Genomic DNA, 60,948 nt, shown 5'->3' with positions numbered 1-60,948 from the left:
GTTGCTGCTACTCTGTCCAAGGCTGGTGCTGAGCAGTTGGGTGGCAATGAACTGATCCAGACATCTGTCAGTGGTGGCTGGCCTGGCAATCCACGTGTTTCCTGGAGTTTTGGTCTGTATTTCGTGTCGGAGCTGTAAGAAACCCAGGAGGCTGTCCCCTGTAAGTGTAAATCAACCCAACGAGGGCCAGACCTGGGTGTGTAATGGCTGAGCTGCGTGACACTGAATCAGACGGGATGCAAAGGGAGGTTTCTTTCAGCTGAAGTACAATAAAAGATAGCAGATTGAGCTGCTTATGCGGACTATGTTAAAGGGAATCCTTTCAACATGTTTTTTTGTTTGTTTGTTTGTTTTTCATCCCAGGGGTTCTCCTACCCATCACCAATTTCCCCATATAGTTTTTTAGTATGCATTGTCCGGTCTTCTTGTTTCATCAGCAGTGCATCTCCCGAACCCATAACCCGCATTCAGCACGTCTCGAAGCCACCAGCTGGCATTTTTGGCTGCATCGGGGGCCCGACACGACCCCTGGCTGTGACCCCCATTCCCGCCCCGCTTCAGGCCGCACAGTGACAGCCCCGCCACCACCGGATTCACGGGGAGGGGGCAGCACCCTTGGGCCGGACCCGAGCCGGGGAGGAGAGCGGGGTTCCGGGCTCCTCTTTGTTCCATCGCCGGGCGGCTGCCGGGGTGGGAGGGGACCCCACTCGGGGGAGGGGACCCCACCCGTGGGAGGGGAGGGGAAGAAGGGAGGGGAGGAGAAGGAGGGGAGGGGAGAAGGAGGGGAGGAGAAAGAAGGGAGGGGAGGGGACCCCACCCGCATCCCGCTCGCCGCGCACAGCGCAGCGCAGGGCCCCGGGCGCGGTGCTCCCGGTGCTCCCGGAGCCCCCCCGGAGCCCCCCGGAGCCCCGACCCCAGCCGCGGTGCCGGGCGCTGCCCCCCGGCGGCTTGGCGGAGCAGGTAGGGAGGATGGAGGCCGCCTTGCTGAAGCCGGCGATGATGGCGGAGGTGAAGGGGAGCGGCTCCGGCCCGGCCGTCAGCGCCGAGCTGGAGGTGAAGAAGCTGCAGGAGCTGGTGAGGAAGCTGGAGAAGCAAAACGAGCAGCTCCGCAGCCGAGCCGCCGCCGCCGCCGCCGCCACCCCCGGCCCGCACCTGCTGCTGGCCCCCGGGGGGCTGCGCCCCTCCAGCCCCCCCGTGCCGCCCTGCGTGCCCAGCCCGGCGCCCCCCGCTGCTGTGCAGGAGCCCCTCGCCTATTTCAAGCCCTCTCCCGGCGGCGGGGGGCAAGAAGTAGGCGCCCCGGGGGCTGCCACGGTGCTGGACGAGGTGGCGGTGCTGGAGCTGGAGGATGGATGCTGCGGGCAGGACGAGGATACGTGGTACGTGCGGCTCGCCCCGCGGCACGGCACGGCTCGGCACGGCTCGGCACGGCTCTGTGCCCACCCTCCGGGCACGGCCGGTGGTGCTCCCGGCACGGGTGGGGGGCAGCGGGTGCGGGGCGGCACGGAGGGGTCGCTGCCACCCGGGTCTGCGCATCTTTAACCCCTGCGGATGCGGGGATCGCCTGGTTTTGGGTCTCAGCCCGGTTTCGGGCTCCGGTTTACATAAGGAATGAAAATCGGGACGTCCGTTATCAGGGCAGCGCTGCCTCCCCGTCCTGCAGCCCCGGCCCGATTGTCGCGGATCTTCAGGGAGCCGGGAGGGCTTTTGTCTTTTAGGCATCGATCTAAGGGCTTGTTTGTGCGTCTCGTGTTGCTGCAGGACACATGGCGGTGTGCTAGTGCGTTAGTGCCTAGAACGATGCAGAAACGAACGGCAAATAACAAAGCCGAAAATAAAATTTCATAGATTTCATAAATTCATACAATATCCGGGTTGGAAGGGACTCGCAGGGATCATCGAGTCCAACTCCTGCGTCCCTAAAGGACCACCCAAAAAATCAGACCATGTGTCTGATTGTCCAAACGCTCTCAGACACTCCGACCTAGAGGAATGATTCATTGAAAACAAGCGGAAGGGGTCATTACAGACTAAAGATATCAATGCGTTTAAAAGTCTGGCGCCTCAAAACTCGCCTCAGCAAAGCATGCAGACATCTTAGTAGCTATCCACATCCTGCAGAATTACTATGGAAATCATGCTACGTAACCATGTTAAGCATAATTGATGCCCGATTGTGTTAAAGTGTCAGTAATAAAATGTGTATTATCCATATTTAAATACCTGTTTTAAGTGTCTATCAACGCTTCAAGATAGCTTTTAGAATGGTTACAGTATTTAAATAGAGCGGAAGTTTATGTCAGCTTAGAATAAAATACAGTGTAATGCATCTGAGATGCATATAAACATCCTTATTTTGGTAGCAGAGAAAGGATTTAATAATTACTCCAAACACCATAAATATTTCTTGAATGTTGGTTATGTGTACTTCACAGTATGAAATAATGCTGTGCCTCAGTTTTTGAAAATTACTTTTTCCAATTAAGAGTCATCCAAAAATTGAATAGAAATCTCTCAGTGCTGCTTCATTGTGTGCACTATCGGTTGTGCAGGGCTGTTTGGGATTTTTGGACCTGCCTTGAATCTGAGTATCTGAATGCTCACCTCAGTCCTGTAACCCATCGCTTGTGACAAATGAGCAGGAATGATTAAACTTTCCTTCACACTGAGTGCTGTAGAATGTCAAATTTGTGTGACCCAGTCCTGTTAAACAAAATGTTGTTCCCACTTATTTAAGTTTCAGGGCTGTACAAAGTCAGCATTATTTGATGTGCCTCAACATAGTGATGATCTTGATCAAGGTCCTATTTGATTTGCACCCTGGAAGCAATCCTAAATGCTTCCTTGAGGTCGAAAGTTATCAACATGTCATGGTTGTATGTGTCTGTGGGAAGAATTAGATAACTTACTTATTCTGCTAAGAGTGAGTTGTTTTAGCTGCTCAGCATTTTTTTGTTCAAGGCTGAATCTCCATCATTGTCCATTAATGGTCAGCTGTGTGATGTCAGCTGTTTGGGGTTTCTTGTAATATAAATCTTCAAAGCAAACTGATATCTGGAAAGCCAGAGACCACTGTGTATCCTAGTTGTTGATTTACTAATTTTAGACCTCTGTGTTTTTTTAACTGCAGTTACAAAAACTAGGACTAGCATCATTGCAGACAAGTCAAAACTTCTTTTTGATTTTCAGCTTTTTACATGTCTGATCATTGAGAATTCATCAGTCAGATGTTTAGCTTTTGAAACACTTCCTCAAGTTAGGAGGAGAGCTCAAAGCTTTTTTTTTGGTCTTTTTTTTTTTTTCTTTTTTCAGGATAATTTTTTTAATGTGTAGCCAAGCACTGCAAGGAAGCAAGGGGAAATGAGTCCTCTCCTCGGAGAAATTCAGCAGTTGAACTCTGCTGAGATTGCCAAGGGAGATACTGATTGCAGAGAGATTTATTCATTGTGAGCTGGACAGGGAGTGCTGATTCACTTCACAGAAAAAAGACACTGAGCAGACGTGGGAGAAGAGTTACGCTCAGGGTTGGATAGCTGTTGAACCAAAACCCTAAAGGTGAAAGCCTGAAAGTGGGCACCGAGCGAGCCCAATCCCTTTGTTGTTGTTGTTGTTGTCTTGCCTTTTTCACCCCTGTTTGGATGCCAAATTCCTTTGCAGTCTGTGGAGTGTTTTGGTGCCAAAAATCTAAGACTGTCTGCAGTCACATTGATCAGAAGTGGTAAGGCCAAGGAGTTGAAAGCCGTCTTTGGTGGCTAATAATAGTTTACATCCTGGGAGATTTGTGTTCTCCCAGGTGAGCTGACGCACTAATCTACGAAGACAGCAGCAGCAGCACAGATCCCAGCTTCAAGAATTTACCCGTGCAATCTGCTTTGATACCTGGCTTCCTAATGTGCTTGACCATCTGATTAGTTGCCTGTTGTAGTCTGAGAATAACACATATGTACTAGTTCTTGCATAGTTTTTTTTGTTGTTGTTTGTTTGTTTTTTCCCTACAGGAATTGAATATCAAAATGAGGTTTTCATTGTTTCTCAATGGATGTTTTCTAATTTTAAAAAAATTGACTGCTGTACAAGTAGGAGAAGATAGTGTGTATAAAAATTACATTATAATCAGCATCCTGACAAGTTGATTAAATTGTAGGTAAAAGTGTGAAGTGGGTAACAATGAAATTGTGATTCGAATGTAAAATCAAATGCTGAAATTATCTAATCTCCAGTAAAGATAAATATAGAAGGAAAAAATGGTAGCTTCTTTGGTGTGTAAGAGCACCTAATGCATTTGAACTTTGGGCTGTGCTGAAATTCTGACGGTGGTAATAATGTGTTGCAAGATTTTTAGAAGAAGTCTAATAGAACCTAGATTTGAAATTTTGGACCTGTAGAGTTTTTATTTTGTCACCTAGTTTTCTGAGGATGCAAGAAAACGAGTTTAAAGTTTTATTTTGAAATGTGTTTTGTTATTAGTGCATTACAGATTTGCAGTGTTATAAATTATTAGAGAGCAGGAAACTGAGAATACAAAAGTAAACTTTCAAGTATTGCATATCTTGCTGACATTTGTGTGTATTTTGGTTAAGGTTGTATGTCTTGCCTACCAAGACTCTTACCCTTCAAGAGAAATCACTGAGTCCTCTGCAGTGGTGCAGACGTGTTCTGGATCATCCAAGTCCTGAGATAGAGGCTGCAAAACGTTCCCTATGCTTTAGATTGGAACAAGGTAATCTTATTCTTTGAATTTCTCTGCTAGTAAGTTGACATTTTTGGCCTAGCATTTGACTAGTGTTCAGTGTTCGGCAAGCTCCAGAAGTGGCCGACATGCAGTTTTTCCTGTGTACACAAGTATTCCTCCACTCCATGGATGCTAACAATTGTTAATTTATTATTATTTTTTTTCTGGTGATGTAGGTTTAAAAGTATTCTCTTTCTTATTCTTTTCTTCTGCTGCATAACTCCCACTTTTTATATTTGATATTTTTCATATATTTCTTAAAATGGGAATTGTTGGACCTCTTTGCAAGAAAAATTTGATGCTAACTTTACTATTGGTCTGGCATTGGGATTTGAAAAACAGTGCTTTTGGTTTTATGCAAAACCAAAATTATCAAGATGTAATAAATTTTTAAGTGCATTTTTATCCACATCTAATAAAATTATCAGGACTTTGTTAAATATAGGACAGACAAAGGGAATCTATAACTTGATTGCTTGCACTGCTTTGTTGAGCTCTTGGTAGACTTGAGTATTGGGATAAATCAGATTGCTGTTCAGTGCCAGTGAACTTAGTTGTATCTCAGTGTACTGAATTTTGTTCTAAATAAGTATCAGCCACCATTATTTTTACTCTTTTATCATCTAGAGTTCTCTTAACCTTGTAATAAGTGTTGTTGAAGAAAGTGATTAAGATAGGAATTATCTTAAGGTTTATAAGTCACTAGAAAAGAAAATACAAATGAAAATATAGGAAGATGACAGGAGAAGGAAATAAAGCCAATGGCAATATGAGTACATGGTTGTATAAGTCAGCTACAGCCCGTGTTAAAAGAGGTTGAGCAGGTACCTTTATGCTTTGGAGGATAAAGGAAGTTGTGGTTAGTCTTATCCAAAAACAGGCATTTAACTGAATCAGTCTCTGAAGGTATCTGCCTCTTTGCTTTGACTATGAAAGACCCCACAACGCTTACTGTCCTAGCAATATGCAGTTGAGCTCATTTGCCTATAGTTAGGTAGGTGAAACTGAGGTCCACATGTTGGTAATCATCCCACCTAACTTTAGGGTGGAATTTGGCTCCTGATTCAGACCACTGAGATCATGTGTTTGCAGTGTGAACTGGATGCCCGTGCTTGCAATCAGTGCAAGTCTTGTCCAGAGTCAGAAGAAGCTGGGGAGCTGCTCAAGGGATAAGGTGTAGGTGTTGGCCTGAGGATGAAAGCAGTGGCGCTCATGAGTCCATTGATGATAACGGGTGCTTGGCACCCACTTGAAGATACATTTTTGTTGTGTGGGGTGTCCCAGTCTGGAGCTGAATCCCAGTGTAGAGTCTACTTTCAGATTGCCTCCTGTAGGCATTTAGCACCATTCAAGATGCCCTCAGTTGCCTCTGGATGACTCAGGAAGGATACAGACTTTCCATAGGTTCTGTGCCTTTTCTGCTGCTCCTTTGGCCTCCCAAGGGCATCTTGATACAGGCCTGTGCATCTAAGTACAGACAACTGAATCAAATCCATACTGTGAAGGTAGAAACAATACAGAGGAATGCATAACCTGTTTTTCCCTTTCAAGGTATTTAAATTTAATAGACAATAAAGGCATTAGAAAGGCAATTTTATTGTTTGGAATTTAAATCACTCTATGGTTATCAGTATAATTTCTATGTAGAAGTCACAGTGAGTGACATTTGTCCCATAGACATATTGACCATGGGTCACTTGGATCTGTTATGTTTTAGTCATTGTTGTGGCATCATGAATTTCCTGGACTTTGCAGAAAGTTTCTCAGAAATTATATGCCTTGTGTAAAACCCATTATGGGAGCAGTATGTTCAAGGAGGGAATGGACTCATGTTTCTACTGCAGCAATTCGATGGTAAAATTGTTTTAACTAGTATTGAATTAATATTAAACTGAGAGCAGGAGAGGGACTCTTTGTCAGGTAGTGTAGTGATAGGACAAGGAGTAATGGTTTTAAACTAAAAAAGGACAGATTTAAGTTAGATATTAAGAAGACATTTTTTAGTATGAGAGTGGTGAGGCACTGGAACAGGTTGCCCAGAGAAGCTGTGGATACCGCATCCCTGGAAGTGTTCAAGGCCAGGCTGGATGGGGCTTTGGGCAACCTGGTCTGGTGGAAGGTGACCCTGCCCATGGCAGGGGGTTGTAGCCAGGTGAGCTTTAAGGTCCCTTCTAACCCAAGCCATTTTGTGATTCTATGATTCTAATAGTTCAGTTATTATTGCTTGTACCTTTATAAATAGTGTGGGTTAAGAAAACATCATCTTTCTTACTGTAACATTGTAGAAGTTGGTTTCACATTATTTATTTCTTTTCCGGTTTTGAAACCAAATATGAGATTGTTATAAGAATCTATTAATTCAATTTTAAAGTACAACAAACCTTCTGCAATCTGACCTTCCTGTTCTTTTATTTTGCTGTCCACTCAGTCAGTAAGCATACATGTATAAATATGTACATGTAATTTTATTCTATTTTTAACAAGTGACTCAATAAGAATGGCATTTTTATTTTCTGGTACTAAAGTTTCAAACTTTATACTTGTGAGTTGAACAGTGTTTTCTCCCTTTAGCTATATGCCCTGAAAGGGTATTTTAGAGGGATTTTGAAATCTAGTCATGCTTCTTCTGTTTGGCACAGTCAATAGTAACACTGATGTATGTGAGAAATATCAAACATGTAGTGAAAAAACATTTATAATGTACTAGTCTGTGCTTCCCGAGATGTTTTATAGGTAGAATTCGATTAGTAATTTTGTCCATGATGCATCAGCAAAAAATTAATTCAGTTTAGATTCTCATAGCTCTTTAAGCACTATAGTGCACATAGAAATAAAAAGCAGTGAAAATTGATTTTTGTCTGCAAGGTCAGCATATCTGAATGGCTACACGCAGAGAGCTGTGAACCAAAAAAGTAAAATTTTATGAGGCTGTTTTTCTGGGTTTTAACTAATTCATGTTCTCTACTTGCAACTTGTAAATCTGTGCTCATTTATTCCTGCTCATGTAAGTTTTCCTTATTGCATTACATTCTGATCTTCATATAAATATTAATTTGCTTTGTGAACTATCCCAAATTAGGATATCTCATAACAAGCCTAAAGGTCTTGTGAGAGACTTATGTCAAAGCAATCCTAGGTGATAAAATAATAACTACTTGATTTTTCAGGCTCAAGACTCACTTGAATCATGCTAGTTTACTTTTCACCTTGCTGTGCTTACCAGCCTGTTTCTTTTCTAGTGGAAAAAAAAGTGTTTTATGTGTTTCATGGTGGAAATAAGATTTCATCTTGGAATAAATCTTTAGGGGCATGAGCACAGTGGTAGTATCCTGCAGGTGGTTCTTCTGTGAAGCACTGTGACAAGCTTCTCATCATTCCTCCGGTCTACCAATAAGTAATTAAAGCTTATATCTGGTTTATAATGAACTAGGCTTATTACAAGCCCTACTTCTGTGGACTGAGTGTGCTAGCTCTAAGGAGGATGAAAGTTAAATGTAACCTCATATGTTAAGATCTTTGCTTGGAATTTTTCCTGTTTTCCATGAGCAATTTGTGATGAGGTATTGTTATTTTATTTTATTTTTTTCTTTACGGCCTGACCTGGATCACTTCTTTCTTTTTAGCCTTCTTCATTCATCTTTTCTTTGAAACTTTTCTGGTTTGTTTTGTTTACTGCAGCTCTCTGTGCAAAATCAATTCCCTGTCCCTTAGTTTTTAGTATTGCTTTTTATCTTATTTCCTGAGATTCATTCACATCAACAGGATCACATAATAGTCTTAAAGCTGTGGTGGAGCTTCTGTATTTTCTTTGTAATACTTGGAGATGTTAGGAGATGTCAGTGTTAAGTCCAGTGAGAAGAGAGATGTGGTATGTAAACTTCGTAGATGCTGCAGGTTGGTATAACTCCTCTGAAATCAATGAAATGATGTTGATTTACACCCTGGCTGAAACTACACTATGTAGCTTTGCTTCTATAAACTGCTGTGGAGCAGCCAGACGGATAAACTGAGGAGTTAAGAGGCTTAGCAAGGAGTCAGTCAGTAGGAGCTCAGCTTTTATGCAGAGCTTCAAACCATATCTCATCCAGTTCAGCCTGCCAGACAGAAAACTGTTCTTCCTTGGAGAATATGAAATACTGGTTAGATTCAGAGTTTGTCTTAGATGAATTTTCATTCAGAAATGCTTCTTCAGATGTTTCAAAAGAGTAGGCAACAGAAGTCTGTAGGTATTGCAATTGGCTGCATTAATTTATAGTCTTAAGGTTAAGCTATTCTTCGTTTAATAAAGTAAATAACATACTTCAAGATGGATGCCATAATGTTGTCCATGGATATGGTATGCTGTAAAACAGATCCACTGTCAGTTCTCCCATTGTTTATGATTTCACAAAACCCAAGAATCTCATCAGTGAAATTTTAGCCTTTATTGTGCTGGATCCCAATGTCACGTCAATTAAGTTTGATGTCCAAACAAATAACAAACATGAAAGAAAAATGGGGTGGAGTGGAGGTGGGGGAATATGTAATTCAGCAGAACTATATTCTCTTTACCTGTAAAAAAAATCTTAGCTGATAGGGCCCCAGAGAGAATGTTTCACCTGGATGAGAAACTTTGTGCTTACACAGAACTGGTCCATGTTCTGTCCTGTTCACCTAATTCTCTTTCCCCTTCCCAAGGGCTCATCTTGAAGTCATTTAATTTGACATCTTTAAGATATAAAATACATTTCATAGCTACTGAAAATTGCAGTCATAAGGAACTTTTACACTGTGGTCTGTTAACAGCAGAAGCAAACAGGAGATACTATAAATGGAAGAAAGCTTATATTGTGTATCCTTGAGCTGAATCCAGTGGTGGTTTTGAACTGCAAGGTTTTATTGTTTATTTGGTGTGCGTTGATGCATCACACATGTATGTTATGGCATTCAGGACTGGATTAAGAAGATCTAATACAGCTTTCTTGTCCTTATTTTTCACATGTAATGGAGATTAAAATTTTACATAAAATGGTTTTGGGGTAGCAAATGATAATGTCCTGAAGCTTGCAAACGATAGGATTGTTGTTTCCATCATAAATAATACAATTTCTAATGCTCTAGAAGGAATGAAAGAACTGGCAAGACTGATTCAGTTTCTCTCTGTATGCGATTCTTATAACAAAAGGTGCTGGGTATCTGTAATTCCTGTCAGCATCTGAGTACTTTTTGGGAGATACGACATTGACCAGGAAAAGATGTATAGCTGTCTTTCCCCACAATAAAAGTTTAGTGCTCAGAGCACACATATACATTTGTAAGAATTATTTCCTGTTAGATTTCATTTATTTGAAATAACCCCTTGTAACACCTGCATAATTCCAAGCAGTTCTTAGAGATTTTGCAAGTGCTGCTGTCACTGGATTTTCTAACACAGCTCCTGAAGATGGTTTGTATATTTCAATTGCAAAAAATTCATTTTTGATATTCTACTTGGAAGCGTGTGCTTGCATTTCAAATAGAATATTTCTCTTTTGCACTGGAACATTTCTACTCTGCACTTGAAGATAGAAGTGTTTGGTTAAAAGTTCTTATGACAACAAATTCATAGAAGACACTTCACTTCATTCACTGCACAGATATCCCTTGTCTTTTTAATATGGCTCTTAGATATGACATCTTTTTATTAAATTATAATAAGCATGCTACTTAAGAATTTATTTTCATATTTGGGAATTGACTGTTATGTGACTCATAATTAAATACTTTCTTAGAACTGAGTTCTAGTTGTCATTATAATTATGAGAAAGTGCAGAATTTGCAATCTGAAGTCCATAATTTAAAGGTTTGTAGAGAAGTCATGTTAGGTATTACCTCCGTAGAGAAGATATCTGTCCCATTTTTGAATGCTGTAAGGTAGCATAAATCTAAAAACAATAGTAGTAGCATCATCCCTGACAATTATCCTAAAAATACAGGCACTATTATTGTTATCTAGTGGATTACTAATCAGTGTTCTTGTTTCCAAGGTAAAAAACTGCTTTCCCAGATAGAATGTAAAAACAAAACTAGGTTTTATTAATGGGCACGGATACACTTAGTGATTCATCCTCTGAGGATAATTTTTCAATGGGAAAGAGAATATTTTCAAAACTAGACTGTTCTGGAAGCTGTCGTATAATTTTTTGCTCCTGATAGCCTATGTGTCTTGCTCACTGTTAGTCCCCAAATGATCCTTATAGCTTTTATCTTTAATTCTCATTATCTTTCACTGCCAATTTTTGATATCTACAGAACAGAACTGGAAATAACATTTCAGGATGTAGATGAGCCTCCCCCATGTGGTAGATAGAGGTAGCACTGCTTCTTTATTAAGATATTATTTCTTTTTTTTTTTTCGACTTTCAGGGAGCACTTTGTTTCTTGTCTGTAGCATTGCATCTTTTGTTCAGATTCTTCTGTGCCATGACATCTAACTATCTTCTGAGAGCTGTTTTACTTCTAGGATATAGTCCACAGGCTTGTAAATATGACATATAGTCTTTGTTCTCGGCAGCTAAACTCATATTTTAATATATTAGAAAGAAGTTGATTGTCTGCACTTTCTTTTCCAAGTGTTCCACATCCAGTATATCTGTCTTCACATTTTATGGAATTACAACATGCAGACCAGTAATTAGTTTTTAATTGGGCTTTGTGCAAATGTTCTTGTAATACAGTAAAACTTTCTGACACAAACAATGGAATGTAGTCAGTACGCTTTGATCTGAATATTAGTGAGGCATGGGCATTCACAGATCATAGAATCATAGAATATCCTGAGTTGGAAGGGATCCATGGAGTCTTGCATCCAAGTCATTTATGAAAAGATTGAACAGAACTGGCCTAAAATGGAGCCCTGCAGAACCCCACTAGATTTGTTTGATCTTTTTAATTTTTCAAGACGGGTTGTTAGAATGCTGGAGACATAGGATTTTATAAAAATTATATTCCTGAGTGTTTTATATGATTTTCTCTCATTAACTTCCTCTAAAATAACATTTTATTTAATTTACTTCTAGAGTGGGATTTGTTTTTAAAATGAATAATTACAGAATAGGTTTTATTGTGGAATATTCATTTTGAGGCAAGAGGGAGGGGTCACTAAGCCATTCTTAGTCTTTGAAAGTGGCTTGATCAAACACTGTAATTGAATACTTAATTAAAAGCTTCACACTTTTGAGAAGACTGAGGGAGAAAAGTACTGTAAGTCTGTCTGCAAGACAAAAAAATTCTTTTTATCAGAAAAAAAAAATTGAATCCTGGATTATTCTTGTTTTGAAAAGCATTTACAGTAATTTAACAATTACATTTATACTAATTTTAAAGAATCATAAGAAAATATGCCAAAAATGTACTACCACATGTTCTTGAATATTTTATTTTGTTATTGAAGTATTTGACAGATGTTACAGAAATATGATAAGGATTATTGATTGATTTAAAGGGATGTTCAGCTGAAAGCTTAGACACCATTTATTTATTTGCTTATTTGGTTACCACAATAATAATTAAAGAAAAAAAAAACAACTCGTAAGTGGTACTGGATCACCTTCACTGATGAATTTGAACAATCATTACAACTTCTACAGTGTAAAGTATGTAAAACAAGACTATCTAGCTATCTGAGCCAGTATCATACTCACCTTGAGAAGTCTATATGATAACATTGTTTATGGGTAGTTTTTTTCTGGAATGCAGAAGAATGGAAGTACAGATGATTGCTGAACATTGTCAAGCCTGTGTGGTCCCTCCAATGATGACCCTAGGCCCTCACTCTCTGATAATTGGCTTGTAGTTGTCCCTCCAGTATTCAGTCCTCAGACTTCCAGTCCTATGCACTGGCTAGTCTGATTTGATTTTTGCTTGCATCTCAAATTGACCTTTGGATCTTTCTGTTGGCTGGCCTAGAGCCAAAATGCCTGCAGGATCAAGCTCATACTTCTTCAGTGGCTGGTTGCCAGACCTCCTGTCCTGCCCACTGGCTAGTGTGATTCGAAGCTTGCTGGAATTTTTCTCTTTCTCATACACATGCACACACTCACACCTGGCACAGAGAAAACCCTTTGCATAGAAAAAGAGAAGAGTTCAATAAGAAGTAGAAAGATGTTGTGGTAATCAGGTGCAGGACTTAGACTGGTGTGCTGAGCAGCAGCTTGTTTGCATATGGCCAGCCCCCCCCCCTTTTTTTTTTTTTTTTAACCATTGCCTTCATGCCAAGGAAGCAACTTATGCCTAGTTACATTTCGCACATCGGTCTGTGTTTTGCTACATCTGCACCAATATTTGGTATTTCTAGTACCATTTTCTAGGTCATCATGTAGATTAGAGTTTAGGAGGAAATTCTTCACTGTAAGGGCGGTGAGGCATGGGAACAGGTTGCCCCGAGAAGCTGTGGATGCCCCATCCCTGGAGTTCAAGACCAGGTTGGACAAGGCCTGGGCAACTTGATCTAGTGGGTGGCATGCCTGCCCACAGCAGGGGGTTTAGAACTAGATGATCTTTGAGGTCCCTTCCAACACAAGCCATTCTGTGATTCTATGATCCTATGATATGATTAACTGTCTGTCACTTTTCTTAAAGTCATTTCAGAGCCATGTAAAGATTTGTGTCAGAAACAAAAGTGGTGTTCAGACTGTCAGCTGTTAGGGACAGGGGCTGTAATGTATTATATCCTTCAGGAGTAGCTTGTATAATGTAATACCGGTTTCACTGGACTCTGGGTACTACCATAGTATACGGCCTTAGTAAAAGGGAAGTATTGAGTGCTGTCTTAAGAATTTTAATCTGACTTTATATTTTAAAGGTGTTTGGCAATTTGGCTCCACACAGAGTTCTAGTTATGTTTATTGCTTCATAATATGTTTTAAGTTTAAGGGAGCAGGAAAAGGTTTTGTGGCCCCTAATGTATGGGTAATATCAGCTTAATTGTCTGTTCTGTTGTTGTCTGAAAATTGAGAGGACTGGGTTCAACATCCTAATGCTTTTAGGTCCTTTCTCCCTAGAATTCATATAATCACTGAATGGTTGAGGTTGGAAAGGACCTCTGGAGCCCATCTGGCCCAACATCCTGCTCAGGCAGGGACACCCAGAGCAGGCTGCCCAGGACCATGTCCAGACAGCTTTTGAAGATCTCCAAGGAGGGAGGCTCCACAACTTCTCTGGGCAACCTGTACTAGTGCTCAGTTATCCTCACAGTCAAAAAGTGTTTCCTGGTGTTCAAACAACATCTCCTGTGTTTCAGTTTGTGCTCATTGCCTCTTGTCCTGTCACTAGGCACCACCACATCTCTCAAGCAAAACACTACCAAACCTTCTTAGTGCTCTTTATTCCTCCATCCTAACACATAGAAAAAGCAGGGGAGAGAGTGATTTATAGGCAAGCACTAAATATGACAGGATAAAGTGATGGAGGGAGTCATTGTTTCTCCATGATGTCATCAAGTTTCTTTTTGTCATTTCTGCTTCATGTATTGTAGTGTATTCAGCATTAAAAGTGTTTCACAATTGTTTCTTAACTTACATTGAAATAGTGGGTTTGAAATACTTCACTGTAATTACAAATTAATCTTTATTTATAAATATTAAAAAAAAGTCTGTTTGTGAGGAGGCACATATGTGCTTGTGTTGGACTTATTCCAAGAAAACGATATTGTTATTTTTGGTATATGTGGGTGCTGATAAGTTTGAAATTATTACTTTGATGAAATAAATGTTTTTTTTAGTGAATAGCTGGAAAAGCATCTTAAACTTTGCTGTCTAAGCTCATTTCTGTTTATTGTGGACCTGACTAGTTCTGGGGGTGGAAATGCTTAAAAAGATACTGTAGAGTGCCTTTTATCCCACAGAGTAAGGCTTGGGAAGAAAGGTGTTGCAGAAGTGTAATAATTGTGTTGATGGTGTTTCTGTAACTCGTGTCCTTTGACTATTGTGTTTTGTGCTATTCTCATGCTTTCTCTGTTGCACTGTACTCTTTGTTGATAGTGTTACACTCCTCTCTCCTTTCTGTCAGCTTATACTTGTGTTGCTTGTTTGCAAGAAGCAAGGATTGCCTCTTTGTTAAACGTCTGTTCAGTTCTCACTGCAGTGTAGGTACCTACAGGAAGTACTGACAAGGCAAAATTTGCTTAGGGTGTCTCTGGAGAGGTGTCTGAAATCTCTCTAGAAGAGCCTAAATTTAGCAACGTGCTCTGAGTTAGTGCCAGGAGTAGACAGTCTTTCTCTTGGGAGTCTGAAGAGAGTAGTCTCTCTAAAAATTGTCATTACAGAAGTCCTGACCCCACAGACAATAATAATGATGACAATGGTATCTATATCAAATATCTGTATGTCATTTTACTCATTTTTCTAGAAGTAGCTATCTTGTTAGTGCTTTTTACTGTGATGCTGGGTTGGTGTTGAACCTTAATTCTATAGTAGGATGTATATTCCTAATACTTTCCTGTTACATTTATCAGTCACTTAAACCTGTATCAGAATTTTCTTAATCCAAGCATTAAGTGTTTTTTGACCTGTTTGGATGAAAGCCATATTTTACAATATATTTTATTTTTTGAAGGATTTTATATCTTTTTTCTGCTTTGAGTAAAAGGGTTAACACTTTCTCATAAGCTTGTCACTGTGACACTTGCTGTATGTATCCAAAAGCCAATTTTGTCTGTATCCAAAGGCCTATTGGAGGGTAGTACTGCTTTTAACCTTGATTTGAGCCTAACTTTTAGCTTTTCTACTCTGATGTGGTATAGGCAGTGGCTATACTTGTGCAAAGAAAGAGAAGTGTGACATCTTAGAAGACAGTGTCAGATTCAGAAATGTAGCTAGAGAGGCTACCTTGCGAAACCCTTCTGCCAGAGTTTTAAAATGTAAATAAAGGCAGCAGGTAGATGCATTTGTAGGGGAAACTGTAATGTTGCATTTAAGGGTGTTTCTTGGATGTAGGCGAGATTTGTGACTAACCCGTAGTGTTAGAAAAAACATAGCTAGGGTTAATGCTTGAATTATTTGATCTTTTTCATGTTGTGGTATGATGAAGAAAGTTGTATCTGGATGGACACATATATTTAGATTCCATCTTGTATGTAATTATTATCTTACACTGTTAAGAGAAGGATGTGAAATTGTCCTTCTATGAGTCTGTTGTTTACAGAACAGGTTCATTACCTGTTATCCTTACCTCCATTGGAGATGGTGGGCTCCATTTGAAAGTAAAGGAAAGAGTCAGTGTACAAAAGAAAAAGAATTACACATGCTACCAACATTTTAAATTCAGGAAATTCAAATTAGCTATATTTTTCATGCAGCAAGCTGTTCTTCTGAGAAAAAAAAATTCCAACTGTTTGACTTGGATTTTAATTGTTGTTAGTGTGTCTGCTTAACAGTATAGTATACGTCTGCTTGGAACTGTCTTATATCCTGTGTGGCAGGTGGAAATGAAATTCTCTCATCAGTAGAGAGGAACCCTAGGCACCTTCTCTGGAGTAGTATGCTAACTGCTCAGTCATAGTCTTTTTTGCTTTTCCTCTAGTCCAATGAATAGACTAAAGGAATAGGAGAGCTTCAACAGAAGAGCATGAAAGCTCTTTGTGTTTGTTTGTTTGTTTATACAGTTCGCCGTAATTCTTACATATTTGTGAAGAGTTTCAATTGATGTGATTTTCTTGTTGTTGTTGGAATGGCTCTTTCATTACTGTCTCCTCCATTCCTTTATTCAGCACCTGAGACTCAAGCTGCAGAAAGGGAGCCTGTCCAGCAAAATTTTGTGTGGCTGCTGTGGTTGCAACGACTTCTGTACTGAATTCACAGGAAGAGAAACATGATTGCACTGACAATTGTAGACCTACCAGTACAAAGACACAAAGACTCAAGAGATCACAAAGCAGCTGTTGTTCTCTTGGGGGTTGAAAACAACATTTCTAAAAGAGTACTATCGTTGCACATTTTAAACTGCTTCTGGCTGAGTAAACTGGACCCGTCTAATGTACAGTTGCTAGAGATTAGAGAGACTTATTTCTGCACAAAAAAGCCCTACCAGGTTTGCTGGTTTTGAAAACAGGCCTCCTTCTCAGACTGGATTTAAGAATATAGATGGCACCTATAATTTTTTGCTATGTAGAAAGCAGATTGCTGACAAGATGAAAGCCTCTGATGTTCTTGGTTGCCTTGAAGGGTAAACATATATATGGAGCACACAGATCTCACTGCTCCTTGTTGTTTTATCAAAACATAAGTATACCATAAGACTTGCTCCTGCTAATATATACAACCTGTCTAGCTTCAGTAAATCCACACATGGCAGTGCAATGTTGCATGGATGATATACATGGATATATATACATGGTCCCTTGGATCCAATTTAAATACATGTCATGATATTCCTAGTATTTCAATTTTCACATCTCTAGCTACCATATATGTCTGTATTTCTCTGTGTTAAACATGCTTTAAAGTGCTTTCAAGATAAGGTTCAAATTTCTTTACTTAAACCTTCTTAAATGTCAGGCTTGAAATCTCTAGTCAGGGACCGAGGTGTCTGCTGAAAAACAGATGTCCCCAGAGTAAGATTCATCTCATGCTGTCTTTCTCAAGCGGCTGGAAGGGACAGAGAGGAGCACAGCTGTTTCGGTAAGACGGGGGTCGAATATGAACTTTGAAAATTAGTTGAGCTGAATACTGACAACAGAATTTATTAAAGATGAAGGGCACACTGCGTTTTTCAAAATGTTGTTCTCCACTTCTCCTCTCCTATGTGGCTAAAATTCAGATTGGCTTCCATACCATTGCTTTTGTAAGAATTTTCAGCTATCAAATAAAATGAATTCACAGTGTTTATGTATGTTGTGGTAAACTGGAATTGATCCATGGAAAGCAGACCTTCCACCACTGTAAAATTAACCTGAGACATTAATAATGTTTCCCTAATCTTAAGGCAGGAAGGGAAGTAAAAAAGTAAATAGTACAAAAAATTGGTGTTATGATAAGCTTTTGTAATTATATCTCATATCCTAGATAGAAGTAGAAGAAAACTTCTAGTAGTAGAAAATCAGACTGTTAATCTAAAAACTACTAAAATCATGAAAAGCCTTTAACTGACTTTGGTGTCATTGCAATATCTTTATGTTAGGTCCTTAAAGTATTTTGGTTGCTAATGAGATGAATATCAAATAACTTTGAAAGGAGTTTGAAAACTTTATTCTTTATGGCCTAAAATTTGATGAACTAAGATTCAGGATTTACTCTTTCTAATGTCACTGAAAATACAGTAAATTAATGCTCTTGAGTTAGCTGGCAGTGATTAATACAAACTGCTTAAAACTCTGGAGTTTGCCTGTAATCAGAGATTTTGCTTGAGGAGGACTTTGCAAAACTTGACTAGACACCGTGGGGTTCTTCTGATACACATTACAGAGCTAGGCATGGTGTTCTTGCAGTTGTGCCAGTCAGGAAGGTCAGGTCTGCACTGGAGACCTGAATGTAACATAGTTTCGTTTGTCAAGAATGTGAAAAGAATGTGAATCCGTGACCTGCCTTGGAAGGAGCCTCTGGTATACTCATATAGTTGTTCTGGAAAAAATTCATTTTATTCTTATAACTTCTTTAGTTCATGGCATGCTTGTAGAGTGTGGACATAAAGAACAAATTTTCTCAATGGTATGAGTCATTTAGAAGTCCCTCAATACTGTATTGCCAAAATACTCTTTCACCAGTGGTCTGCTTGGTCTTTATTAAGTAAAGAATTGAGTGGATATATGGAGTAGACTGGTTCTGGGAAGCAACTGTCTTTGAGCTGCAAGAAAGATGCCCATGGAAAGTGTCATTCTCATAACTTGTAGCTTAAGGAGTAATCTGACAGAGAATTGTCCAAAAATGATTTTACATTTGCCAGCTGTCAGTAGCTTTTACTGTAGCTGAAAAAGATTTTCACTGCATCTCCATGTCTTGTACATGGGTGGATGCGACACCCATGTGAATAGGGGATGTGATACAGCTGCTCCTTCCCCTTGGATACTGAGGCAAACTCCCCCCATCCAGGTAGTCCCAAGGGACACAGCTGTGTGACTGGGGAACATGACAACCTATAACAGAAGTCTCATACCCAATGTATGTACCAGGTGGATTAGCAGCTTGAAAGCCTGCTTTTGAACAATAGGTAACCATGTCCAAAGGAATGACAGGTCAGGTTTCTCCTAAGTTGACTTTATCACCAGATATTTTTTAGGATGATGAAGTGCTTACTTAAGTGCACAGTTTTTTTAATCATGGGCCAATACTGTTAGCAACACCACCACCCCTTCCCCCCCCCCCCGCCCTAACGTGCATTATTATGCTTATAGATAATACAAAGTTTTCCTCTTCGTTGATCCAGAATCTTGGCTAGTGAGGGTGTTGAATTCAGCATACTCAAGAGGATGTGCCTTGGAAGGTTTGTAGAGGTATTGCTTCCCACCTCCTTTCTGCAGAGTGAATTGCATAGTCTCTCTAAATAGCAATCCTGGTAACTACTTTCTGTCTCAAAATTGAATGATCTGTCCTTGAGATCTGGTACTGGGATAGTAGGAGTTTCTTATGGGGCACAAGGAATTTCCATCTCCTCTTCTGGTTAAGGCAGCTTAATTAGCTTTTTTTAAAAATTATTATTATTTTAATTTTTTTAAATTTATTTATTTATTTATTTTTAATGACTTTGTTAGATTATGGTCCTGGCTTTAGACTTTAAACTTTTTTGGCTTCTTTACAGTGTACCTGAAACTTGGTTACATAACTTGATACATTTTATGTAGAAATAGGAAATATTAATTGTATTTATTCTGGTGAATACTATATAAGCTTTGCACAGGAACAACATGCAAAAGACAAACCCTACAACAGTCTATTTTCATGTTAGGTTGCTTAGATAGCATCTCCTTCCCCTTCCACAAACCCACATTGTTGATACCTTTACAGTCAAAAGCACCTCTCCAAGGGACAATCACGGTGTGGAAGTTCTGAGTCAGAGAAAACAGATTTAAGTTCTTCATCTATTTTTGATAATGCTGTGCTCCACAGAACTGTGGTGATAGTGCTGCAGTCATCTCAAACTGGTAGTTACTAACCCTACTGCATGAGAGCTACATCCTGGTAAAGTATCTCTGATGAGGATGCTGCAAGTGTTGAATTATCTAGGCTGTGGAGATGACTCCTGCAGCTGCATAATCCTGGATGCTTGTTTATCTGCAGACATTCCCATGATTCCTTCAGACCTCAGAGAGGATGTTGTGCTGCTCTGCAGAGCAAATGTCCACTGCGTGGGAGTGGTATGAGTTATATGGCATACATAGATTTCCAGGGTTGGCAAGCAGCAGGTTAGTGAAGAGATGTGCTGAGACCCAGCCGGGCTATTTCTCAGACCTGGGAGACACTTCAGACCTGAAAGCCAGCATTTAAAGAAAAAAAACTAAAAGACAGTTTTCATTTCAAGACTTAGTTGTTTTTGTTATTTGTGGAGAACTGTGGCAAATGGAACACGTAAACCTGCACTGAGTGATTGCAGATATGTTTCCCATAGTATTCTGTGAGATTTTGCTGTATCACACTGTAACTGAAATATAGACAAAGCTGTTACCAAACCTAATGAATCCAAAGGAAAAAAAAAAAGCTGAGATCACCTTCACAATGCTTATGCAATAAGCATGAGATTTCTGATTTTGTTGATGGTGATGTTACAGAATATGTCTTTTTCAGAATGGTCATGTTAGAGTAATCAGTGACAGACCTGTGGTTTAGAAAGGAATATGTAAATTATTTCACAAATTGTGCCAACCAAAGCATTTTCCCTTTGGATTATCAGGCAGTGTTAAATGGATAGGGAGAAAAATGTGATTTACACTGATCATTCTGCTCAGAATGTTAAAATGATATGTGTGCCATATCTTCTGACACTGCTCTGCTTAAATCTGATGCTTTTCCATTCTGTAGACTGAATGGGAATGCCCCTGTGAGGACACCTGTTTCAGGCTAGAGGAATGAAGACACCAGTCATAAATTGGTATTGTGTGGAGCTTTCTGCAAGGTTATTTGAACTATGTGAGACCAGATTAGTTATGCTGGCCAGTTTGGATGCTGTTAGTTGCTAGTGAAGCTGTGCTGATTGTGGAACTGGTGTTAGTTTTTTGTCATGGTCTTACCTTTCTCTAGGTAGATAGATGTACCAGTCTCCTCATGTTCTGGGCTCTCTGACGCTCTGCTCTGTGATGTAGACAAACCGGCAAGTCTCTCGTCGATCCACTACATGTGGAATAAGACAATTTATGTTGCTATGGTTGTGTCTTCCTCTAATCTTTTTATATGGAAATATAACCCACTTTCTCTTCAGCAGGCATACACATCCTATTCTAACTTCAGTCTTGCCTGCAGGAACTGCTTCCCTTTCAAATCTGCTAGCTGAGATGATTACATGACATTTTTTGGATGCTAATTGTTAAAATCAAAATATGATGAAATTGCCAATGATGTTACTCTGCTCTGTGCTATATGTGTAAGTAAGTAATTATTGTAAGACATTGAGTTCATCTCACCTTCCTTTTGGCACTTCATAGAGGCTCTGACAAGCATTTCTTTTGGAGGCAATGGTAACTTCACCAGCCCCACATTCCTGCTGCTCTTTTCTGCTTCTCCATCTCTCTCTTGAATGCCCTGACAACTTGCCAGCATCTTCCTGGTAAACTGGAACAAAGAACTCTTCTTTATTAAAAAAAAAATATAATTACAAAAATTTCATTTTAGTAAAGATGAATTAATTGGTCTGATTGAGCATGAAGTCTTGCAAGGACAGTTTTAATTGCTGGTACAGTGTACCAGTACAGCTGAGAAGATGGCATGGGGAGGGCTGGGGTAAAGCATCATCCTGTAGGAAGGTAGCAAGGCTTCCCCTTCAAGCTGCCAAGAAAGATGTGCAACAAATTTAATTGAATTGTGAAAACTGTTTAGGTTGGATGATTGCAAGCATTGCTGTGCTTTAGCGCTACAGAGGACTTGTCTTTTTCATTTGCTTTGAAAAAGGGAAAACTGAAGGCAGTCTCTGAAATCTGCTTCTAAGCTCTGTTTATTGTTCCCTGTAATGAATGTTGTCAGAGTTAGTTTCTTTTGAATATATGCAGAGATCTGTATCTGAGCCAGTTACACTGGGCTCCCTTTGTAGTCAGTGGAGACAAACAGGCACAGCTCTTGTCCTCTTAAAGCGGAGAGAAGGTGAATCATGCCCTGCTTTTTCTCTTTTGGGTATATTCTGTCCTGTGGTGACGAGGTCAGCCATAAATGTCTATACATAAGAGCGTCTTTATTGTGTCTCTATGACACAGGTTCCTGTGCCCTAAAGTGCCATAAATAGATAAATAGAAGAGAGTAAGAACAAGGTGAAAGAGCATACATGCTTTCCCTGACACTCACAAATGTATTTCCAGTACAGAGACTGACTGAACCAGATGTAATTTCTTATTTAGATGTAATCATTTAACCTTTGGTGGATTCCTCCTGAGTGAATTTGTGTGGTCTCCCCATATAAATTTTTAGCATTCACAGTGTCCTTTAGTAAGAATTCCTTATTTTGGAAGCTCCTAGTTCCTTGTTTGAAGACTCTTAACATTAAGTGAGGTAAACACCCTTCTTAATGAATGAGATTATTATAGTTTGGCAGAAGAGATTGGGGCTATAGATTTGTTCCAGGTTACCTTATGTAGTAATTCTCATGAGAATTAGTCTTCTGCTTAGGTAATCTTGTTTCAAATTAGTTGAAATGTGAGAGCTTGTATACTTATGATTCTGATTAAGAATCCACTAAACAGAAGGAAAATGCATCAGACTAGCAGTTTATATAAAACGGCACTTGCTGAATATGGGAGCTGGGGAGAGAACAGATATTTGGGCCCTAGGTCATGCCTTAGGTCTAGTATTTCAACACCATATTTGGCCAATTTCTCAAAAAAGGGAAACTTGGAAGCCAAATTTGTCTGTTACCCCTTCCTTGAAAATTTGTTTTTGGACCTGTGCATGCAGGGAGTGTTGTGTGCCCAGAAAGAAAATAAATGCTGAGACAATTACATTTTTCATGAAGCATCTGTACTTGACTGTTTATATAACTGGGTGGTTAAAAGTTCACCTAAGAAGAAGAGGCAAACTAAAAGAAAAACAAACAAACATACAACAACAACAACAGCAAACAACTAACCATCCAAAGCACATAGTTTTCACAAGGGAAGGTATTCTGATTTTTTGTAGGAGGCGTGTAACTCATACCTCTCAATTCCATTTTCTTTCTAGTCTTTTGAATACTTTCAAAAAAATCATTTTTATGAACAAGTTGAGTTGGGGAGCGGTGGTTAGAGACTCTCTGCAATTCAGTGCACTGCAGTTGGAATGTAACGTAGTCATTTTTCCGGTATATAATGTGTCCAAAGACAATTTTCAGATCAGCCTTTCATTAAGTTACTTTGAAATAGAGTAGCTCATCTGTCTTGAAAAATAGAGAAAACTTATCTGCCCATACTGGTAGGTAATAATTGGCACAACTGGAATATGTCTAACAAAGTATAGCATTCCCGAGTCTTAGATTTATATTTTGTTCACCAGTTGCAGCGTGCCAAACACATGCTGTTGATTACATTGCTTTGCTGTACTAGGTGAAAGTTCTAGAAAATACTGCTATTTAGATACGCTTTCTGATTGTACTTTTAAAAGAGGCCTATGCTATCTTTGTGGGGGGCAGATCTTGAGGTATATGAATTGCTGTGGTTTGATATATTTAGACAGTAGTAAACCAATACAAACCAACAGAACTGCTTTCTCATACTACACTACTATTTAATCCTTTTACATTATTTTTCAAAAAAGACTTGCTTTATTTGAATGAATTGGGAAACAAGCTTTTTCAGGTCTCACATACACTTAAAACTAACATTATTTGTCAGTTTTCCTAGGCTTAGAGGAAAGTGGGCAATCTTTATTAATTCTCTGAGCTCCTCCTAATGTATCACTGTGTGGTCTAGCCATAGTGGCAGTTGTCTTCTTCAGACATTTGACACGGCATTTGAAGTTGATTTGGATTGCTCTTTGTGTAAAAAGAGTATTTAATCTCTCTTTTTGATTTATTTATTTATTTTACGTGGCAATCCTATATGTTGACTACCAAAAACACTGTGAAAACGTAAAATTTTGTAGCAGAATTGCATTCTTGCAAAAAGCAATCAAACCAAAACATTTAATTGACATGTAATTTCTCACTAGCTAACCTACATTAAGAGTTCAGGAAGTCATATGATTTAGCATAGAAAAACAAACAAAACTGAAGGAAAATATTGGCATTTATTTATTCAACCATTGCAGTCTGGTTATGGAGGTTTAAGGTTTAAGGATAAATGCATACACAAAGTTTTATTTTGGAGACCCTTGTTTATGGACTTGTGCGATCTACAGTTACAGAGTTTATCTTTGTCATCATAGCATCTGGGGAAAATGAGGTAGCTTGCCTCTCTTGAACAAGATATCAAGGGACAAAAACAGCAAACAAGCCCCAAGAGCATTTTGTGAGCTGGGCATGGCAGTGCAGGGAAATAGTTTTGGACAATGACAGATTCAATGTGAGTGAAAATGTGCATTAAACATATGAAATGTGAATCTGTGCTGATGGCAAAGTTTCTACCAATAACTGAGTGGCTAAGTGATGCAGGCCTAAGGATTGAGCATACTTCTAAGCTCCTTCTGCTGGAGAGCTACTGAGGTAGTTGAGAGACAAGATCTGCTTGGGCTTTGCTTTGAAACTTAGGTACCTGGAGATCCATCCCTGCACAGTGGCAGCATAGCATTGGATGCAGCTGGGTGTATAGCACCTCTTGTCCACCTGGGAGTGTTTAAAACTGTTATATAGGAGCTCTGGGTTTTCCAAGAACCTGAGTAGATCTACACAGTGAGTAGTAGGAGCCCACATTTCCCACTTCTTAAGCAAATGTCCTCAAAATTGCAATATTCAGCAAGTAGTGGGAACTTACATCTCCTTACTCTGTCTGTGTTTTCAAACACATTAGCCACTTACCTGTTCCCAGGCATACGTATACCCTCAGGAGGAGTTCGCAGACTCTGAATCACCATTTTACAGGAATCTAAAACTAAGGTTTAAAAACATATCTTTGGGAGGGAGTTTTTAGATATGTCTCAGTTGGATGATGCCTCTTAGGTGGTTTAGACTACAGTAAGGAGTGGATTTTGAATTCCCTTCTAGCACTCTTGATTTTCCCCAGTGATTAACTAAATACCTGTATTTCCCATGCAGGGTTGTGCATTTTACTCATGAGAAAGACATTTTTCTTTTAAGCGTAGATGCTGTGCAACTGACCATATGCAGAATGTACCATAGAAGTAGTTTGGGTTTCCTTCTCAAAAGAAAGTACGTCAGCAAGAAAGGGCTGTTGACTGGTATGCAGGCAGGACATGGTGACGGTGCAGGGGCACAGGGCACAGCACAAGACCCTAGATTTATCCTGACCTGCAGGTTTGAACTTACTGGATTGACAGTATTGTAAATACTCCTCCAATTTTTTGGCTCTCTCAATGGAGAGATTTTGTTGAAGCCATGTAGTCAGTACCTGTGTTCAAATAAATGTATATATGCAATTCAGTTTATTTTTTAGCTTTGAATTCAAAAGGTATTTTTGTCTCTGGCCGGAAGGCTTATATAAAACTTAAGCTAATTGAGTGGATGAACAGCCTAGATTGCAACTCAAATATAATTTGTTTACTCAGTAATATTATACAGTTGTTTATGACTTTATTGTTTTCTGTTTATATAGCAAAGAAACATTTTTCATGTGTGTTGTTAGAGAGAAGGTAAGTTGCCATGTTACAGAATTCTGTCAAACTGAGTTTCATAGTGGAGTTATGAAAATGGACGGTGTTTAAAATATGCATGTACTTCTTTTGGTTTCTTGGAAGCTGTTATCCTTAGGTAGTACAGTGTTTTACATACAGCACCAGCGCTTGACCTGTCTCTGTTTTGCTTCAGTGTAACTCCACAAAATCAAAACATGATGAGGGTCAATGCCATTTTTACCTTGTGTCCCAGCTTATGAATGATCCCATTAATTTTAATAGTAAGTTTTGGCTTTGCTTTCAAGACCAGATTTTTGTGTGTGTGATTAGAGATAGAGTACCTTATGTAGCTTAAATTAGGAATTGCTTCTAATAAAGGAATTGTTTTAGGTATGGTACAGCATGCTCTGATTTTGCAGTGTGTTCCATTACTTTTGAGCCATGAAATTCCATATATATGTTTTCTCACTGAGATTTTCACATAAATTTTTCCATCAGTTCTTATCAAATGTTGATTATTAACAACAATCAATATGGTGAATATTTCTGTGTATATAGTTGCTCTGAGTTATTACTCTAGTCTACTGTAGCTTTTAATATCTCCAGAAAAGTTATAAAAATGAGATCTTAATTAATTAATTTTTAAAATTTTAGTTGCATAGTAAACATTTTAAAGTTATGAAAAATCCCCCTTGTTGCTGATTTAACTTTTAAAGGAAACGTTTGGTTTGATTATGTAAACATTTTGAGAAGTCTTTTTTAAAAATATTATAGTAGATGTAGTAGATATAGTATATATAACGCATTATGTTATCAGCAATCTAGTTATTAAGAATTGATCAAATCCAAGAAAATCATGGGGCACTTCCATTCTAACTGTTTACTTTAAAGACTAGGATAATTTGTATTTTTATATTAAAGAATATTAATTCCATTTGTTGATGTAAAATGCCAACAGCTTCATGCTTCAAGAAGTCAAATTGTTAATGCATTTAACACTTTGCCATGAGTAAATCAAATGGATTTTTTTGTCTTCTTTTCTCTTGATGGTTCTTTAGATATGCCTGCTTTCCTTTCCATGGCTGACACTTTTTCTTCCTTTAGTGTGTCTTCAGTATAAGGCACTCAGAGAGGGATTATTCAAGTTCCTATTCAAATGCAAAGGTTAGAAACTACCTTGTTTTTGAAGGGTAGGTGAGTTTCTTAATTCATCTCTGGACAACCAGAGTTGGGGCTTTAAGAAAAACTACAAATATTATAAAAACTGGAGTCTAACAGATGGACTTTTAAATTTAAAATAAGGGTCATCACAACATTGTCTCAGTCTCTGGAAAGAGTCTGCTGTGAACAGTTAAGGAAGTGCAAATCTTTGCATGAGTAATGGTGTTTTACTGTGCTAATCAGGGCAGTCTCAGAATCAGTTTGGAGTAAAATAACTGTCCTAAAATGACTATCCATTTCAGTATTCCGTGATTTTACAAATTTTACATTAATTTATATATTTGCCTAGATGTATGTATCATTCCTTTCCTACATACCTTTTTATATTTTTGGCATAGCACAAGACTTATGTAAGTCTGATTTGCTGTCTTTGTTAATACTGTTGAAGTACTCAGTATGTACTTCATTTTGATATTTCCATTTGAAACCTAATGAAAATGTTTTTCTATATTTGATCCTAAATAATGAAACTAATTGTATGTATAAACAATGTCAGTCCTTAGGTGAAGTTTAAACACTCTCAGGCTATATATGATACATGGTGACCGAAAGCCATAGAACTGGGGACATTAGAACGGTATTTCTCTAGAGTTTGTTGGCATCCTTCTCCCTCTTCCCTTGAGAACACATACTATTTGAAAGAGTAATTTGGAATCTGTTTTGCCATAAATACTGATTATATTCTTACTGTGAGTTCTTGCTTTCACAGTCACGATAACTGTTGTTTTGTGCTTCATGGGCCAGCTCACAGTAGTGATTGTACAGAGTAATGAATGATGTTTATTTGTGCTGTATGGTTGACCACATCTGTGGGTGAGAACATGCTGGCAGCTAATTGGCCTGGCAAATGATCAGACTGTGACAAAACCAGATCTTGTGGCAGGCAGAAAAGTAGAATTGTAAGGAACTGTCGTCCTTTGCTCCTCACTGATGACTTCTAGTGGAAGTGACAGATATTAACTGTGGATTTGATATTTAAATCTATTATATCATGCATGTTTCTTCAAGTGAATGCTGCGAATCAGTGTAGTTTCTGACTACTTTTGAGTTAATCTGATCCCTAGCCATTGTATTATGCACTAGTTTGTAGAGTTGTGGTCATCTGTGGTCATTGCATACTTGACTTTTAAACTGATCACTTCAATAAATGTTAAGGACAAATAGCTCTGTGTGGAAGCAGTTGTCGTGTTGCTAGGCACTGGGCAATTTTCTAGAAGTGGTGCTGATGTTGCTCCTAGTTATGAACTGTAGGGGTTTTTTTTTAAGCTTTTTTAAGGAACTAGAATCATGAAAAATGAGGGAATTGTAATAATTCTGTGGTGAGGTGACAGAAAAAATCACAATTTGCATTTTTATATCTTACTTCCATCCTTCAGACACTAAGGATTGCAGATGCCTCCCTTCTACTGCAGGCTAGGGTTGGAAACAAGCAGTTTCCTTCACTATAAGCTTAGTAGCACTGGTGGGAAGAGTACAAAAGGCTGATTTGTCCTTGCAAACCCAAGAGAGGGACAAACTCTTTGAGTGGGACAAAGCAAAAGGAATGGGGGAAACACTATATTTTGGAATGATAGCTAATTGATTACTCCAAAAGGTTGCAGCAATGAGATTGACAGCCCGCCAACATAATGCACTTCCTTTCTGTCCCCATGGCCACTATGTTGACGTTATCAAGAAGGAAGAATAAAGTTTGTATGCCCTGCTAAATCATTTTGGTGACAGAGAGGTTTTAAAACATGGAATGCTTGAACTTTCTTTGAATATCTGTGAGCACATAGAACAACCGTATGAACAAGTCCATATAATAGAGTAGATTTGTGATATAAACTCCAGTGTGTTAGACACAGCTTTTGAGGACTTTTGGTTTTGAAACTGGTTTGCAACACTTGTCACAGCAAAGTACTCCTGCTAAGTGTCAAAGTTATCCCATTGATTTCTAAGCTAGATATAAGTATATCCCTATCTCCCTTCCTTGTGTCACTGTAAACAGCATCTCTCAGGGCAAAACAGAATCTATCACAAATAAATATGTGATCTTTTGGTTTTCTTATGCACAAACTGCTTGCATCTGAATGTGTTCCCTGAAATTACATTTTTAAAAGTATACCTTTTCCTTTTACTTGCAGCAACTTTTATATCTAGTATTTATTTCCCAAAGACTGCATGAATATTCTTTATTTTAAATTTTTTAACACATGCTAAAAATAGGCAAACCAAACTATAGATGTATTCCTATTTTACTAGGTGAACTAAGAAAATATAAATTAAATAAACTTTTAGCATTTTTGCCCACTCTAAGCTCTTTGTGACATTACTGAACAGACCGTGTGCCTTACAACCTTGTTGTAAGCCATCCATAGAAAAAGATGTGCTCTGTTCTATTATTTGGTTGGTCTTCAAAAATAGTGAAAAAATTTCATGCTTTTGTAGCCACAAACTTAATGCTGTAAAAAGAGAAGTGAGAATATGTCATGGTAGCTTAAAAGCCTGCTATGGGATTATGGTTGTTTTTAGCACTTGATGGTTGGGTGTATTTTACTGCTTTGTCTCTGAACTCTCATAGCTGATAATTGTAATTCAATTGTGTGATGATTGATTGCCACGAACGATTCCTTGAAGAGCACTACAAATTTAATTTGTTTCTCTATTAACTGTAATGGGTTTTGCTTCCTCTGTTACTTTGCCTTGACACACAATGATATATGTGATAAATATATGCCAAAATGGTGCATACATAGAAAATAGCAAACAACACATACTTACTAGAAAACTCAGTGGAATAAAGTCTTACGTGTAGAAGGCTCTGCTGGTCTTCTGTTTTGCTGCTAAACTTGAACCATTATTTCCCATTTGCCATGAGTAAACAACGTATAATGAAGAGATTATGGTTAGATGATTTTCTCTCTAATAGCACTATTCTATTTATAACTATAAATCTTTTTTTTTTTCTTTCTTTTTTTTCCCCTCCTCCCTCACATTTGTAACAGCTAGCCGATGGCGGAACCTCTTCTCTACACCTGTCTCCTTGGCTTTTCCTTATAGTCCCGTTGCAAGACTCACCCCATATACCAATGGCTTTAATAGTCCCAGCTTCTCTAAAACCTCCAGTAAAGCAATACTAACACCTGAACGGACAGGTAATGCTTAAATTTTTGTCAATTTATGGGGCTTACAAAATTGCTTAATCAAATCTAATCTTGCTAGCATTTAAGAACAATGCACCTTTCAGATGATTGTGTATAGACTCTCATCTCAGAGGGATTCTTTTATTAAAATGACCTAAAATTTTGCATTTAGCTAGCAATGTAGGTTATTTTCTGTGTTCCACAGCATGTTACAGGAAGGCAATGCTAATAAACAGCCTAGCTCTCAATAATGGTTAACCTGAGCATATGTTTAAAACAGCATCAGTTTAAACAGTTCCCTGCTTTGCCCTTTCTTCCCTCCTACTCCACCGTGCCCCTTCTTTATGTCTATAGAAACACTTGTGCAGCTGTATAATGAAGTTCCATGGAGAATTTACCTGTTATAAAAATAGCCAGCAGAAAGATAGCTGTTTTCAATCAGGCACCATTCCAATATTTATTTTACTTTTGCCACAAATTTTAAGGGGACACAGGAATTTTAGGAAAAAAAAACACTTTCAGTGAATCGTGAAGAGTTGTATTTTTCCTTCTTCAGTACAGGTATCGGGAGTCAGTTTATATCTATGGTTTCTCTTAAGCTGAAATGGCAATGGAGAAAATAATCCCCTGGGGAAGAGGCATTAACATTTTATTGCTGGCAGTAGCAGGTACGGTCTGAGGAAGTTAGCATCTGTGCCACGCTGCTCTGTGTGCAATTTTCTTTACCACGTGTGAAATCTGTGCACAAAGCCCTGTTAAGGATTATGGGTGCAGCAGGTGAGATACAGCCCCAGACTCTAAATGCCTCGTGTAGGTGTGTAGATGTCTAAGCTCCCCTATTCAGTGGGATGCCGTTTATTTCCTAAACAAAAGCATCTAGTTCTGTCTCTCATGTCTAGTTTCCAGCTGCTGCTCCAAAAGTGTACAGCTGCTACTACCTCTGCAAAACCTAGAGAACCATTATAACTTGCAAATTTGAAAAGGCAAACAAATATATTTACCCCTTACAATCCTTCCAAAGCAAAGTAACCCCCTGCATGTGCTTTTCTGCTGGAGATCCTGTTAGGGAACAGCTGATTTTATGATGAATTTTAGATGGATGCTGAGCTAGAGGACACAAACATATCTGTGATATAAGCACAGCTTAAGAGCCTTCATCACAGTGGTTATCATCCTGTAGGCAGTGAGTCTCTGGTGGTCTAAAGGATATTAAGAAGTAAACTGCTTTTTTATTTGCAAAATTTCTCTCTAAAGTTGGGCAAAAACTAGCTCATTCAACTAAGTACAATTTAGTTTATACTTTTTACAACTATGTAGGAAGAAATAGAATCCAGAGCCCTCTCTGAAAGTTAGCTCTGGGAAGAAGGCATTGTTTTCTCTGTTGTTGCATAATGCCTAGTTCAGTCTTAATTTTTATAATAATTTATTTCTCTGATGATAATAAACAATTTAAAGAAAAACAGTACAATTTAGGTAAATTGCTAGAATATGGAATCTGAGTACTGAGCAGAAGTTGGAGGCACATATGCACTCAGTTTTCAGAACAAAACAGGGAGAACCAGAGTCTTGTAAGGATTCGAATGCAGGTAGTTTTAGAGTACACTAACTAGTCTGAGCTATCAGAACTGAACTCAGTAAATTATTCATTGTCTGGGCTCTGTAAGACTATTTTGGGAACAAGCAGAGGAATTCATGATCTGTTACTATACTTATGAATACCAAGTCCCTTTGCAAATTGTTCGTGGGTTGCACTATAGTTCTGAAGGTTTTCATCTGTTATATATATACAATATTTTCAGCTACTGTAATATAAAGGAAAGTTAGTCATGAATGAAAAATGGCCAGACGTATTCAGAAACTAAAGACTATGTGTTCTTTTTACATAGGTTACATTTCTAGAAGTTCCCCTTTGAGCCCACAGTCATCAATAGACAGTGAGCTGAGCACCTCAGAGCTGGAGGATGACTCCATCTCCATGGGATACAAACTGCAGGACCTCACTGATGTTCAGATCATGGCTCGTCTACAGGAAGAGAGTAGGTGGCTTTTTTCGTAATTGTTTTTCAGAATAATCTGAGGAAGATTACCCACGGCACTCAGAACTGCTCCTGCCTAGTCTCAGTCAACTGGACCTTTCTTAAAAGGTGTCACCTCTTCAGTGGCAGGTGGGCTAACTCTTTACCTGCAAGCACAAGGTGTCAACATTGTTGGGTTCAGGCTAAGGGTACTGGATATTTCAAAACATGATTCTTATGTATTGCTGAATCCCAACTGGTAGCTCCATACCCCTTGAGCACATTTTTATTTAGCCGTTTTACAATGTTTTACCGTACCATTCAAGTTATTTTGTATGAGGAGATGCTAAAGCATTTTTTTCATGCATACATGTCATGAGAAAGGAAAAATATAAGCAGTACTCATGTGGGTTTTTTTGTTTGTTTTTTTCCCCTACTTTCTTTTTATTAATTCTCAAATTAATTTTGATATGTTAAATTCTTAATTTTGAGGTATAGGAATTTGACATCTTGGTGTAAGACTTGTGATTATGCACAAATCTGAGCCCAAGGGCTTTTTTGGCATTATATTCTGGCTTGATAATAATTTATGGAATATAACTTTATTTTATTAAAGACTATTTGACTTAGAATTCATTCAGAGAACAGATAGTATCTTTCTTACTTTCTATTAGTGCCAAGTAAGACATAAAAGAGGAAATTATGTTATTAAAAACAAAGGAAGTTCAGAGATGATGACTGAAGGACAGTGCAAAATAATACCTGACTACATGAAATGGAGATAAAATGTGAGCAAGAAAATAAGAGATCCAATGTGGCCGGACCAACCAGACCTGTCAGCAATTGAACTTGCTGTAAGTCTGGTAGCACTAGTTACATTCAGCAGAGAAATTCAGCAAGTATGAAACTTTCCAAGGGAGCTGAATTCTCAACTAGTGAATATGTATTGTCACAGCTTGGAAAATTTCTGATATTATGTGCAAGTGATAAGAATTTTAAAAATATATATTTTTATGATTATCAAAGATATGAAGGAATGTGGTACTTATATGACATCTGTGCTTTCCTCCTTCAGAGTTAAGTTTAGAAAAGACTTCAGGTACTTAGCTCTCTAAGAAATCAGGTCATTGGTAAACTGGAAAAAAATACTGCTTTTCTTCTAATCTATTTCCAGCGTAGCTGTTGTATCTCATTCTTGTCATAGCAATTTGTACACAATCTTTGAATGACGGTCGTTGTCCACTTAATCCCACAGAAAGTGGTAGTATTATATGTGCATGTAAACATGCATGCACCTTCACATACATGAATAGAAACTCCCACTCAGGAGGGAAAAACAAGCATATTAAGTAATTTCCATTATGGCAACAAAGACATCTGTTAAGGCTGAGAGTTTTTTATAAATTTAAGGAAGTTGTTATTCCCAGCTATTCACAGAATTACTCAGCTGCTGGAAAGGTGATGCCTTCCAGGGCTAGCTGCTGTGCAGTCAAGAAAAAGGGTATGTGGGAGGGCTGTGGATGCTTCCCCCTCACTTGACCTGGAGCAAACTTGCTCTTCTGGGGCAGTGCTAATAATTGGATAGTTTTCAACAACTGACATTTTTAGAAGAATGTGGTAAAATGCATGTGTCTAAAATACGACAGTGCTACCTACCTCCAACCCTTTTACGTGAAATTGGGTGGTAGCAGGAATTCACTCTGGTTCAGAGAGGTTGGAGAGCTGGAATATTTTCATGGCTTATATGTTAAGGAAATGTCATTGCTAGCATTTTTATTGCAGGAATATAAAAGCATAATAGTGATTTGGAAAACTAATTGTGTGAATGTTGACTTCTCTGATTTAGGGTGCTTAGAAGTTAAATGCTTAATACACATGTAGTCTTCTCACTGGTAGAGAAATAAATAGGCACCACCTGAGGGCAGTTCATGTTATTTTAAGAGAAGCATCTAAGGTGACTCACGCGTTTTGGAGATGACTGCATTTTTTTTTCTTTTTTAAAAAACATATTAAAAAGAAATCTCAAGGGAAGTAATTCAGGCTCAGATACCTGAAAGGGAAATACTGAAAGTTAGATCTGATGAATCCTACAGCAGATCTTCAGCCTGGTCACATTGCCAATCCAGTTCTTGCTGTAAAATTATGTCTGCTTACTTGCCGAGTCTGCAGGATTGAAGTGTATGTTAAGAGCTGATCCCTTAGCAGAAACCAAGTCATCCTTTTCTTGGAATTTACAGGCCTTAGACAAGATTATGCTTCAACTTCAGCATCAGTGTCAAGACACAGTTCGAGTGTATCACTGCACTCAGGAAAGAAGGGGACATGCAGTGACCAGGAATATGATCGCTATAGCCTTGAGGACGAGGAAGAGTTTGACCACCTCCCGCCTCCACAACCACGCCTCACCCGCTGCTCCCCCTTCCAGAGAGGAATCCCACATTCACAGACTTTCTCCAGTATTCGGGACTGCAGGAGAAGCCCAACTTCCCAGCACTTCCCTTCAAGTACTTATCAGCAGCCCTACTATTCTCCTCAAGCCCAAACACCAGAGCAGCAACCAAATAGGATTAATGGAGGTGGGTTGCATGCTTTTCTGAGAAAGTCTTTTCCTTGTGCCTCTCTGTTCAAACTGCCAGTTTTAAGGATCAAGTTGCGAACACCAAGTGTAAAGTGCTTAGTATATGACCGCTAGATCAGTCCATTAATTGCAACAACCACTTTAAACCTGTGCAAATGATTGTGACTTTTTGTTATTAGAGGAGTGTTATTGTTAGGTAATTTGCTACCAAATCTAATCTGTGACTCAGTCATGAAAGTAATTACTTTAGTAGCGATAATATGTTCTGTGTAAAATTGTACAAGCACAAGTGGAGAAAGAAGAAAAAGGAAAAAGAGCATCTTCCAGGCATCTGCTGGTTGGCTGGAAAAGCTGATCAGGTTTTTGTGCTTGGCCTATGTATGGCTTTCACAGATCCATCAAAATACAAAATATTTACAAGACATTTAATTCCTAACTACATTCTCTTTTTTACTTCCTAACTTTTCCATTAATGTACCTTTGCTGTGAATGCATGATGAGTGCTTGTGACAAGGGTGAATGCTCTGCTCCTGTTCCAAGTCTGGTAGGACAGTTTGTTGAAGCAGTAGTAGATAATGTCACTCCCAAACTACCCTGAGCCCTTACTGCTTTTTGCACTGCATCTGAGATGTGTTTCAGAGTCTCTGATTTTTTTTTTCTCTCAGTACTTATTCAAGAATTGTTTCCTTCCATTGTTGCTGTTACCTTCCTTTTCGTTCCTTATTATGATGATAATTTTCTTCCTTCTGTTGTGTCTTACTTTACTGTTGCTTCAGTCCCCAAGCTAATTTAAGACCGTCAGTTTTCAGTCAAGGTCTTGTTTGTAACATTACAGGTTACAGCTCACCCTTGGGCAAGAAAATAAATGTGTTGTTCGAAACAGTTCCTATTTATAGAGTGCTACAGGTATGCATGTTACTTTCCTGACAAATCAGGCATGACAGGTTGGTGCCAAGAGCACTGGCGTTGAAAGTAAGACACAGCATGAAAGTATAATCGACAAGTGGCAGCATATAAAGAAGGCTAAGGTTAATGCAGAGTACAACGATGTGGGCTTTTGTCGGTACAGCATATATACCACATTCATTCCAATGTTATTTTTCTCAACAGTGGGGTACAAGAATGGAATAGCGGTGAACTGCTCGCAGAAAATCTGTTTGGGAGAGAGAAAGGAAGGCTATGGGACATTTTTGATTCAGGAATGTGGGCAGGATGTTGTGCTGCAATCTTTCTGTATGGTTCCCAAAGCCTTTTTCAATGATTTTTTCATGTTCATGTCAGTAGAACTTAGGCATTGGATTCCTACATGGAAATCCCAGAAAATATTTGCAGCACACTATAAATAACAAAATTCTTACTATTAACTAGAAAATATGTAAATGTAAAAGGCCACCAATTTTATCACCTGGTTGCCTTTTTTCTCAAAAACCTTGGGGTGATGGATCATCTGGTTGGTGTTGTTTAGGAAATCAACATGTATGGCTCCAGTTACTTGTTTGCTGGCATGACAGACAATCCTATAATAGACAGTACCACTATCTTTAGAGGAGAATTATCTCTTTATCTTCTGCACCTTCACCCTATGACTCATGCAGCAGTGATCAACAGAAATAGAAAATGCTAATCATGAGAAATGTTTTACTTTGGCTGTGTTTTATTGGCAGACAAGGAGTAATTTTATTTTTTATTTTTTTCTGTATTAAAGATGTCTGAGTAGTGTTATGACAGTATCTTCTCATTCACACTTCTCATCATCTTGGCAACAATGTCTTTCAAGAACTCTTACAGGTTGAAATTGAGATAGACTGCAAAATAAGAATTTGTCTGAAGCTCAATATGATGGACAATGTTTCACACTGTTACACTTCACCAAGGCAGATGAGAAAGAGTGTGTGATAGGAGAGGCTAAACTGTTAAGTCCCTTCTTTCAATATATGTGGAAAGTATCATGGATAATTAATCCAAATTGCGCTTTCACCATGCTGTGCTATAATACTGCCATTACAACAGTACTTCTCTCTCTTCCTCCAAAGAGATCAGTTGTGTTCTTGTATATGGAGTCAACAGTCTGGGCACTGGTTCATCTGGTCATTCACAGAATTCTCCATAAATGAAGAGTAATTTGCAAATAAATGTTGATTTTTGGCTCTCAGTCTGGGAAGAAAAAAAAGTGTTTAGCTTTGGCACCGCCTCCCCCAGAATTGTCTGTGTGTTTAGCTGGAGTACAATTTTTTTGCCTTTAAGAACAAACAGTATCGGAGGTACTGTTCTACCTGCCCTTAGTGAAGTTTGTTTGGTATGGTATGCTAGTTGAGATACTTATTCTAACTTTAGACCCGTACTACCTGTATTGTAAAAAATATGCTGAAGATGTGATAAACTTGGAAAATTTCAATACTTTTTTAAGAGTATACTCTTGTGTATATGTTGAGTAGTTTTAATATATTTCTTCGTATGAAACTGGATTAAGAAGTGCCTTCAAGAAAACAAATGGAAAAGATAAAATGTTTACCTAGACTGAATGTCCCAGCAAGCACTCAAATGCCATAGCCAGGTTCCCAATGGCTGGGAAGACAGTCCCCTAGCTGTCACCCCCATAACAGAGTTGTTTTGACAAGGCTGAGAGGAGCTTAATGCTGGCCTGAAGGAAAGGGCAAGGGGAATGAGCTGTCAGCAAACAGAGGCTGGCAGTCAAGGTGACTGTGCAGATGCAGACATGTGTGCCTTCTGGGGACTGAGGTGGCTGCTTCTCCTTGCCATTTCCCTTAACTGGGCTTGCAAAGGTCTGAGCAGATAAGACTTCTGATTCATTGCTCTAAATGCTTTTGGACTTTTTAAGGGATGAGTAAAGAATGTTTTATTCCTAGGATGCATTTTGTGTGTCCATACACATGTATTGGATGGGATCTGCCTTGCTGATGGAGACACCTATGTTAGATGCTGGGATGTAGGTGCCCACATGTGAATGCAGTGCCTAGTTCAGCTGCCCACATATAAGCAATTGCTGCTGTATGAGGTGCTCTGGTGCACCTGCTTGACTTCACCAGAGACATCTGTCAGTGCTGTTCAGATGCCTTAGACAAAACAGGATCTCTCAAAAGGCGTTACGTTTCTGTGTGGAGGTCCACTAGAGCCAATGACCTGCTTATTTTCCATTCACAGGATGGCATTTTAGACAACAGAGAGATTGTCAGTCTCGTGTGTGGCCCCTGGTCATCATGTACTTGGGGTGAAAGTATGCTCACAGATGTTTTCCAGCTGTCATTGTTCTTGCCAGTGTATTTTAGCAAAGTGCTGCCCATTGCTGTAATTTTAACACTCTGCCATGCTTTAAATTGTCATACATCTATTTAAAAATGCCATACCATCTAGCCCTTTCTCTCAGGCCCAAGTTCTTCTTCTCCACTTATCCCACTAGCGAAGTGTCTGAATGAATGGGACCTGTCCTGTACGCTGCCTGGTAAATACTAACATAAAGTGGCAGGTGTCTGCAAATCTAAATATGTTAATATGTGTTTAAAGTATTTAGGACCATCTGTAGCACAAGCTGGAGACATACCCAATGTTACCTCTAAAACAACATTTTGTAGCCGTTGCCTGCAGGGTGTATAGGCTATGTTTGTTTTCTAGTAGGTTTTATTTCCAGTTCAGCCAAGGATCCACTAATAGAAAAGCTTTTGTTTGTTTGTTTGTTTGTTAAATTATACCCTCTCCTTAAATCAGTTTTGTTTTGTTTTGTTTTTTTTTTTTTGTAACTGTGGCACACGAGTAATCGCTTTCATTTTAACTTTATTTAAATTATTATTTTTTATTTCTGTTTCATCTCTTTATTCTTTTTAATAGATGTTAATATTTATGCCTTTTATTATTTCTGATTTTCTGAGATCAGAAGTAATGGAGCGATAGTACTGTGAAAACATCCTGAGCAGTGAAAATCCAGGGTAGACGAGATACTGAAAAAGAAACTGGTCTTCTAGTGTTCAAGCCCATTTTCCAGATCTTTAGATAAACTTACTGATAAAATTTTGTCCTGGTACTCTGTTTTTCATGTTCATTTTAAAGTGCCCATTGGTATAATATCTGAAAATTGGAAACTCTGTACTTTAGACAAAATTATTCCAGCTAAAGAAGACATTTATTGTAATGCACTAAGAAGGACCAGATGAAAAATACATCCTTCACCGAGTAGCAGCAGTGTGTGCTTCTTGGTTAATTTTAATTTGCATTTTCCATTAATGTCTCATGTTGTTTTTTAACATTGTAGCCTGGCTGATACCTTCATAAACAGGTCACCAATACCATTCATTTTAAAAATATTGCTTTCTCTTTTCAGAAGTTGTTAGTTATGAGTTATTTTATTGCTTACACTTCTGGGGAATACATTTTTTCTCAAACAAAACTTTATGAACATCAAGTGTTGCAAAACCCTTGCCTCATCTTGAAAGTGCATGCCTTCCTGCCTTCCTTCCTCTCTCTTCCTTCCTTCCTTCCTTCCTCTCTTTTCCTTCCTTCCTGCCTGCCTTTCTCTCTCCCTTCCTTCCTTCCTTCCTTCCTTCCTTCCTTCCTTCCTTCCTTCCTTCCTTCCTTCCTTCCTTCCTTCCTTCCTTCCTTCCTTCCTTCCTTCCTTCCTTCCTTCCTTCCTTCCTTCCTTCCTTCCTTCCTTCCTTCCTTCCTTCCTCTCTCTTCCTTCCTTCCTTCCTTCCTTCCTTCCTCTCTCTTCCTTCCTTCCTTCCTTTCTTCCTCTCTCTCTTCCTTCCTTTCTTCCTCTCTCTCTTCCTTCCTTCCTTCCTCTCTCTCTTCCTTCCTTCCTTCCTCTCTCTCTTCCTTCCTTCCTTCCTTCCTTCCTTCCTTCCTTCCTTCCTTCCTTCCTTCCTTCCTTCCTTCCTTCCTTCCTTCCTTCCTTCCTTCCTTCCTTCCTTCATCTCTCTTCCTTCCTTCCTTCATCTCTCTTCCTTCCTTCCTTCATCTCTCTTCCTTCCTTCCTTCATCTCTCTTCCTTCCTTCCTTCATCTCTCTTCCTTCCTTCCTTCCTTCCTTCCTTCCTTCCTTCCTTCCTCTCTCTCTCCCTTCCTTCCTTCCTTCCTTCCTCTCTCTCTCTCTTCCTTCCTTCCTTCCTTCCTTCCTTTCTCTCTCTTTCTTTCTGTACAATAGCAGCATTTTAGGGTCAGTAAGTAGGTCTGTGTTTAGATACCAGTTCAGTATAGACTGGCCTTGATTTGTGTGTTTGAAGGGGTGAGAAAAGGCCTGTTCTTACTGATTTACTGGATGTTTTTCTGCTCTTAGCCTCTCTCTAAGTTCCATAAGGAAGAGGGAAATCAGTAAGAAATTTTAGCAGACTATTAAAGAAAAGGAGAAAAAAAAAAAACTTTCTCAGTCATCCGTGAAGTTTTACTGAGAATAATGAACAGTGGAAAGAAGTCATGGAAGGATAATGGAAAAATCTTTAATATGCTTTAGGGATCTATGGAGGGAGACACATGCCAGCATGAAGTGAAGTAATAAATCTGAATAAAATCGAAGTGTTCAACGTAGCAAAATGTAAATATTGTCAATAATGAAGAATGGTGTCTCTTGCTTAACTGAAAAACTTATTTTTAATTTTCAATCTGTATTTGTGTTTTTACACCACTGATGTTTCCACAGATCTTTAACTAGACCCTGGTGTATTTAGGATGTTACAAGCATCATTTATAAATGTTATAAGCATAACAAATGTAATGCATATACTAACTCAGGTCTTTGAAGATGAGGAAGAGAAATTAACAGTATATATCCCTTAAGGTGAAGTTGTAATTGAGTACTTTTTTTTTTTTTTTAAGGATTTCAGAACAAACTCTGAATATCTAAATAATATAGAGCATTATATTTAATAATAGATAACCACATATTTTTTATTTTTTTTTTTTTTCTCCTTAACTTCTTTGTGCATTTGGTACAGATAAAGTGGGGTTGAATTTGCAGGGTTTATGTGAAGGATTTAAATATGTGAAAGAAACTGCTAATGTAGCTTAAACAATGATATTGATTTCTCTGAGACAAAATAATTATGATTCATTGTATCACATTCCTTAACTATAGTGCACTTTTGGTCAGGCATGTAAATCTGTTCAAATAAAATGTCGACAACACCTAAATAAAAAAAACAATGAATGAATAAATATATTTTAAGACACTTCACTATAGATCCAACATAACCTCTCCTTGCGCTTAGTCTTGTTCCTGTCATTAGTCATTAAATGTCCAAATTAACCTCAGTTTGGTGTTTTTAAATCTGGGCTAGTTAGTCCTATTAAATATATGACAAATGATCCTTCTTTCATAACACTTATGCTGATAACCTGCCAGTTTTACAGAGTGGATACAGACTAATCAATCTGCAAGCTGCTGGCCGTCCATTTGTAGTCCTCCAATAGGTATTCCCATAGTTCATTTTAGGTTTTGTTTTCTTGCTGTCTGCTAACACCTTTCTCCAATTCTAGAAATCACTGACAGGTTTATATATACCATTTGGATATTTCAGTCTGACATGGCATAAGGACCTGTTGCATAGACAACATTTTTATCTTTCCTAGTATTCTAGGAAATATCTGTTCTCAAAACTGTTCCCTCAGACTCTGGGCCACTTCTGTGAGATCTGAGGGGATCATAATTTAGAGACATTTATTCATAATCATGGGCTTCTAGAAGTGCTTTAGTGGATGAAGCACAGAGGATGAAGCTGTTTTGGCAGAGAGAAGATAATATTTTTCAAGGAAAAATAGGAAACCCAAAGATCAGAACTCCCAGTCTGGCAGCCCACGAAGATCTTACCTCTTGTGGTGCAGCTTTGCTCCAAGTACAAAGCCTGACTGCATGCAGCATGGATGTTAATCTTCAGCTGGTGATAGTATTTGGACAGAGGAAGGAGAGAAATGGTGAAACGTGGGAGGCCACCAACAGAGCTGGAACCAGAAGACAACAGGCAGGTGCTGCCTGTTGTGGAGTCCTGCCAGAAAGATGTTGGATTGCAGATCCCTGGCTGATTTCAGAGAAGAAATGGCATTTGGGGAGGAAGTTCTTGGAAAAATCAGAACTGAAGCAATTGGGTAAGAGGCAAACTGCTGTCTTTACTGTAATTTCATAGACTATTTTACAAGGGACATTTTTGCCTGCTTTTTGACCAGTTTCTTTGCTGTAGTAACTATGATCTATGCTATGGGGTGGTCTTTTCATGGACACTTTCAGGTGAGGGCAGAGGACCTCTGTTTCATAATTCCTAGTTTTTCCTGTGCTGTAGGCAACGTGCAGTTCAGCATGGATGCGACATGGAGGAGGATGTGTAAACATGCAATAGGAGATTTTTTGTGGATCATTCTGCTGCAGATATGAGAAACGTGGGCAATGCATGCAACCTAAAGAATACTCATGAAGTGACAAGCACGTGTGTATACGCATGAACTACTCTGAGAAGGTGGTAATAACCAGAAACTGATGATTACTTCTGTTGCATGACCTATCGTTGCATTTTGTACTTCACGTTTCAAAAATTTCAGTAACGCAGTGTCTGTAGGTCATGCTAATACATCTCAAAGAAGGCGGGGAAAGGCAAAGGTACATCTGTGTTGCCTTATATGGCTACATCCTACTTAAATATCATATTTATCTCAGCCCAAATTTTAGATGAGACTCAGTAGTGGATCACAATAGCTGTTGATACTGTGGAAGGCGCAGGTGCTGTGGAATTCCTCACTGGTGTTAGAAGCCACATGTCCCTAACAGAATGAACTGATCGCAGCTCTACTGCTTCTCTCCTTCTCTCTGTCAATTTTCTCTTCAGTCTTAGAAGAGCAAAGGGCTCTAAAAAGGGAATGTGGCTTAGCGAAATATTTTTGTTTTCTTCTCATAGATTTCCAGCAAGTTCATATCTAGTCATGTATCTGTGGCCTGAAATAATATTAAAATCACATAACTTCCATTGTCTACTTCTGTATACCACGCTCACAGAAGACAGTTTTTCACTGAAAACATCTGTAAGACTCTCCACTGTTCTTAGGAGGGGAACAGGTGGCAGAACAAACTTCAAGAAAGAGATGAAAGAGAATGCATCATCCAAGGAAATGAAAGCTGCAGAATACTATTGAGATGAGCATTTCTGGGTTTTCCTTAAACATAACACTGACCTGCTATTTTCATTGCTTTTCAGGGCCATTTATCTCAGCAGACAAAAGGAACCATCAAAGAAGTAATGCAGATGTTTGATGGATGAAAATTTGCAGGTGCAGCAGGAATTTGCTGCCCGAGGACTGAATCATCAGCAGAGCAGACTGGTGGAACAACAAAGGACTCATGAACAGAAGGCAAAAGAAATGGCCACCCTTGACACAGAGGAAATCCAAGCTACTTCTATACATTTTTTTTTCCTGCTACTGTAGCTGCATCCACTGGACAGTTCTAGGCACAGATTATTCCTATTGTGGCTGATGCAGTCCCAGAGTGGAAAAGCATGTAGATTCCAAGGAATTTGGCTTATACTGTGTGATACGTGGATAGTATTAGACAAAAATCTATTTTATGCAGTGCAATCTACCCTACCACCATCCTACTGCTCAAATGATTTTTTGCCAAGTGCTGTAATTTTAGCCTAGGATTTCATGGCCTAGGAGCTTAAAGGGTTGGCCTGGTCTTCAAAATAAACAGTAGTTACAGACATCTTATGTTCATGAAATTTCTGCAGCTCTGGGAAGTTCCCTTTCCAGTTTGCAAAATCATGAATATTTCAGAAATAGGAGCACACAGTAGCTATGTGGATGCCATTGTTCACATCCCCAGGACAGTTTTGGAAGCCTGATAACAGTTGTGTTTTTACTATACCAGTTATATGAATACTTACCTGAATCACAATAGTAATCCCTTTGCTAATGTTTGTTGCTATACCACTGAGAGTTTCAGTTTGCCAGTGTCAGTGATGAGCCACAGAAGCATAACACCTCTAACTCTTTGATGAAGAGTTACCCTTTAGAGAGGTTCTTCCAATTCTATTTCATATTGGGAAAGATTTATTAGGATTTAGCTATGCTCTAGTTTCTGGGAACTCAAAACTTCCCTTTTCTTGCACTGAACACCTCCCTGACTTACCTCCCGCACTTACTGTTTGACTTCAATAATATGAATAGGGCTATGTAAACTATTTCCTAGATAGCAATGGTTTTCTATGTTAGACCACCTATGCAAGTCAACCTTAGTTGGTATGGAAGGGAAGACCAACAAGGGCAGGTAGGCACTACTAAATGGGAGTTGGGATATGAGGATATTAGAAATGCTGGACCTTTGAAATGCAAAGATGTTTTGAATATTTGTAGAATCCTGTACCAGTTCTTATCATGAGGACCAGTCATAAGAACAGCTACAGTTGTAGCCTTGTGATGTGACAGTTCACTGGAGGTACATAGGCATCATATGTACTTAAGTTACTGTTAGTGACTGCTAATACATTGTATAGATAGAACTATACTGTCACTTCTTATTACGCGTCAATTGTTATCAGCTTTAAGGATTAGAGGAGCTCATGATAGTGCTAAATAGGTTATATATTTATGTGAACTGATTAACAGAGACTCCTAAGTCAATCTGTTGTTTCTGTGAGTTGAACTTGCCCTGTGTGGGTTAAGAGGTCAACCCAAAACAGCAGTTCCAAGCCATGTGTGATGTGTTATTCCTGTGCATAAATCCAGAACTGTAATCTCAAAATGCCCTGTTTGCAATTGAAGAGAGAAGTCACAGATGCATTTTACAGGAAAAGCGCACCCTTGCTTTCTGTTGCGGTGTAAGAACTGGAGACAGATCTGTACCATGCTTTGGAACCTACTGCAGGGACATGAGCTGGTGGACTGCACTGAGAACAGTACCACAGGAAACGTAGCCATGTCAGCAGCATCACAAAATTTGAGGCCAATATTAGTCTTATTGCCAAACAGGACTTAATGAATGATCTGTTATTTCCACGCACTGGTGCTTTACTGAAGTCTGTCACATCACAGGAGGCAATTCAGAATTCCAGTCTCTTAGCCACTTAAGTTAGCTGTTGAGCCTGGCCCCAGATATCTCATTTCCAGCTTTCTTTTTATGCAGGACCTTATCCTACAGGCCTGCTCTGAAAATGCCCACCAAATCAGACACCACAAGTGGGATAGGAGGGAGACCCACCAGATTTGAAAATCCTGATGTCAACCCAGGTCTCCAAGCAACTGACAGCATCACGACTTAGCAGGTTTTGTGCATGGCCTCCTGCAGAAACCTAACATGCTAATAAGGTTAGGTACTGAATAGATTTTTTTTAGCATCTCATTGGCACCTGAAAACAAGACTTAGTCACTTATGATGGATTCATCTCACCTGTCTTTAGACATCCACAATGTAGATATTCTGACTGTCACTGAAGCCTTTGTATTCACTGCAAAGAAATAGGCACATTTAGGGCATGATTCATCTGACCTATTTTACACGTTTACATGAAAATCATCCTTATTATTACACTGTAGTGTTTAGATCTTTGTTATCCTTAAAATGCATTGCTTATCGATGTTTTATAAATGACTTGTGAATAATTGTGGTATTACAATAATCAGAAGGGTTCAATCGGTAGGCTGTCAATTATGTATTCCTATTCTTCCTATGGAGCAAAACCTTTCTTTGTCTTGAAGGAATTCAGTTTTAATTTTGAATTTTTACAGATTTTTTTTCAGAGGCTCCTTGTATTTGTTGCAAATTCTGACATGACTATGGATGTTGTGCTTTTTTGCTTCAGATAAACTCCGAAGAAGCATGCCGAACCTAGCTCGGATGCCAAGTACTCCCACCATTAACAATGCTGCTGGCTTTGCTAGTTCTCCAGTCACTGTGAGGAACAGTCAGAGCTTTGATTCCAATCTACATGGAGCGAGTAATGGGATTTCAAGGATGCAGTCGTGTAGTAAGTACCTGTGTTCTTTGGCAGTGTGCAAGGGATCAATAGAGTGGTAAAGTATATGTCCCTACTTTATGAAAAATTAAAAGCAGGCTGTGTTCCTTTTACACTGGATTTAATATAGCTCAGGATTTTAAAGCTGCTAGTTTGGAAGGCAACTTCTAGCCAATCTTGCAGTATTGAATGTCATCACCACCTTTATTTTCTTTGCCCACTCATTTTTTTGTCAACCTTTCAACTAAAATTACAATAATAATAATTAGTAGTAGTAGTAATATAGAAGAACCAATAATGCAATTAATTCATATAAGCTTAGTTTTTCAGCTTTGATACTAGAATTTAAAACATTGCTTTTCTTGGTAATTTACACAGTGCTGTATTTTACAGTACACAGTATAAATACCATCTCAAAACACATGACCTCTCTCCTGTTGAATTTGAGCCACTGTTCCGTGCAGATGTGGTAACTGCAGGATTATATCCTCAAGTATATCATACTTGTTGAGTGGGTGAATTAAAATGTCTCTAATAAGTTTAATTTAGTTGACTTCCAGATGGCAGGGGTGCAGTATTGATGTATTGGATGTGGAATTATGAATGTAGAATGTCAGCAAGACATTCTTTTCTAGCATGATTGTTGAGATACTCTGATGGGGAATGGAAAAAGTGGATTTCATTTGACACAGGGAGGAGAAGGAACTGAACTTTTGCCTCCCATTTCCTATGAGGTTTTGAAGGGATACGTTGGCAAAACCTGTTCTTCTGTGTATTTTCCTTCAAATCTGAGCAGAATTTTCAAATGTCTTCAAAAAGATTAAATTGAATCTTTTCTTGATAGTACACCTTAGTGCTGGATTTAGTTTGTCTTATTTTTGTCCTTTTCTAATAGGAGATTGGAAATAGTTGTTCAGGGTCCTACATGGAACTTGCATGGTAGTGTGCTGAGAGTTTAATTTTACTTACTACTTTAAAAATACATGTTTATCTGTGTGTTTATGTATGTAAATGTGTGTGTAAAATGTAACTCTTCTGAAATAACTTTTTTGAAAAATATAAAAAAAAAAAGTGCCAGCATTGGGTTTTTTAAGGAGCTGTGTTATGATGAGGGTTCCATAGCAATATATTGCCATTCTTGTTTAATTGATTCATATATCTGTTTCTTCAACCGTATCTTTAAATGTAGTTAGGATGTCCTTTTTCAAAGAGTTGAAAAAGGATTGGCCTGTGTGCGGTAGTCGGTTTATGTCCTTTAGGCTTTTTACAGTTTGCTTTTGATATGTGGACTCTGAAATAGATGCATGTCTGATGTACACCAGAGGGCAGAATTGTGTAGAGAATCTATATATAAAGCTTGTGGAATGGGTAGCATTGATTTAAAATGATAGTTTACATAGCATCAGCTTTGGAATATGCTGTTATGTTTGGGACCTTTTTATAGCCTTTTGATTGTTTTTATAAATAAAGCTTAGACTTTTGTGATGTTTTGTAATGCTTTAATGCAACATGCATTAAACAAGATACGGTTACAAGCAATCTTAAAAAAATCTAAATGATCTAAAAGTAATTAACTCAGAGCTTCAGCAGTTTTAAAGCTCTAATTGCATAGGTGGAATTAGTGTGCTTTTAATGAAAAATGAAACCTCTTTGAGGGAAGAAAGAATGATAAATAGGGGGTGGGATTTTTGTTTGGTGTGGGGATGGAACAGGGTATTTTAGTTCGGTGCAGGATACAGTGTTGGATCCAGGGGGTTCTTCAGTAGTTTATAATTAGCAAGATAATTGCATAATGATGTGTTTATTTGTAGTTAGATTTGTATAGAGATGAGCATTATTACCTGGCCTCATTTGTTGGGTACTGACCTTGTTAATTCCTTTCTACCTCTCCTAACAGTTCCATCGCCAGGACAGCTTCAGCACAGAGTTCACAGTGTGGGACATTTTCCAGTGTCTGTCAGGCAGCCTCTCAAAGCTACTGCCTATGTAAGCCCAACTGTACAAGGCAGTAGTATTCCAGTGTCCAACAATTTACAGCTATATTCTAACACTGGGATCCCAATGCCAAACAAGACTGCTAGTCAAGGGACTGTGGGGCGCAGTGCTCTTCCAAGACCCTCATTGGCCATCAATGGGAGTGGCATACCCAGAAGTAAAATTGCACAGCCAGTTCGAAGGTAAGAGTTAAACAGGCCATTGTTCCTGTGTAGCTGGCCTTAGCATGGATTGTGTTTTGTTTATTTGTTTGTTTTCCTCTGGAGTATGAATCTGGGCTATAAAGGAGAAGTATTTCTAGCTCCTAGTGCTGAGTCAGTGAATGAGTGAAGATTTAACTTCACAAATAGCGATGGACAATGCCTGCTGGTAATTTCTAATAAACTGCATTACAGATAGAGTGTAATTACATGAAAATAAGAATGTAATGCCACCCACCAGTAAGAAATCAAAACAAATGGATATCTCGTAGCATTAGTATATCTGACTCACCATCTTCCAGACTTGTGCCAACTGCTATTTCAAGCTCTGAGGATGAGCATGAGAAAGATTTGCATGCCTGTTGCTGTAAAAAGCAACAGACTGTAAAAATACAACTTGTGATGTTACAGAATTATGATGAAGGAGATATTTTGGATGTCTTCCTCTTGGGATGAACCAGCATCTTGTCAATTCCAGCTGGGAAACAGTAGGCAAGCTATACTGCTAAACAAATGAATTTTTGCGTTTTGCAAGAGAATTGTCTCCAAATATTTTTTTTTAGGGTAAGCACTAAAATAAGCCTGAAGAAAGAACTATGTTTTAATCACCTTATAACATCCGGGAGTTAAACTCTTAGTTCTATGTGTCATACATTCTATGATTAATAGGTGTTGAAGTTTCTCAAAAAGAAACTCTTATCAACTTCTGTCAACTCTTCCCACTATTTCTTCCCATCACATGCATCCCTCCTGTTGTGAACGCCCGCTGCTTGACCACCTGGTTTTCTGTTGGATGAACCGTCAGTGTTTAGCTTTCACCATTTTTATGCTTTTCACTAGGTACTTGCTAGATCCGGAATAAGTTCAATTGCTCACATTCTCTCTTTGGTTGAGTTACGAAGGGATTACACTGATGTGACTGACAACAGATTTTGACCAACTGCAGTGAAACTTTGATAAAAAGCTGTCAGGTTTCTTCTTTGATGGAGACTGTACCATGAAATTTCTATTATAACCTTCTTCGCTCTCTGCTGGATCTCTCTCTGTTAGAGTTCTTCATAGTAGAGGTCTTTCTTTCTTTCTTTCTTTCTTTCTCTCTCTCTCTCTCTCTCTCTCTCTCTCTCTCTCTCTCTTTCCCTCAACTTCATGTTCTTCTGCAGAGCTCTTAAATCTTTCATAGCAACATGTGAGAAACAAAGACTTTCTGGGCCACAAAGACCAGTCTCTTGCTATTTTTTTATTCTTCCTACAAGACACAACCTTAAAAAAAAATAAAAAAATTAAGAGGTTTCAGTGGGAGGGTGAAACACTGTAGTCTCAACACACTTTTTTTTTTTTCTATTAGAAGCTCATTCAAATTTATCTAATTCAAAAGCTATTTATAGTCCAGAAAGTCTGGGGTCCCATCTTCTCACCTTTAAATGTACCTTAGCAGCATCATATGTTGCTGTAGAACCAGACCAATGATCCTGGAAGATAGATTGTGTTTACACTGTGTGAATGACAAGTTTATAGGACTCTAAAAGCACAGACAGATTGGAGGTCAGCCAACAGTTCTTTAAGACCCTAGTTTCATTTTATTTATTCATTTGGAAAATAAAAGTGGCTTCAGTGCATACAAAATTTTCTTGGAAGGAAGTCAACCACGAGAGGCAGATTTTCTCAGTGTTGATTTTGTCACTGTGGTCATTTCTAAGGAATGGTATTTCTGATTACCAGTTCAAGAGTCTAGCTTCTATTAGTATACGGAAACTTTAAATGGTTTTAGTTGTAACTTCATTGAAAGTAGAATATATATATATAGTAATAAATCAGGTGTTCAGGACGAAGTGCACATTCAGAGCAAAACTGTCTTTATTACCCATGGCCAGACCATTATGTAACCAAGTTACTGGTATTGTACATACTTAAAATAGATTGTTAGACACTTTACATAAGCCCTAAAGTTTGTGAACTTCAGTATTTACTGCACAGAACCAAACACATGAGGGAGTGCTTTTGACAATTTGTAAAATAAAATTATTGTAGACAAAATAACCAACTTGGCTAAATACTACCTGCTTTTCTCCTTATCATCAGCGATTCATGCATCCCAAAGCAGTGTAAAGAAATTGTAATGAGTACATTCCACCTATGTTTAGCTTTATAAGTGAGGCAACATTTTTTTTTTTTCTGTTAAATGGATCCCCCTAACCACCAGCCCTCTCCAACTCCGTGCTCTGGACTTCTTGCAGACCCACCTTCCTAAACTGCTTCCCCTACCTGCCAGTCCTCCACTTTCCATCTTCACCCAGGAGCACAGTGGCAGGGGCAAGGTGAGCCGGGAGCCATGTGGAACAGCCAAGCTGCCCCACAGTACCCAAAAAAGAAGAGCAGAGCCACGGCAGTGACGAGGGTCAGCCAACAGTCCCCGTCACCAGATGAGTCCCCAGTGATGAGGCAGGTCTCAGCTAAACCAGGATGTCAAGTCAGCAGGTGTGGATTTAGGTCATCCCATGCAGCCTGCAAAGGCATGGCAGCAACCTAAATGCAGCCATGGAGTGAAGGTGGGAGGCTTGGTTGTTCCTGCTGCCTTGTGCTGGAGCAGGCTGACTGCAGTCCAGCTGATGATAGGTAAGTTGAAAGAGTCTCCATACCCTCCAAAACTTTGTTATCTCAAAAGATGTAGCATCATACTGACAGCTTGTGCTTATTTTGAAGCAGTTTTCAATGTTGGTGTGTTTTCCTGTTAAGCAGGAGTTCAGCTCTGGATAAGCAGCAGTATTCTTATGCTTATTTTCGTCTTAGCTAATTCTTCATTACTTTTGTCCTCTCTGTTTTCTCTTGAACCTTCTCTTTACCTTGTTAAATATGTTTGTTTGTTTTTTTTTTTCTTCCTAAAAAAAAAAAAAGAAATGAAAGCAGCAGTTGTAGAACAAGGCAGAGGCTGGTCATATTTTATGCCTAGATTTATAATAAACTGGATTTATAGCAAAGATAAGGAATACTGCAACAAAGTGGAGACGCACAAAAACATCTTGGCTGAGCCTAAGTTTACCCATCTTTTTTACTTAAGTGTAATTTTTTGTCCACTAAGAAAATCAGTTGTAGCAGAGATGTGAGGCGCTGCTCTGATGACTGCTCTTGGCTTACTGACTCTCTTACAACATACATCTGCTTTTTTCCATGCAAGGGTGTTTGGAAGGGAGAGGAGGCATCAGTAAGTTACAGCAGTTACCATTAAAGGAAAAGTAGAGAAGTGAGAGAACAAGGCCTAAGACCTGGTTTTATAAGAAACAATTTCACAGAATTGGGACAGTTTATTTTCAGCAAACTGTGGTGTAACTAAAATATGTTTGTCTTGTCACCGGTGGTTTGACATTTAGGCCAAATCAAATAGTTGTTTGTTTTTTTGTTTTGTTTGTTTGCTTATTTAATATTATTTAAAACAGTTACTTCATTAGTAAAAACCTGGCAGTTTTGGAAGATGGTCAGCAAAGATTTTTTTAATAAATCCCTGTTCATTAATGAGAGATACAGCCCAGGTGTGAGGGTGTGGGGCTGGAGGACCGCGAGCTCTCTGCATGGGTAGTGGTGTAGGAACTGGCAGCTCTCTGACTTTGGCTGTATGATGGAAACGTGTAATCATGTGTCTTGGATAAGAGGAGCTGGAGCAGGACTTGATACAGTTCTTCAACTGATAAGATGCCTAAATTCCTTAGTGCCTGCATAGTGTTTCTATAAATGCTGTTTTTGTTTGTTTGTTTGTTTTTGAGAGCATGCTGAGCACGACAGCTTTTTGGATAGTATTTCCCATTACATCTTTGCTGTCTGTCTCTGTTGGAATGTGCGTTGTCCATAGTGACAAAATAGGTTTATATTTATATTTTTCAGAGCCTTTAACCTGAAGAACTAAATCTTCCCATTTTGAGGGGTCTCATGTATCACTAGGATTATTCACTAAATTCCTTTTTGCAATCCGTTATCCAGTGACACTAATGGGATCTCATTCGATGTCTTAATTTCACCATAGGTCTTTATATTTGCATTAACATGTAGCCAGGAATATGCTAGAGTGAAGTCTCCAAGCAAGCTACAAAGCCAATATCACTACAGATGTGAATGGCATTTGCTACCTTGATCTTTCACATGAAATACGACTTCCTTTGTCTTTTTCTGTGATTTGTTTCATACAGTTTTCTTCAGCCTCCTAAGCCACTTTCATCGCTGAGCACGATGCGGGAAGGAAACTGGAGAGATGGCTGCTATTGATGAAAGATGCCCATGAACAGTGGAAAATAAGTAACGTGGATTTCATTACCCAGCTGGCTGGGTAACAATGACTTGGGAAAGGAGGGTCATGCAGTATTATTTCCCCTGGGATTTTAATATGTAAACATCCATAATGCAATGCCATTTTTAAAAAAATGAACATCTTATCAAATATTGCACTTATATCAGTTACCTGAACAGCTGCATTGTTATCAGACTAACAGTAGCAGTATTATCACACAGAAGTGAAGAAAGTATATATGTGCAAAGTACCAGAATATTTCCTCTGAAAGAACTTGGAGCTAATGCTTTTGCAGCAGCTTTGCCATACTGAAATTCTAAAATAATTTATTCCTTGTAAAGGCATCATGCATTTATTTTGAATTTGGAGGGGACTTAATGTGTGTTTAATTTTTTTTAGTGTTTCCAGTACATTTTTTTTATATACTTGACTTCATTTAAACTTGCCTGAATCTTGAACAACAGAGAGATAATCTACCTTTTCTGTGCCATAAATAATATTTTTGGGGTAATGTACTTTTTTAGCGCTAGGAACATATCTTACAAAATTGTACCATTGGCAATACAAAGCAGTATATTTATGTTGCAGAAGCACAAAAAAAGTAGCATTCACTCAAAACTGCCATCCAGCAGGGTCAGCATGGTTTTGTTGGTCTTTCACTGTTTGTTCAATTGTTAATTTATTGTCATAGTGTTTTGTATTTAAAATGGCAGCATAAGTCACGTTGCACTTACCAAGATACAATGATCTCTACAACTATGTTTGGTTTTCAATACTTTATTACAAAGAATAAAATTGTAATGTTTTATTAACAGTTGCTTATGAAAAATGAGTTTTAATGCGAATAAATCTTTTTGATAGATCTTTTACAAATTCCAATTGCACTAATCAATGCTTTCTTATAATGGCATATGACCTAATATTTGATTACAACTGTGTATACTGCTGTTTTGGAATGTTTCAGAAATAAAGAATCTATTTCAGCAATAATGCTGTTCTTGAGTGTGCAATGTAAACATTGTCAGAATTTAGTAAATTGACATCTACTTAACTGCTGGGGTTCCTGTTACTTAACGTTTATATTATGCTGCATTTTTGCAATTAGTAAGTTCATCTTAATTCTTAATCAAGTTATGAAGCCATAATTTGCATGGAAGACAGGTAAACATTGTTTTTAAATCAATCAATTATGTGGTTTTTTTTTTGTTGTTGTTGTTTTGTTTTGCAATTTAATATTCAGATTCTGCAAGTGCAAATGTGACTTGCAATGTACCAAGCCTTTCTTTTGCCATGGATTTATCTCTGAATTTGCTTGGGGACCTGTTTTTATTAAAAGCGCAAACTAAAATGAAAAACAAAAGGTAAGAATTTAGTGGTAAGTAAAACCTATATTACGGTGATATGTGATTGTATATAAGTGCAGTAGTACCTCTGTACAGCTTAGTACTATTTAAAAGAGATTAAAAATTAATTTTTCACACTTTAGTCCTTTTAATCCAGTTTAAAAAAAAAAAGCAAACAAAAAATGTAGAATCATTGAGGACGTTATCAAAAAATATTCTTGAAATTGTCTCTGCACAAGTAAGTATTTCAGTACATACACATGGAACTCATCTTGTTCATAAGAAACTTTTATTGGAAGAAATTACTGTTGCTTACATAAATCAATCATTTCTTGAACAATCTTAGTTATCTTGAACAGTTTATTTTGCTTCCAGACTGATTGTGGCAGGGATGTAGAGTCAGCTCTGGTGTTGCTTTACTATTTGCCTGGGACAAGGAGAACTACAGAACCTGCATTTAGCCCTGGGGCCCCCAGCACAAGAAGGAAATTGGGGCAGGTCCAGAGGAGGGCCACAAAAATGCTCAGAGGGCTGGAGCATCTCTCCTATGAAGACAGGGTGAGAGAGCTGGGGATTTTCAGCCTGGAGAAGTGAAGGCTCCAGGGAGACCTCATAGTGGCCTTCTAGTACCTACTCTTTGTCAGGGATTGTACTGTCAGGACAAAGGGTAAAGGTTTTAATTTAAAAGAGGGAAGATTTAGACTAGATATATGGAAGACATTCTTTACTCAGAGAGTGGCGAGGCACTGGAACAGGTTGCCCAGAGAAGTTGTGGATGCCCCATCCCTGGAAGTGTTCATGGCCAGGCTGGATGGGGCTTTGAGCAACCTGGTCTGGTGGGAGGTGTCCCTGCCCATAGCAGGGGGTTGGAACTAGGTGACCTTTAAGGTCCCTTCCAACCCAAACCATTCTGTGATTCTATGGTTTTAACCTACAGTAAATGCAGACAAATTCTTTCAGTTCACAATTTTTGTCTGGCACAAGCAGTGCTTAAGCAGAGCTAGCCCATCTAAACTGACCCTATCACCACGCTGTGCCTCTCAGCTTATCAGAGTGCATATTATTTTAAAACACAGTTTGTTCTGTGCATTTGCACCTGTGCAGTTCTGAAATGAATAAACTCTTGTGACTTCTGGTGATAGGGAACCGGCATGGTCTTTTTCATAAAAGATGATGCTTTGAAACTGATGAAACTGTCCGGAGACCAGTTACAATGATCTGGTCTGGCCCTGGTCTGAGTTGTCTCTTCACTATGTTCCCTTGTGCTGGGATTTTATCCATACTTCTCCATTAAATACGTTATCACAGCCCCACATTACTCGAAGTTTTGAGGTAAGGTCTTGCTTTTTTGGCGGCAATACTTGAATTGTACACAGGAGGGCAGTATATACTTTGAAAATGTTTTCTTTTTAGTAGCTAAAGCTGTTCTGTTTTCCAGGCTCTTGCTTTGAATTCTGCATATGTTTCTTTCCAGTGTTGTTTATGTAAGAAGACAGCATGTTAAAGAAAGGTGCCAAACTGCGATTTGCATTCTTTAATTTCACAACACAAAATGTGTCGTGAATTGGAGAAACAGTCATTTTTGATACATTGAACTCTTATAAACTGTTATAAGCGAGAAACAATGCAGTTATCTTTCCCTTTTCAATTGTTCTGGTCCCCTGCAATATGTTCTTTCATCAGGTCAGGATTTGGTAACTGGATAGCTTTGCTGTTTTAAGTATTTTTGTTAAGTATCTGTCACATTAGATGGTTACTACCAGACTTTAGAAGGAAACCAGAGGTGTGAGCAGCTTGATCTCTTTTCTGTGCTGAAAGAATCATCGGAATCACTCTCATTTCAACCACAGACTGTGGTATTGCTGCTGTTTCCGTCTAGCTGAGGGAGCTTGCTGTCTCCCCTGAGATTATCATCAACTAACCAAATACTACTGAACAGTGCCCAAAGTGTTGCATACTTCACCACAGTCTCCCTGGGAACAAACTATATGGAATATGCATCAAAACAAAACCACTTCTGTCAGTCTCAATTTCATGTGAGGCAAATCTCCAGGGCAATGTGAAACACAGCAAGATCATGCAGATTTCTTTAAAACAGAGAATTAAACTGCTATTTTTCACGAGTAACCAAAGTTATTTTCATTTCTGAATTTAAGGGAACACTTGAGGACTATCCCTGTGGCCCCCTTTGGTTCTTCTCCTCTCTTTTGGTCCATGGAAGCATATTACACTTCTGTCTCTTTGTTGCCGAGTCCGAGAAATGACTCAGAAATAACCCAAACCTACCTCCTACTGTCCTAACTAGTCTTGGCCTCAGCTCTCGAGCTGATGGCTGAAACATAACTCAACCTTATTCTATAAGCTTTTTTTCCCCCTCCACTTTCAGTCCCAGGATAAAACCTCAAACTTTCCAGTGATTCAGCCCCATAACCTGGGCAGTCTGACTTTCTTACAACCTAACATTCTAGTTAATTCTAAGTCTTGCATGCCTTGCATGACAAATTGAAGATGCAAATTTCCTTTTCCATTCTTAGATGCATTCATCCATGATCTCCTCACCTGAAGTCATCTTTTTATTTGACCTTAACTAGTAAATTCTTCAGCATGTGAGATCTATCTAAACTAAAACTGTATCATTTTCCTATCTTCTTTCTTTGATCATGTGACTACCACTTTTTGTGTATTGCTACTGATTTCTGTCTTCCTGTGGAAAACAGTTCAGTTATAAGCAAGTTGTACTCATTTTCAAAGCAACTGACACTATCCCATCCCACTAACAGTTTTTCATTCAGTATTGAAGTGGATTCCCATATCTACATCCATGATGCCAGACTATATTGTATCTGTTGCAAAGCACCTCATAGCTCCCGTAACATAAGGGATCCTGGTTTTTGTTCACCTTCAAGACCTTCCTTAAAGGCTTTTCTTTGGTACAATACCACTAAAAACAGGACAACAGTTAAAATGTGTCTTCTGACTGCTCTTGAGCCCATTTACTAATGCTGCCTCATTATTTTTATTTTTTTTTTGATTCATGTTTTTGCTATACCCAAACTGTATTTTCCTTTTGTGTTTGTATAGCATGAAGCCCAGTATGATCTCATGGCCCTCTATTACATTGCCTTTATGCTAGCACAAATACTAACAATTAGCATTTTCATATGGAAAATACTAGTTAGACATTCATTATTGTCATGGGTTCAGCTGCGATAGTGTTAATTTTCTTCCTAGTAGCTGGTGTGGTGCTGTGTTTTGGATTTAGGATGAGAACAATGCTGATAACATGCTGATGTTTTAGTTGTTGCAGAGCAGTGCTTGCACAGAGCCAAGGACTTTCCAGCTTCTCACACTGCCCTGCCAGCGGGCAGGCTGGGGGTGCACCAGGAGATGGGAGGGGATAGAACCAGGACAGCTGGCCCAGGCTGGCCAAAGAGATGTCCCATACCACATGGTGGCATGCTTATCAATAAAACTGGGAGGGGGGTTAGCAGGGGGAGGAGGGGGGCATTGCTTGGGGTCTAGCTGAACATCAGTCGGTGGGTGGTAAGAAATTGCATTTTGCATCATTTGTTTGGTATAAATAATTTTTTATCATAATTATTATCATTGTTTTCCCTGCCTTTTCTATCCTATTAAACTGTCTTTATCTCAACTCATGAGCTTTACTTTTTTTTAATTTTTTTTTTCCTGATTCTCTCCCCTATTTGGGAGAGGGGCAGGAGGCGCAGGTGAGGAGTGAGCAAACGGTTATGTGGTGCTTCGCTGCATGCCAGGTTAAATCACAACTGTGAATGATGGGTAAAGTTTCATTAATAAAAAGAGCTAGGGAATAAGACACACTATCACTTAAAAACACATTTGTTGTGTTTAATCCTCAAGCATGACTTATCAATTAGGAAATTCTGGAAATTCTGGATAAAAAAAGGAAATGAGTAAGATCGGATGACTTCCCCTGTCACCGTTCTGGTGAAAAACATGTTCTGGCTGATCTGGTTTAATTTTCTTGTTCCCAGCCAGAGTCGCATTTTATTTGCAATAACCCCTGCAGCCCATCTGCTCAGACATCTTTTCCCCTTCATCTACCCTTCTAACTCTTCCTCTCCCCAGATTCCCGCCTTGTAGCTTCTGATAGTGGTTGTGTGTGCTCTTTTGAATGGCGCGGTTCCTGACCGTCCATCCACCTGCAGATCCAACTGCTGCTTCCTCCCCAGCCCTGGGAACAGGCCCTTAGTGCATCTTCCATCTCTTTGTTGAGACTTGCAGCTGTTACCTTGTAAGGTAAGCAGTTATACTTGATCTGAATTAATGACAGTGGATATTTAAAGCATGAAGAGATGTTAGCACGCTAATAGGTCCAAAAAAGTGGTAATGCAAGAGCTGGAGGTCCCCCAGACGGATCACACCTCTACTGTCTGATCTGACTGCCCATTAGTTCCAAATGCAATTCAACAGGTTGGCTTTGACCTAAAGAGTCATGAGATGATCTTTCAACATGTGCACCACAACAACAATTTTTACAAAGAGTCTCATGGAAGGAATGAAAGGAGAGATTAGATAGGTTTATTCTTGAAACTGGAACCTAATTCCTTTTCTATGCAAACCAAACATTAGGTGATTTTTGGCATTTACAAAACTCTTGCCCACAAACCAAAAAAAAAAAGTATTTTTGGGAGTCCTTTGGTACCTGAATGCTGACTTTGGCATAATCTTCATGGCAGCTGGGCTGCTGTCGGTGGGTGTATTCATGACTGCACTGCTGAAGGCTTGGCAATACCAAGCAGTTCACACACCTGTGCCACACTCATTGCAGCAGTGTGTTTTAGGCATCTTGAGCTCACAAGAGGAACAGAGAGAGGAGGAAGGTCAGAAGTCTAGACGTCTTGTATGAAACCTGTTGTAGCTGCCATTTTGTGAACAGTAGCTCTGTACCTGTTTCAAATGTCTTTATGATACATTTTTGCAGATCCCAGCCATCTTTTGAATATGACTAGCTCATGGGACACCCTAATCCACTTGAGACTATAAATGCAAGTTTCTTAGCACATGCTCTGTGTTACATGGCAGGTTTTAATAATCTGAGCATGTTGAGAGGTGGGACAGGGTACTCTGAGCATAGCATTGTCTGAAAACTACTATATGGTTTCTGGGTCATATTCAAGTCTTGCTGGCATTACTGGGGAAAGTCTGTCCTCAGCCATTCATGTACATGTACATGCTAGTGGCCATCTCATCTTGCAATGTGACCATTATAGTGCTCGGTTTTGCCTTTTTGAATGTGACCCTGACTTTAGCAGCTTTTATTCCTTAGTGAACAAAACTGCACTAGTATGATGATGTTTATGAAAATAAATAGAGCAGATAGTTGAGAAGACACTTTAAATTTTTTTATTTTTTTTTGAGATTATAGGTTCAGTGACAAAGAACATATGAACCTATATTTGGAGGGGAGAATAATGCATTCTTACTTATATTTTTTTTTATAGTGCTGAACACATTTCTTACTTCATTCATTCCCTTGAGCAGAGTATAAAGTGATGGCAGGCATAAATACGTACATATAAAAACAACTGTTTTTCTTGTCTTTCGCTGGTTCATATGGAAAATTGATAGAAGTATAGACTTGGCTCTCAGAACCATGTCAAGAAGTTTGGACAACGAATGATTTTTGAACTTCATACTTGCTATAGAGATATAAGGCATTTCTTGTGAGAACCCACCTGTGTTCAGCTCTGGGACCCCCAGCACAAGAAGGACATGGACCTATTGGAGCAGGCCCAGAGGAGGGCCACGAAGATGCTCAGAGGGCTGGAGAACCTCACCTATGAAGACAGGCTGAGAGAGTTGAAGCTGTTCAGCCTGGAGAAGAGAAGGCTCTGGGAGACCTTATAGCGGCCTTCCAGTACCTAAAGGGGGCCTACAAAAAAGCAGGAAAGGGACTTTTTACGAGGGTATGTAGTGATAGGACAAGGGATAATGACTTTAAAATAAAAGAGGGTAGGTTTAGTTTATATGTAAGGAAGAACTTTCTTACTATGAGGGTGGTGAGGCACAGGTTGCCCAGAGAAGCTGTGGATGCCCCATCCCTGGAAGTGCTGAAGGCCAGGTTGGATGGGGCCTTGAGCAACCTGGTCTGGTGGGAGTTGTCTCTGCCCAGGACAGGGGACTTGGAAGAAGATGATCTTCCAATCCAAACCATTCTATGGTTCTACGATTCATTTTTTGACCTACCGAACATTCAAAATGTCAATCTCTTGTATTGACAATTCATCTTGATTTTTAGAGTTACAGATATCTAAGAGTCATAAGAAATCTGCACAACTCCCAGATGTAGCTGTCAGAATTGAAACTACAGGTAGACAGATAGTAGATAATATTCACAGACCATAAACTTTTTCTTACGTGAAGAGAAATGTGGCAAATCACAGAAACAAAATGGAGGCAACTCTGTCCCTGCCATCACTCCCTTTAGCTATTTGGAGATGCACAACTCTGTGCATCCTTCTTAACACAGACAGATTGGACAGTTGAGACTGATTGAGACACATAGGTTGCTCTTGTGACTGGGCAGAAAAAAACCTTATGGCTCCTATGCACGGAGTGGATTTGTCCAAGACAGCAGTCCCATTTCTTCCCAGGAGCACAGTGCCTGCTGCACGTGTTACCCAGATGCAGAGCTATTGTAGTCCACTAAGCCCTGTGTAGGTACCAGAGAGCTGCTTGTTAGGGTGGAGTGCTTAAAAGAGACCAAGTACTGGAGCAGAGTCTAACCAGATGATGATACTCAAACATGTTGGTTTTGTTCTGTGAGCATAGCCAAAGAATAGTATTTTGCCATGTCAGACACAATCTATCTGCTATGTAGAGCTCTTTCCCTGTGCTTGTGCATTTAGTATTATATTTTTCTGTTGTGATCATTTTTTGAGTTAAAAGAGTAAAAACAATATTTCTTTGTTTCTGTTCACTTCACTCACTACTTGTCCCCCAGATTTGTTTCATTCCCCTAGAAAAATAAAATATTATTCCTTTGTCCTTTTGGCCAGACCTACAGCAGGAATAAGCCTGCAGCAATATTCACGAACTGAACTCTGGAAGTCCATCCAGCCTTCATACTCTGCAGACTGCAAGCAGATGTTTCTAAGCAAGGTATATTATCTGTATCCAATACTGAACTTTCCAATAGCAGAAGCAGCAGTAAACTTAATCTGCGTGTCAGCTACAATGCACCTAAACTGAAATATCTGGAAACATTTTTTGCAACAGAAAATATACTAGTATGTTTCTACCAATTTACTTTTCAACCCTCCCTATGGGAGGATATAATAGCTTCCTTTCTGGATACCCTTGATAAGTGCTTAAAGAGCACTTTCTGATTATGAATTTCACTGGGCCAATAAAAATGTTCTGAATTAAATTTTAGCAAATTTAGATTAGTGATTCTAAGCAGTTACCTGTTTAGAAGGCTTATACTACTTCTTAAACTGAGGTATTCTAATTCTAGCATCAGAGTATAATATATTATTATTATTTTTTTCATAATGCTGCCAATATTCCATTCAGTTCCTGCAAATGTAAAGCAATAATTGAAGTTAATGTTCAAGAATTCAGAAGGAAAATTAATTTAGAAAAAATGGGTTTTTAAGCCAAAGAAATCATAAAAATGTGTTCTGATTTAATCCATGTTTTTCTA

The 60,948-nt window shown here is 38.8% G+C and overlaps 1 protein-coding gene across 3 annotated transcripts; it reads left to right on the top strand.

The window, feature by feature from the left end:
* The first annotated feature begins 771 nt into the window (after window positions 1-771).
* On the top strand, window positions 772-52,908 carry SLAIN1 (SLAIN motif family member 1). Of its 3 annotated transcripts, XM_083820550.1 has the most exons (8): window positions 772-1,376; window positions 4,578-4,717; window positions 29,784-29,933; window positions 31,808-31,957; window positions 34,174-34,512; window positions 45,298-45,462; window positions 47,348-47,627; window positions 51,821-52,908. In XM_083820550.1, exons 1-8 carry the CDS (start codon window positions 970-972, stop codon window positions 51,894-51,896), a joined length of 1,707 nt encoding a protein of 568 aa, XP_083676676.1. In that variant the 5' UTR covers window positions 772-969; the 3' UTR covers window positions 51,897-52,908. The 3 variants fall into 3 exon arrangements, with proteins under 3 accessions (XP_083676676.1, XP_083676675.1, XP_083676677.1); XM_083820549.1 differs by lacking the exon at window positions 29,784-29,933 and having other exon boundaries at window positions 826-1,376; XM_083820551.1 differs by lacking the exons at window positions 772-1,376; window positions 29,784-29,933 and adding an exon at window positions 3,987-4,137.
* Window positions 52,909-60,948: the final 8,040 nt, after the last annotated feature.

This window comes from Anser anser (genome assembly GCF_964211835.1).
Source record: "Anser anser genome assembly, chromosome: 1".
Taxonomy (NCBI): domain Eukaryota; kingdom Metazoa; phylum Chordata; class Aves; order Anseriformes; family Anatidae; genus Anser; species Anser anser.
Note: the sequence above shows the minus strand (reverse complement) of the source record. Positions and strands in the feature narration are given on the sequence as shown.

What these genes read in the sequence shown, in the direction of transcription:
- SLAIN1 (XM_083820550.1), top strand. Translation starts at nt 970, where the DNA reads ATGGAGGCCGCCTTGCTGAAGCCGGCGATGATGGCGGAGGTGAAGGGG. An exon ending in GGGCAGGACGAGGATACGTG is followed by an intron (nt 1,377 to 4,577) that starts GTACGTGCGGCT and finishes ATTTTGGTTAAG; the next exon opens with GTTGTATGTCTTGCCTACCA. An exon ending in GGCTCGTCTACAGGAAGAGA is followed by an intron (nt 31,958 to 34,173) that starts GTAGGTGGCTTT and finishes TGGAATTTACAG; the next exon opens with GCCTTAGACAAGATTATGCT.